Source organism: Ruditapes philippinarum, unplaced genomic scaffold (assembly GCF_026571515.1).
Source record: "Ruditapes philippinarum isolate M1 unplaced genomic scaffold, ASM2657151v2 ctg1933_1_1_1_1, whole genome shotgun sequence".
Lineage (NCBI taxonomy): Eukaryota > Metazoa > Mollusca > Bivalvia > Venerida > Veneridae > Ruditapes > Ruditapes philippinarum.
In genome coordinates this window covers 283-63,296 of record NW_026856096.1, presented here as the reverse complement: position 1 = coordinate 63,296, position 63,014 = coordinate 283, and the positions used below count along the sequence as shown (strand labels likewise).

Genomic DNA, 63,014 nt, shown 5'->3' with positions numbered 1-63,014 from the left:
CATTGCTATGTTAATAGTTTGGTGGTAGTATTGGTTCTTTCCACTCCGGTTCACGGCAGTAAGCCACATTGAGTTTGTTCAGTCCGACAGATTCAAAGTAAAACCATGCATGCACCAATACTTAGGGTCCTGGCTACCTGGCATATTTGTTTCTTGTTCAATTATTATGTAATGTTTATAACAAACCTATTAAAAGGTCAAAGTACACTTTTCGTACTTGGGACTTGTTTGGGTTTGTTACAGACCTAAATATTTAACAAAATTAGTTAATCTGTCTATAAAATGCGCAGCGTTCCAAATTAAACTGTTAATCCTCTACCCCCACTGGAGGGAGATTATCCCGTGTATTAGACAGATTATCTTATTATAAATACACAAGTAATGTTTTGATTTTATTTATTGTTATAGTTTAAGGTATTCATTTGAGAGAGAAAAAATCTTGTAAAAAAATCCGTATACAAATGTACTTAGTTTAAAAATGAACTTTAGTCATTTAAGTCGTGACGTCAGAAAAAAGTTTCCCAAATGGAGTAAAATGAATAAAATAAAAAGTAAAGATTTTATGTAGATTAAATAAGATTTGTGGGTTAATTTGTACAGAATATATGTTACAAAAGCGGTTTGATGAATTATATATGTTGAACGAAAAAGGTGTCACAGGAATCTGGTATGATATGCCATAGAAATGCCTTAATTGTTATTTCCAAAAAAAGCTTTTCGTTTTTGATTCATTTTTTAGTTTCTAAAATATTTCTTATATGCCTTTTACTCGGAACCATATTTTGCTCCTGTTGCTTTTTGGCTGTAATTAAGTACAGTTACGTGTATTTAAAGTGATTTTGAATAGCAATCAAAGTGCTATTTCGATTGCATTTTGCTTCTTTTAACATTCAGTGTTACTCTCTTCAGGTGATCTATAGCTAACCATTATTTGAACGTCATAAAAGTCATTAAGAAGAAGAAAACATATATTGGTTTCTGTGGCATAATGTGCCTTTAAAAAGTTTCAAGTTTCAATGAAAAATTATTATATTCCAGTACATTTTTTTCAAAATCAGTCTTATTTTAATAAGAAAACATTTTCCATCAGGTTAAACAATACTTGAGGCAGATCCCAAGTCGTTGTGCATAAATCACATTTGGTTTGTTTTCAGTCTGTTATTTGAAGTATTTGCTTGCCTTTCAATGGTCAAATATGGCAAAAAATGAAATTATGTTTTAATATTAATTAATGGAACATATTATGTAGGGATAAAAGTAATGGACCGGAAATTTTGGACACAGTGTCTTTGGTACAATTTCTTGAAAATTTTGTATTTATCAATTTTAAAATAGTTGTTATAGAACGAAAGAGGAATAATAGTTAATGTAAATTAGTGAAGGTGACTAGTTTGACGTGAATCTCCGGACAACTGGGCCATGTTAATTCTGTCGAAGACATTTTGACCAGCCTGTTATTTTATAATTTCGTCAGCTAATATAGTGGGAAATAAAATTCAAAATGAAAAGAATGTTATAATGTATTTAAATGGCTAAATCTGAAACAAACTGATTATCAAATTAGTAAACTCTTATAAATAGCCGTTACAATCTGCTAGAATGAGAAATTATTTTCATTTATAACTATCTACAAATACAGACTAACGCATAAAAATTGATAATATTCAAGCATTTCATGCAGCAAAAGAAAAAAGAAAAGAACGTATATGCATATGTCAGGTCCTGATTTTTTTAATGAAAGAAAACAATTTTTCACATATGACAAATTTTTTGTTTAGATTAGTTATTAAAAACGCTTGCTGTCAATCCTAGGATTGTGTTGAGGTCACGCCTGAAAGAAAATGTTGTCTGATAAGGTCCCGCCGAAAATGTCGTCTGCTGGTGTCCCATCTCAGTGGTGCTTAGACGAAATACACAGTCAGACTATAAAATCTGTGCACAACGCCTACGCATCACCGTAGATAAGGAATTCTTGTAGAAATAGCCATCCATCCGAGAAATGCATCTGTGTTCCGTTGTATCTTCAGACGTCCTTTGTACCTTCTATTTACAGTAATAATAACTTAATATTACAATTTTCATTTTTCAGTTCATGATTTTTTTGTTAAGTGAAATTCAAAACATAGTGCGAAACCTCGAATTTATTTTTTTTTTGACAAATTTATTCCATTTGCAGCTAAAAATAAATACATAAGTAAATAAATTAATTAAAATGATAACAAAATAGCAGCAAGTTTGTTGTTTGAAAAAGTATGAAAAATAAAACTTTAAGCATCGAATATTTTTCTTTCAGACAAGTAAAAAAAAATTAAATGTTAGAAGTTAATAAATATTTGTTATAAATAGTTTTACTTCCACACGTGAATGTATCCGGAATTTAATGACCACTGTTAAAATCTTGAGCTGTATTTATACTGTTGACCAAAACACAAGTTCTTTCTCGCACGGAATTCTTTTGTATGGTTATTAGTATACATTAAGCTTTTTGACTAAAAAATTTCATTGAAAAAGTGAAGACTGTTTCGTAATGGGATACATTGCGTTATTAGAACGGTAAGTTTCAACTGATCCGATTATCACGGATTTGGACGGAGTTTAGACGGATATTAGTGGCCAACGCGGAGGGCTAACTATTAATCCAGCCCTTTACGGGTAGATTAGTGAAAGACCACAAAAGAGAAGTTAGAAAATAATCCGTAACAAGATGGTCTAACAAATGACTGCTGAGTGACTTTGTACGATTTTAATGAAATATTTAGGTAAAAATACAGACACGTTGATTTTCGCTGTCTACAAGTATAAACATTTCACATTCAATTATAAACACCATGATGTCGAATAGCAGTACTTCGTGTTTTATTTTTTTACAGACTCTGTTAGAACAAGATACTAAAACTTATAACAGAGTTTATTTTAAATAGATTTACTAAATAGTTCTTTCTTTTAAAGTACTATAATAAAAAGTAAATTGATGTAAATGATTCATACAATAATAATAATAAAAATAATAAATGAATGGTAAATACTTATTTCAAAGTTGAAGCATTCTAACCTTCTATATGCAATGATAAATTTAAGATGAAAAACCTCAATTTAATATATCAAAAATGGTAGAGAGTATATTTAATCAAAATGTGTGTAAAGCATGTTTAATTATGTATTTATTGAACGATTGTTTACATACACACACATTTATATCATAATTGTGGATTTTTGTTCTTTCTTCTTAATTTTTCACAGAAAGGATATTTTGATTAACGAAATAGACGAAAATAGAAATGATAAATTTTCTGTAGTTTCTTATTGCCAGATACATGTAGTAATTTAAGACTCTTGCATTGTCGCTGGCCTTTATCCTGTCGGACATTTTGCCAACTTACAAATATATAAACAACACCAAAGGAACCAACTATTTTAAGTCAGTAGCACTCTCGTAATTTTTAGTATTTATTATCATATCAGTGTAATTTGAACTTGAATGTTGCTATCTTTATCAGAATTTTAAAGTTCTCTAGGTATCGAATATTGCTCGTGTTAGTTGCACGAAGTTGCATCCACAAGGGCACATAGGGATCGGGAGATTTCATTTTCATGCAATCAACATGAGTGTAATTTTCGTTTCGTTATCAACGTCATGCAAAATGATAAAAGAAAATTGTAATAAAACTTAAGGGAAATGTTTTTTCAAGTATATGCGTAATGTCAATGATCATTCGTGACATCAGGAGTCGAGCAATATAACAGATAGATAAACCGTATTCTCACCAAAAAAAGAACATCAACAACAAAAACAAACTTATAGGTATATAGTGATATGCTTAATTATTACTAATAAAGCCATATACTAGCACAGGTCTACATACGAGCGAATTACTTGATTTATATATACCGGACATGACAATGTACATAAAATACATATACAATTTATATATCAATAGCCCAAATATGTTTGTCCAGTCAGCTTTTTTCTACAACATAATTCAAATATTATACCTTGTTATTTCAAATAAGATTTGAAAGACCCTGATTATATTTATCATGATATTACATGTTTCATTTATATTGAGGCATTACATAATAATTTCGCGATCCTGTAATTCGCGACAGACTGCTATACATGTACTTAATTACGACACTGCCTTGGGAGTCGATTATATAGTGAAGTTATACATATATATGATAGGCGTAATTCAATGTTGATATTATAAAGATTAAGAGGGAAGACTCATGTGAATTATATCTGGACTAAAGACAAGCGTCTGTTTTCTTTTTCTTCAATCTGTCCTAGAGTGAACACTTTATTGTATATGTAGTTTATTTATAAATAATAATTGAGCCGTGTCACGACAAAACCAACATAGTGGGTTTGCGACCAGCATGGATCCAGACCAGCCTGCGCATCTGATCAGGATCCATGCTGTTCGCTTACCAACCCTATTACAAGTAGAGAAACTGATAGCGAACAGCATGGATCCTGATCAGACTGCGCGGATGCGCAGGCTGGTCAGGATCCATGCTGGTCGCAAACCCATTATGTTGGTTTTGTCGTGACACGGCTCATATTAATTCGTTATGATATTTCCGCGAACGTGTGAATTTTGTTTGCCTTCTCTGTCTATACATGAAACGTTAATGCGTTAATGCCAAGAGCAATGTCAACCAGTGCAACGTCTTTTTTTACAGATAGAAAGAAAATGAACCAACTAATTGTAGAAGAGATTTTTGTTTGTTTGGGCGGAGGGGGCAACATTTTTCGCCTTAATCTACTTTTATCAAACAAAACTTTACTATTAAAAATTAAACGTAATCTAGAATTAAAACGACCATTTACATACGATGTGCCATTCAAACAGTCGGACAGACGAACGGGCTGACGGTATTTTATTACGTAAAAATAACGCATGTGACACAATAATCATACAGAGTTCATTTTTATGCTCCCCGAAAAAATTTCGGGGGAGCATATAGTCGCCGCCTTGTCCGTCCGTCCGTCCGTCCGTCCATCCCCTTTTCTTGTCCGGGACATAACTTTGAAACAACAAGAGGTATCAACACGAAACTTTGTAGGTAGATAGATCTGATTGAGTAGGTGTGCAGTGCACAAGAACCGTAACTCTGCCTTGCCTAACTTTTGAATTATTCCCCTTTGTTTATTTTTACACTTTGAACTTTGTCCGGGACATAACTCTAAAAGTATAAGAGGTATCAACATGAAACTTTGTAGGTAGATAGATCTCATTGAGTAGGTGTGCAGTGCACAAGAACCGTTACTCTGCCTTGCCTAATTTCTGAATTACCCCCTTTGTTTATTTTACACTTTGAAATTTGTCCGGGACATAACTCTAAAAGTATAAGAGGTATCAACATGAAACTTTGTAGGTAGATAGATCTCATTGAGTAGGTGTGCAGTGCACAAGAACCGTAACTCTGCCTTGCCTACTTTGTGAATTTTCCCCCTTTGTTTATTTTACACTTTGAACTTTGTCCGGGATATTACTCTAAAAGTATAAGAGGTATCAACATGAAACTTTGTAGGTAGATAGATCTCATTGAGTAGGTGTGCAGTGCTCAAGAACCGTAACTCTGCCTTGCCTAATTTTTGAATTATTCTCCTTTGTTTATTTTACATTTTGAACTTTGTCCTGGACAATACTCTAAAAGTATAAGAGGTATCAACATGAAACTTTGTAGGTAGATAGATCTCATTGAGTTGGTGTGCAGTGCACAAGAACCGTAACTCTGCCTTGCCTGATTTTTGAATTATTCCCCTTTGTTTATTTTACACTTTGAACTTTGTCCGGGACATAACTCTAAAAGTATAAGAGGTATCAACATGAAACTTTGTAGGTAGATAGATCTCATTGAGTAGGTGTGCAGTGCACAAGAACCGTAACTCTGCCTTGTCTAATTTTTGAATTATCCCCCTTTGTTTATTTTACACTTTGAACTTTGTCCGGGACATAACTCTAAAAGTATAAGAGGTATCAACATGAAACTTTGTAGGTAGATAGATCTCATTAAGTAGGTGTGCAGTGCACAAGAACCGTTATTCTGCCTTTCCTGATTTTTGAATTATTGCCCTTTGTTTATTTTACACTTTTAACTTTGTCCGGGACATAACTCTTAAACTATAAGAGGTATCAACATGAAACTTTGTAGTTAAATAGATCTCATTGAGTAGGTGTGCAGTGCACAAGAACAGTAACTCTATCTTGCCTAATTTTAGAGTTATTGCCCTTTGTTCATTTTAACACTTTGAACTTTGTCAGGGACATTACTCTAAAATTATAAGAGATATCAACATGAATCTTTGTAGGTAGATATGTCTCATAGCATAGAAGTGCAGTGCTAAAGAATCATAACTCTGCCTTGCCTTATTTTGAAGTTATTGCCCTTTGTTTTTTTTTACTTTTTGACTTTTTGTCCTGGACATTACTTTAAAAACTATTAGAGATATCAACATGAAACTTTGTAGGTAGCTAGATATAATTGGATAGAACTGCAATGCTTAAAGAACCTAAACAAAGCTTGGTCTAATTTTGGAGTTATTGCCCTTTGTTCATTTTTACACTTTGACACCCGGGACATAACTCTGATATCATCAGGAAACTTTATAGATAGATAGATCTCATTGAATAGAAGTGCAGTGCAAAAAAACATAACTCCGCTTTGCCTAATTTTGGAGTTTTTGCCCTTTGTTCATTTTTTTTATACTTTCCTGTGTCCAGAACCTTCTCGGGGAGCATCACCCGGTTAAACCGGTTCTTGTTTCATGGGATACTCAAACAGGCAGGAATAGGTCTCTTGTATGCTAGACCTCGAAAAAAAGTTTTTATGTCTTGTTACTCGTATATTTCTTAAATAAAAGTTTTATCACCGACTCTGGAATTTTACGGATGTAGAAATGGCTAAACTTGTTTGGATGTTAAAATGCCTGAATTCATTTGGGTGAAAAAAAATTTCCTAAATTTCTTTGGGTGAAAAAAAATTTCCTAAATTTCTTTGGATGTAACAATGTCTATTGAAAACACACACGCGCGCTCACGCACACACACACACACGCACGCACGCACGCACACACACATATATGAGCCGTGTCACGACAAAACCAACATAATGCGTTTGCGACCAGGATCCATGCTGTTCATATGCTGTTCGCTTACAAACTCTATTACAAATACAGAAACTGATAGCGAACAGCATGGATCCTGATCAGACTGCGCGGACGCGCAGGCTGGTCTGGATCCATGCTGGTTGCAAACGCATTACGTTGGTTTTGTCATGACGCGGCTCATATATATACACATGTATAGTAACAAGAGAAACAAAAAACCAACAAACCAACAAACCGTCCAACAGGAAACATACATGGTGGTTTGTTTTTGGTATATAATAGTACACATATTTGAAAAGTCTTAATTAGGGAATTTTATAGAAAACCTTTGATATAATTAATGTCTAATGCTTTCTTTGCCTATGTTTTAATTACATTCATGTTTCGCTATTTCTGAGCTGTTTTTAATCTTATTTTGAACAGGATACACGAACATACCAGCTTTAGAATGGAAACTTCTTAAATACGCATACACACAGCTAGATATAATCTGAATTGGACTCCATTTACTTTTCAGATCTTTTAAATTAAATGACAATATCTAGACATTAGCGCGATCATCCGAACAATATTACACTTAATTTTGAACATCCTGTAAAGTGTCTGTTCTGTTACTATTTATTGTGTCTATATGTGCATGTGTAAAGCCCATTTTCTTTTAATTAAATTTGTAATCTCAAAATCAAGCAAAAAATTTATGTTCTGTTTATGAAGCGTTTTACTTAGAATGTCATTTCATAAACTATATCAAAAGTAACTACTGCGCGAGGTTATATAAAACATACATGGGAGCGGTGGCCCAGTTATTAAGGTGTCTGCCTCTCTACCCAGAGGCTCAGTCACGACCATGTTTCTTTATATGACACAAGTACTGCATGGTTGGTTCCAGGAAACGGACTCAAAAGTGATTAATATAAGTTGTTTCGCAATCGAGCTTAAATAAATATACATGAAATAATGTTGTAATAGATAGCAGTGAAATTTTAGAAAAAAGAAGAATCTAGACTTTGAAAGAACCTGGATATACGCAAATTTAAGTTAGTTTTTACCCAACGTCAAACAGCTTACATCTCATCAAAGTGAAAAAAATGTATATAACAGATGTTTCTGCGACAGCATGGGTTTAATTTGTAATGTCGATATTATCAACTCATCTCAAAATAAAATGAATAATATTGATATAAAATATTTTCATATTACACACTAGTTAAATGCATTTACATGTATTGTTTTCTTTTCTAAATTATTAATCGTAAAGAAACTCGTCTGTGCGCAAAAAGAGCATGCGACATAACTGAGGAATAATAAAAATGTGTAGTTTTATTTTATGTCTTGTCTTTATAATAAATATTTTGCCAACTTTTACAAGCCTGGAGGAGGATATATTTTGTTCAAGTGAGCATCTACATCAAGCTATGCTGGAAGGGAGCTATGTACTTCGTCGGGTTAATGTCACAAAAATTCCGCTGAAAAAGACAAGGGATAAAATAAACAGGTATATATAGTGTCGAAGTCAATCTAAGCTTTAGAACCATAGCTTTATTTAAAGGGGGTGGGGGCGACATCGGAGGTGAAGAATAAAATTATTCTGTTATGCTGTGCCTAACGTAAAATGTGCCACTGAACGATGAATCTAATATGATTCTTTATTCCTCTTGCAGTTATTTGATCTCCATAAAGAACTTTAACACGATACTAGTACGTCTTGTTATAATGGCAATTATGCGAACTATACAGAATCTACAAACGTTTAAGGTTACTTAAAATTACATATTTTAAATATATTCTTTATATACTTCACTTATAATAACAATGCCAAATACAAAATTTTAGGTTCAGGTTTGACATTGGATTTTACAAATCGTTAAGTGAGAAATGGACGGACGGGATGGCTAGACATCCAATCTATATATATTCAATGGTCAGAGATCTGTATTCTCTACGCATACTAGAGAAAAATCTGCCTCACATGAGTAAGTCTTGCTTTACTGTTGTCTACAATTGTGGCATGTTGAGAATCAAAGCACAGAAGGCGCTGAATTTGTTTGCGTCTCAGAATGTCAGAAAGGTGAAGGTTGTGAGATTATAAACACATTTGTTTTTGTATAGTGTCACCAATGTTGTTTCCAGTGTTATAACTGTAGTAAATTGGCTATTTTAAGGCTAATTGCAACACTGATATTCAATTCAATGTTTATTTGGCTTAAACAATTAAAAAAAAGTTGCCTTAACCCATGACGTTATATACACGCCTTTATACGCCTTTTTCACCCTCCCCCTTTTTGTTGTCTCAAATGGTGAAAAAAATGCCTTATTTAGGCCCCCAACACTTGTTTTTGTTTGAGAAATGTTGTTAAAAAAGTGACCTCTTTTTCGGCGCGGCCCCCAACCAAAAGATACATCAGGGGGTTGCCAGAAGGGGGGATGTGCCCCCTTCTGTTTGGGGGTTTGAAGGGGGCGGAGTCCCCCTCATCGCCAAGAATATTTTGGACTTGTGAGAGGCTATAAATGACCCCAGATTGATCATAAGGTAACGTGTAACCAACGCTGAACAGCATTTGACTCTATCTCAATCCATTGAGAAGTTGCAGCACTTTGAAATCAATTTTGATGGAAAAAATCAACGCAAAATAGTGATTTTTGGCAATTTTGAGATGTCCCCTCGTTGCCATGGTAACAGAAAATTTAAGCCTGAGCATGTTGTTGCAAGGGCAATGGTCCAGTCAACATTTGTGCCAAGTTTGATTAGTGGTGAAGCAGTTTTATAGTATTATAGCAATTTGAACTTGTAACGGGAGACTTTTCTATGAAAACAGCCATTTTTCACAAAATGCTCATGAAGTAATGGGTTAACTGGGATTCGATCTCCAGACCTCTCGCTTTTTAACCGAGCGTGTAACCGGAAGATTTAAGATAAACCACATTATTCTAAATTAAGGTTTGTAACCCTTATTAATGTCACGTAAACCTGTTGTTTAGCACTGATGTAAATAATCATGGAGCTTAATATAAGCATGTTTATCTGTAAAAAAGAACACAATATAAGAAATCTTTTACCAATCTGGAACTTTTTTTTTAAATGCGCCTGTCATTTGACAATCATTACGCAGTGATCTCCCCTTCGTTTTTCGGCGTTAGTGGACTTATAAAGGGAAGTAACCGCTCTACTTCCGGTATTTTCAAATAAGCACATAAGGGTCTGAAATTTCGCTACCATTATTTGTTTGGTCTGACGACCCAAACAAATAAAAATGAACATCCTTTTGGAATATCTCGGCTATTATTCATAAAAGTCGTTATCCAATGTTTAATGGAAAGAGCCGAAAAGATGCGATTGATAAAATCAGATCTCTTGGTTGCATCAATTGTGACAAATCTCCTATTCAGATATCAAATTCAAACTTTTATCTAAAGTAGCACTTTTTAAGTCAAAAACATACCAGAATTTCAGGAACTAGACAAAAAAAATGCACAGGATTATTACTTTAACGTTACATGTATATTATTGAAGAGAAAATCTAATAAGCCCGTCTTAACTCGGGCCAAGTCAACGTATTACTTGTTGAGGAAGAGCAATAAATTGAGTTCATGTTCGATGGATTTAAGCCTGTACACTTTATTTTCAGTTAATGTAGACAATTTACCAACTAAAGAAGACCTCGAGGGAACCATGAGCGCTCTAATAAGGTTACAGTATACTTATGGACTCAAAGTAGCAGAAATGGCTGCAGGGATAATTGCCGGTGAAACGTCCATGTCACTGTCCGGTAAATATAACATAATGATTACTCTGTGAAAGCTGTGACGGAAGATCTTTCTGTCCCAGGTGAAGGCAATTTCAGTAGAATCCCTACTAAAGACCACCCCGGAATTAAGACCACCCCGCTATTGAGACCATTTTTTAAAAGTACGGAATTTTCTGTTCTTTATGTCAATGGTTACATGATCCAGAATTAAGACCACATGGCTTATCCACTTTTAAGACAACCAGATTCAGTCCCAATTCTTTGTTTTGTGCTATTTTTGATCCCACTATTGAGACCACTGATTAAAAGTCAACACCAACCTAGATCTTAAATTTGTTGTTATTATAAGTTTGATGCTCTAAGGCATGACACCTAATTTCACAAGGTGTCAAAATTATCTTATATCACAGAGATATTGTATGAAATAAGCAGAGAAAGTAAATTTTAGAGTGGTCTTATCTTGCTTTAAGCACATTGATTATGCGAAGAACTAATTTTTTTATTTGATGGGTGAATTTTGTACATCATATAATAAATAATATTGAAATTGATATTGAAATCAGACAAAATAGAATTTGATATTAAATTTCTTTCTCCCCATCAGATGTAATTTATAACATAGTTTTATGTTGTATTTGCAGGTATATATTGTATGTTCATACAAAATGACTAAAATAGACCATGGTCAAAAATGTGTAAGCATTGATAAGAATATTCACAATTAAGACCACCCCGCAATTAAGACCACTTTGATCCAGTTCCGATGATGGTCTTAATTGAGCGTTTTTACTGTATATGAAAAAACATATATTGGATACAGTTCTGATATCATAAAAAGCATGACGTTCGGCAGATTGGTATTCTTAATAAAATATCAATATCTTTATAAGCATTTTATAAAGCAAAAAAAAATTATCAATAAAGTAAAGGACATAGAAAATCCGAATATATCCCTTAGACACTTAAAAATTTCATCTTGATGCATGCATTTATTTCCGGTCTGGTCTGCAAAGTCTATGACAAAAATAAAACTTATAAACTTAAATCATATGTTGAAGCTGAAGATTGCCTTTTGATTGGTGCGCAGGCGCATAAAGAAAAGAAACATGAATGTGCAATCGAATGGTTGAACCAAGCTCTGATAGTGAACTCTACAAGAACAAAGACCTTAAAGGCCAAAATATATTCAATCAAATGTAAATGTGAATCTAGGGTAAGTTGATTATTTTAAATGTTTTAAGGTTTGTTGTTTTTGTTGTTGTTTTCTGTTGGTTTTGTGTGTGAGTTTTTTTTTGTTTTGTATATTTACTTGTTGTTGTTTTTGATGTTGTTTTGTTGATGATGTTGTTGTTGTTGTTGTTGTTGTTGTTGTTTAGATCGGATGTAGACTACGAATATTAACAAGATTGGAGATCTGCACATTTTATGTTTTGTTTTAATCAAATATAATGATAAATATTTTTTTTAATAATAAGTTATATAAGCCATAAATAACTGACCTGCGTCGTATTAAGAAAACGCAATTTTTAATAACAGTAAAGTCCCTTATTACAAAAATAATCTGATACTTCATAAAATTTAATATGGTAATCGTGCAAGAGAAATACAGTATACATGTACAGTAACTGACATATCCTAAATTCTCGTTTACAGATGGGGATGAGAACTGATGCTTTAATGTCTGTAACACTTTGGCTGAAAAATGGTAAGGTTTTAGCTGTTTTTGTTTGTTTGTTGTTGTTGTTGTTGTTGTTGTTATTTCAAACATGGGATTGGCATGATAAAATCAGAATTAAAGATATTAATATAATAATTAAAGATATTTATATAAATATATGTTTAAATATGCCCGAACTGAGAATTGCGAAACTGCATTACATGTATGGAAGATGAATGAGGAATACAAGTTGTATTTGTATGTAAATATTGTAAAGTGTATAAAGCAATAATATCTGCTACAAAATGATATTGTGTGAATCTTGAATGATAATGCTTCCAAAATGCTTGTATGAAATAAATATGGTAGAAGAAGTACCTTAAATGCGAATTGCGTGAAATACACGAAATCATTGCTAAATCAGGATAAAATCCAATTGAGCCGTGTCATGACAAAACCAACATTATGGGTTTGCGACCAGCATGGATCCAGACCAGCCTGCGCATCCGCTCAGTCTGATCAGGATCCATGTTGTTCGCTTACAGACCCTATAACAAGTAGAGAAACTGATAGCGAACAGCATGGATCCTGATAAGACTGCGCGGATGCGCAGGCTGGTCTGGATCCATGCTGGTCGCAAACCCATTATGTTGGTTTTGTCATGGCGCGGCTCAATTTATGATAGGATAATTATAATTTGTACATCAGTCGTGTGTATTTATTTACAGAGGTACAGAGGCATTCTATGTTATCACTATTTTTAGAATGACATGTGATTATGGAACCATCTACTGGTGATAAATTTTATAAAAAAAAATATTCCAAAAGATGCATCTTTTACCCTTTATAACTGCTTTATTTACAACGGAATGAATCACCTGCAGCTATAAATAAAATCACAGAAACAAGCCTGAATGTGCCATTAAATTGTCAGTGTTTTGATATTGTCTTAACTTGATCATTGTGGCAGCAATGGTAAAGCATGGGAAAGAATATTAAACATTTTTTATTTATTTTTCGCCTAATTCTTGATAAGAAATGCATAAGACATACAACAACAATCTTCGTAAACTAGCCTTTGTAGAATATACACACTCTGTTGAGAAAAACAACGTCGCGGTTAGACTGTAATGCTTTCGCCAAAAATTCTAACATCGCCAATATCGTAGCAAATCCTTTATTTCCGGAATGTTTTTTTTTCTTCAAAATCTTGGACATCAGATTATTTACAATCACTCATCATTTATCGCTATGTACTAATAAACCGTTAAAAATTATTGAATACCTATAAGATCGTGAAAAATATCCCGGAAATGACCGATTTATTACGGTATTGGACGATGTTAGATTTTTTTTGGCGGGGGAAAATATTGCCGTAAGACTTCCTTAAACATATAGATAAAGACAGTATTGAGGCCATAGAATGGCGCGACAAGATTTTAAACATGCCAGATCGGAGAAATTATAACGTCTTGGGTGATGATATGCAAAATTACATCACGCTTTGTCGTGGAGAAATGACAAAGGTAAGTTGATGATAATGTGTTTTTATTTTTATTTTAAAAACTAAAATAAAGTTAAACATGGTATCATTTAAATAAACAACAACAAATACATGTATTGAGATTTTAAACCTCTTCTAAAAAGATAAACCGTAAAGTTGCAATAACAGTAGGTAGGAAACTATATATGTGTTGAGGTATTGTAGTTTATCAGTAAGCAATCTAAATAAAGTTCATATCAACTTATAGTTTCCATTTAGATCTGATGACCACCTCATACAATGTACAAATGTATATGTAAATAATAGAGTCAATTTTTAATGGGCAAGATTGTTTTGCCAGTTTACCTGTTGGCACTATGGACAATGTTTGTTCTTGAAATCGTAAAAATTGGTTTTCCAAGGGCTAAATTTGGAAAACTCATCGCTTTCAAAATAATGAAAGCTCGACAATGATTGGTAGTTTGAAAGATCAAGAGAAGGTGACTACCTATGGGTGGATATGTCCTAATGCGTAGCGTTATTAGGAGCTAATTGTAATCAGATTGATTAGTAAGTAACTACCAAACGATCAATAAAAAATGATTCAAGTAATTTCCACAGGAGTCGTACAATTCTACGATCATGTCTAAACTTCATTGTCGTTTCTATGACAACAACCGACATCCTTTACTGGTCCTGCAACCAGCACGACAAGAAGATGTTAGAGATGATCCGCATATGAAAATTTATCATGACGTCATATTGGATGGAGACATAAAGGTCCTAAAGGCCATTGCTAAACCTAAGGTATATAGATATTCTAATTCTAACATCATGTAAGCAATATGCATTGGAAATTTTACATATTTTATATAAAAATATATATTACATATAATTTAATACACATAACATAATTGTGTGTGACATTGTGATTTTAGAACAAAGAGCACTCGCAACGCGCCTTAAATTAGCATAAATGAGCCATTTGTTCATCATTTACAAATAATATTTTTTTACTATAACTAATTTCTTTCTTTAATTATCTACTTCAAACTTCAAATATATGTTACTTATTATCACCCACATCATACATGTGTGACAAGATTCATAATTCTTACATGAATATTTCCAGAATTATCCCCCCTTGAACTTGGAATTTCTTTTATGAAATTGTTATTTTTTGCTGCAACTTCTTTATTTTTGAAAGGATTTAATTTAAACTTTGAATTTAAGTTTCATATCAACCCCCATTAAATGATAATATGACAAGCTTCATAACTCTTGCGTCAATATTTTCAAATTATCTTCTCGTTAAACTAAGAATTTCCTAATTTGCTGTTACTCCTTCATTTCTTCAGGGATTTAATTCAGACTTCAAAAATATGCTTGTCATCAACACCTTTGTCATATTTTAATAACTGTAGCTCTTGGTTTTCCAGAATTATCTTGAAACTTGAAAATTATTTGAAAATTGTTCTATTTATATTATAATTGGCATCCTCACTATACTTAAGATGAGTGGCCTGTGTCGTTACTCACATCGTGCATGGCAAGGCTCATAACTCTAGCATCTTTATTTAAAGAGTTATTTCCTGTTTGATCTTTCACTTTAAAAACTTTATATACTTTTTGCTTTTATCATTTTTATTACTTACGAGATTGACTTCAAATTTCAAATTGTTGTCTTTTCCTTGGAGCAGAGAAATGTCTGTTTAACTTTTATTGACATGGTCACATGCATATCATATATATATACATGTATATATATATATATATATATATATATATATATATATATATATATATATTATATATATATATATATATATATATATATATATATATATATATATATATATATATACAAGTAAAATCTCTAACTTGCCGTATATAAGCAAAAACGCTAATTTAAATTTGCCGTAGCTTTCGGCCTTGCGGCCTTCTTCAGCAGCATTTATTTCACATACAAATATATCAAACAAAACAATGGAAGTGACGTAACGTCAATGAACGACGCCCGCCGTGGCGTTGGTTGCCGTCTGCCGCGTTTCATTTGATGGAAGAAAATTCACGCAGACAGGAGGAACAGCGATTGGCTCACGATTAGGGATGAATTACGCATCTACATATCTTGGATCATGGGAATCACAGCTGATGACGATAACAGATAAACTTCCGCTTGAGTATTTCCGGTATGTTGATGACGTTTGGGGCCTTTGGACTCACGGTATCGAGTCGTTAAAAGCATTCCATGAGCTTGGGAATAACCTTCATCCAAGAATAAAATTAGAATTAAGATATTCAGCTGAAAAACTTGAGTTTCTCGACGTAATGACGAAGATTCAGAATGGCATTTTAATAACAGACCTATACACTAAACCCACAGATAAACAAACACCTGTACTTGCATAAAAATTCGTCTCATCCGGAATCAACAAAAAAATCAATACCATATGGACTTGCCCTCCGTGCTAAGCGAATATGTACTAATGAATCGACTTACAAACAACATAGAGAAAATATTAAAACTCAGTTACAGAAACGAGGCTATGAAGATCGACATATTGAAACAGAATTAAATAAAGTAGATAGTAAAAAAAGAAATGACCTATTACATTATAATGAAGATAAAGAAAACACTGAAAGAATCCCCTTGGTACTGACATTTTCCAGAGCGCTCCCGAATGTAGGACAAATAGTACGAAAACACCTACCTGAATTACACACCTCAGATAGAATGAAGGAAATATTCCCGAATCCACCAATTGCGGCATTTAGAAGAGATAATAACCTACAAGACATTCTCGTTCATAAGAAACACAATAAATTATTTTTTCAACAGCCGAATTCCTGTGCTCCTTGCAGATCCAAAAAGCGTGCGATTTGTCCGTACGTTATTGAAGCAGACACATTCATTGGTGTGAACGGGGCCTCGTATAAGGTTTGAAATCAGATCACGTGCAAATCTACGAATGTTGTGTATGCAGTTTATTGTAAGCGTTGCGAACGTTATATTTATGTTGGAGAAACAGGGGATACGTTGTACCAAAGACACCTTCTTAATTTATCCAGAATACGAACCAAATACAACGATCCGTTAGCGGCGCATTTTTACACGAATGACCACACAGTTAAAGATTTTTCGATAAAGGGGCTGGAAAAGCTATACGGGAATGACCAATACAGAAAAACAATAGAAAATTTGTGGAAAAATAAATTAAGAACCTATAGACCGTATGGAGTTAATACAAAAGAATAACGCGGCAGACGGCAACCAACGCCACGGCGGGCGTCGTTCATTGACGTTACGTCACTTCCATTGTTTTGTTTGATATATTTGTATGTGAAATAAATGCTGCTGAAGAAGGCCGCAAGGCCGAAAGCTACGGCAAATTTAAATTAGCGTTTTTGTATATATATGCATATATACTTCATAATTGATTTAATTAGTCAAGAGTTGCTGTCACCTCTGACAACTCTTGTTTTATTTATATTGTCTGGTTCATTGAAGTATATTCCAGACCAGATCCAGTGCAATGTAAAGTAAAGTTTCCGATTTTTATTAGGAGACTATTTCAAATGTTAGAAATTTACAGCACAGTTACATGTATATTATTACAGGAAATAGACGAGGTTCGTCGTCTGTTCATGAACTTTATTTTGAAAATGGCTTGTAAAAACTATAGTTTTATCTCTCAGATAAAGGTGTCCAAAGTTTTGAAAAAAGTGTCTAGTTCCAAGATGAAATCATCAACAGCAGTCGACTTAAGGGTGAGCAAAGGGTAAGCATATTGTCCTTGAATTCTATATATTATGCATGATCTACTACAACATTGTTTTGTTTTTATTTCATACAATTAGTTTTCAGAAATATCTATTTCAATACATGAATATGCAAAATATTAAAACTGTATACTGGTATACTGTAGAGAATTCAGCAGCCGTGTATACAAAACTGCACGTTTGTAACGTTACTTTTCATTGGATAATCGTGACGTATTTAATATAGTTTCATATGCATGACTGCTGTCAACTTTCTAAGAAATCTCACGTTTTTCTCTGTAAAAAGGAAATTTGCTTTATTACAAATTCCTTATAGATTCTAAATATTCCTGAAAGGCTATATGATCGTTGCAAAATAATCCTCGTCTAGCGGTTCCAAAAAGCCGTTTATATAGGGCCATATAACATTTCAAAAATGTATGTATGTATGTGTGTATGTGCGTGCGTGCGTGCGAGCGTGTGTGTGTGTACCCCGGACATGATTGTCGCCATTCATGTCCATAAATGTTATTATCAACCAAAGGGTGACCTATAGGTTTTGAGTTCAATAATTCACTGAATGATACTAAATATGTATGCAAGTCGATTTTTACTTATGATATAAACGTCACGATTATCTAATGAAAAGCGACGTTTGCAGTACATGTATTAAAAACGGCCATATAACCTGTCAGGAAAATTTATAACTAGTTTATAATACAGCAAACTTCCTTTTAGTTTTCGTCAGACAGAGACGTTTATATAACTCATATACACGACTGCTCTCAATTTATGAAAATAATTTCTTTCTTTTTTTCTCAAATAAAGGTAGCTTGCTGTACATATTACAAAATTCGTTAAAAAGATTCTGGACAGTTTATATGATTATATGCTCGTATTAACCTGTCAAAATATTTACTACTTTATAGCTAATACTGTTAGTATGCTCAAATTTGATATCAAACATATTGATGATTACTACATAGTCTTTTTGTAAATATAAAATAAACATGTTTTGACTTAAACAAAGTAGATATGTTATGTTTAAAATCCTCCACACTTTCGGTATAGTGTCATTAAAAAACTGGCGATTTTTAAAGGAAAACAAATGGCTTTACTTGGCTGTAATAGGGAACGCAGTTTCCCGTACATACATGTAGTTTATTCATTCTTTTAATGAAATTAGACATGTTCTGTAAGAATTTCATAGATTTCAATAAATGTATGTGATTAAAATGAGCCGCATCACGACAAAACCAACATAGTGCGTTTGCGACTAGCATGGATCCAGACCAGTCTGCGCATCCGCATAGTCTGATCAGGATCCATGCTGTTCGCTTACAAACCCTATTACAAGTAGAGAAACTGATACCGAACAGCATGGATCCTGATCAGACTGCGCGGATGATCCATGCTGGTCGCAAACGCACTACGTTGGTTTTGTCGAGACGCGGCTCAAATATTTTACTCAAGGATGAGCATTGTATAAAACTGATGATTGTTTCATATTTTACTATTTCAGATATGGTATAACGGATACCGACCCTACTTACATCAAAGTAAGAAATAAACTATTTAATCGTGTCCAGGCCATTACGGGATTCTATTCCAAGTCTAACGAAGCTTTACAGGTATTCCAGACTTACAAGTAAACGAAATGAAACCAAACTTAAAATCGCCATTCAACAAACATTCACAGACACGACTTTTAATGAAAAATTCGGAACGCTGAACTGTGATATTACTTTCATTTATAATACATAATTTTGCTTGGGCCCGCCTTTTCTTCATACAAATAATAATGAAAAAATACCACTCCCCCCCTCCCCTCCACCCACCGTGCACAATTAACGGTATTCTCCGTTATTTTTGTTTCTCCTTATTTGAAATCAAAAGTGGATCATTTCAATATGTTTTAAAATTGAGAAAAATATGGCATATTTGTTTCATAATGACTTACATGGGGGTATTTTACTATTATGAGAACTTCGGCCTTGATCAATTCTAACCATATAATTACAGGTTGCCAATTATGGTATAGGAGGTTACTACAGCCCACACTACGACTGGTCTTTGGTAAGTTGTCCATTCTTATAATTTAGAAAAGTCTATATCTCTCTTCTGTGTGGAATATCTTTTCCGGAAATGAGCCGCGTCACGACAAAACCAACATAGTGGGTTTGCGACCAGCCTGCGCATCCGCGCAGTCTGATCAGGATCCATACGGTTCGCTTACCAACTCTATAACAAGTAGAAAAACTATAAGCGAACAGTTTGGATCCTGATCAGACTGCGCGCAGGCTGGTCTTGATCCAAGCTGGTCGGAAACATATTATGTTGGTTTTGTCGTGACGCGGCTCAAATATCTTTTTATCTCATTACCGAATATGTCAGAATTACAGGGAAGGTAAAGTGCACCGCAATTCTGAACACGATTGGATACATTGCTGCCATGCCATGTTCTGAAATAGAATTAAAACATGTATATCTACTACCAATTACTTTATTTCATGTATATAAACCACCCATTACTTTATAATATGTATACATGTATGTACTACCAATTTCTTCTAAACATGTATATGTACTACCAATATTAATGTCTTCAAAACATTTATATGTACTACCAATTACTTCATAACATGTATATGCACTACCAATTACTTTATAACCAATCTCCACACAGTGATCTCCCCTTAATTCTTCGGCGTAGATCTCTGCCACCAAGGTCCCAATATATCAGAATTTCTGATATACTATATTTTTTCAAAAATCGTTTTATCTACTGCTTTTATCTATCAGATAAGTTTTCTCTCATTTATTTAACAATGTTTATGAATAAATAAATAAAAAATATGAATATTTAGAAATAATTTTAAAAATTATGAGATTATCTTCTACCGAGACGATATTTTGATATTTTATATTTTTTAGCTTTTGAATTTATTTTTCGTTATTTTGTATACTTTCGATAATTTTTTGATAAACTATATCGAACGTAGGCACTAAAAGTTAAAAATAAAACAGAAAGAGAAAAATAATGTTAGATTCTTTGTAACGGTCGATATTTACATTTGAATTTCGACGTTACGTCATGTGACTTTCATCATCATGTGACGTCTTTGAAGGCAGTGATTACAATTCTGCCAAGGGAGGTAATCAGTGTGAGGAGTTTGCTTTATAACATGTATATGTACTTCCAATTACTTTATAACATGTAGATGTACTACCAGTTACTTCATAACATATATGTATATTTATACTTACTTCATAACATGTAATGTACTTCCAATTACTTTATAACATTAATTTGTCCCACCAATAACTTTATAACATGTATATGTACTACCAATTACTTCATAGCATGTATATGTACTATCAATTTCTTTATAAAATGTGTATATGCATTACCAATTACTTTATAACATTTATATGTACTATCAAAAACTTTATAACATGTATATGTACTACCAATTACTTCATAACATGTATATGTACTATCAATTACTTTATAAAATGTGTATATGCATTACCAATTACTTTATAACATGCATGTATAGATATAACCACTTACCCCGTAACATGCATATGTACTATCAATTACTCCATAACATGTATATGTACTTCTAATTACTTTCGAACATGTATATATACATCCAATTACTTTAAAACATGTGTATATGAACTACCAATTACTTTAAAACATTTGTATATGCACTACCAATTACTTTATAACATGTATTTTTATTACCAATTACTTTATAACATGTGTATAAATGCACTAGCAATTACTTTACTTATTGCAGATTTAGCACGTATGATAAGATGAAGACTGGATTTGGTTATTATGAATACTTGATACATGGATTTTAATACTCAAAGAAAATAAATATTTTAACCCTGTTTTCAGTTACATGCTGACCCTATGCATAATGACAGAATTGGCACGTTCTTATTTTATGTGAGTATACAGTTGAGTTCACATTAAACTTCCCACCCTTGTGCACTTCTAGTGCACTAGAGCTGAACTAGAAGTGCACACCGTGTGCACTTCTAGTGCACTAGACCATATGACCAGGCTGGCCAGGGAAGGTGACTGACACCTAAATGGTTTATTGGATAATTGTATATCAAGTGACAGGGGGCATCTATTGTTAAGCTGTTGTAAGAAAAAAAAACTTTGGAAATATATAGCCTATTTATGAATATAAATAAGTAAATTTCAACATTTTAGGTGATGTTAAAGCTTAAAATTAAAAAAAAAAATAATTATTGTAATCATATTTTTATTAACCAGTATTTAACTGTAAGTGTAAAATAATACCCCTTAAAATCAAATTTATAGAATTAATAAGGTTAAATTCAAATATTCTCCGTAATGGATAATTGTGTAAAAGTGTTTTTTAGTTAGACTTGAACGCACCCGCCCCCACTCTCTCACTCAAAATGAATAATTCTATTTATTTATTTTCACAAATGTGGCTAATGAAATATTAAGATTTTGTGTTTACATCGATACAATTAAAGTTAATGTGCGGTAAAGGAGAGTAGCAGTGAAGAAATCTCAACTTAAAATGTATTGCAATTTTATTGCTACGTACGAGTTTTATGGATGGGACACTCGTTCCAACCATTTTCAACAAAGTTGATATCAAAATCATGGAGATATTTATTCTTTCAAAGGCTTTAAGGCTATCAGAAATGATATTAAAGGTTACATTTGTAAGCACTATAAGTACTTTATTTTAGTTTGTTGATCACACAAACACACACAAAAAGTATCAAATTTTTAAGCTATTTTATGCGGTGTTTTATGCAAAGCTTTTATCACAAAAAAATGTATCAAGACACGCGATATCGTGTTTTTAGCGATATCGTGTTAATAGTGTAAAATGCAGAAAGTAAAAAAACTATTTTTTAATCAATCATTTGATTTCCGCGTCCGTTAACTTTCTATACACATGAATTTCTTCTTTTAGCTTAACGAAGTCGTGGCAGGGGGCGCAACAGTTTTCCCGCGCATAGGTGTCCGAGTTGCTCCTAAAAAGGTATCGAAAATTAGCTTAGCTTTTGTTATGTAAAAGTTAATGTTTTTAGTACATTTGTAATACATGATAATATTAAATTTGCAATTTAAATACAAAAATAAAACAGTTTTTTTATGACAAGGAATACAATGTAACAGCAAGGTCACGAAAAGATGGAAATATACTTAAATTATCCAGTTTCATGTTTTATAAGTATCCTTGGCATAAAATGTCGTAAATTTATCATAAACACGCTATATTATATATTCTAGGGTGATGCTGTCTTTTGGCATAACCTTCAAAGAAATGGAACAGGCAATGAGAAAACTTTTCACGCTGGTTGCCCCGTGTTGCTGGGAACCAAATGGATATCGAATCTCTGGATAAGAAGACATCATCAAGAATTTGTCCAACCTTGTACTCTTAATGAATATGAATGAACCAGTGACGTTAAGTTTCATTTTTGCAGAAATAACAAAATTTAAAGGGACTCCGCTGAGGCTTATTGACATAATGGAACTAGAAATAATTTTTCGAGATAAATGTTCCATTTGATGTAGGTCTAGACTACCTACTTGTGTGTGAAATTTCATCAGATCAGTTGCTTATTCCTTTTTTCCAGAACATGTATTCTAATTGTGAAAAATGATACAAAATTGAAAAGCGTTGCAATGCTTTACTAAGATAAGCACAATAATACGATTTTTCATTTTTTTTATTTTGACTTTCTGTTGCTTATCTTTCTGTTTTAATATTTGTCCCAGCTCATCTATACGGAATCTAAGTAAGAATTTCGAAATTTATTTTTTTATGCTTTTGGACCTCAGTGAAGTTCCTTTAATTGCTGTGTGGCATGTGTTATTTATGTAACTCTACCGTGCTACAGTCATGACAGTGGCACGTTTCGTTGTTTTATAACTCTAACTGTGCGGTTGGTTCCGCATTGTAATTCAGTTGTTATTTTGTATTTCTGCTTCTTCATGGAAATTTTCAGAATTATCATATTTATTAAACCAATTTAAGGAGTAAAATTTCTTGTGTAACTTTTAAATAACTCTAGATCGAGTGCTTGTAGTCAGGGGTTTGACAATTTGGGGAGACATTTTTTAGCAGTTTTCTTTTCTTTATAGCGCAGGAGTGTTTCTCCACTTTGTTTCTATATAAACCATTTAAATTATTTTTCTTAAATAGCTCAGCTTAACTATTTTTCGTCATCTTATCATTTTCATCTTCAAAACGGACATCATTTGTCAATTTAAGTACGTGTCTTTAATCTTCAGTTATGTGTTGTTTAAAGAAAATAATTAATTGTACGAGAAGGACCCGGAATAAACATGACTTAAAACTGTGTGTTGTTGCTTATGTTGTTTTAACTTGTAGCCCGATTATTTTGCACCAATTCTTGTGAATATTTATTTTTGTTGTACTAATATTATTGTTTTATGTATTGAATAGGTGCAATACAATTTTATGAAACTTCACCTTCTAGTCAAGACCACATTTCAATCTTATTCAATCATTGGCGATATTCTAAAACTTGTAATGCACCGCGGGGACCTTTGCATTATAAACCCCTAAAGGAACAGTCACATTGAATAATTCCCTCTGCAGACATGTCTCGCAAAAATTTAAGCACCCCGTCCTGCAGCCCCGTAACACTCCCATCCCCATTGTTCTGCAATGGAACACGGCTCATCCTCCGAACTGCCCCAGGAGTAGAGATCGGGGTTCGATTGATTTACCTTCTGCAAAAGATAAAGAGGTGAATATGAAGGGTCAGTATTTAAGAATACATTTGTGTTTTGTGAATTTGCTAGAAATTACCATAATCAACGTTTCCTGGTCTCTTGCATTTGTTGCGATAACAAAAAAAAAAGAATGTATATATGTCACGAAGAGTTGTCTTTCTTTGACGAAGAAAAAACAGAACCTTTGAGTCAATCTCAGCTGGGATGTGTTCCAGATCTCAGTCATACAGGAAATATCAGAAAAAATTCTTCTTTATAACTGCAAGACCTACAGATAAGATATTTGCGGTTATAATTTGGTGAGTACGTATAGCATTGTCCAGTGGATAAAAAAGTAAGAAAATCCTAATGCTTTTCGTTTATGAAATTTTGGATCCCCTCCATTGTATAGGTGACTTTAAAAGTTGCTGTGTATGTATTCTCAATTCTGGGTGGAAGGATTAAATACAAACAACGCGCTAGCAGACAAGCACTTTTGATAATTTTAGAGGTAAAAACAACAAATTGAAATTTTATGAAGCAACGAGATAATATTTTCTGGCAACATTAAATACTTTTTGTTTGTGTTGTTTAGTTGAAGACAGTATATTTATCAACTAGAACTTGGCACTTTGAATTCAGGATTTAGCCTAAAATGTGACTAATTTACTACAGAAGAAAGGCGAGAGTTAGTTTGGCCCACACCTCCATTGGAAGCTGGAGACAAATACCGGATACCGGATATAGCATATTAGCATCTATTTGACATATGGCGGGAAATGCAATTTTAATGGTAATGAACGGCGAAAATAAAATGTTGTAGTTGGAAGTTTTGTTTCATGTATGTTATATATTTGTGAAATATTTTAATATTATGAAGTATTAAGTATGTTTCTACATTTTTAATTCTTTTCAATACAGTACAGCTGCCATGTTACTCTTTTGAACAATTTGTAGTTGGTTTTCGCGAGTTAGAATTTTGGTGCTGTCGTTTTATCATTTTATTATTTGAAAGACCTTGTCGTTTTATGTTGACACATTACAGTTTTAATTGTACTTTCAGCATTTTGCACCTTTTTGCACCAAACTCCAATTTGTACTAAGATTGGCAGACAATCTTAAGTTAAAAAGTGCCTTATGGCTTACCTGATTTTAAAATCCATACCTCTTTTAGAATCATGTCTTCAAATGGAGAGAGAGAAATAGGTGACTTTGATACGGAAATAAATAAGTTAGAGAAAGAAATAGAAGATCTAGAGAAGAAAGTTGATGAACAAGAAAAGGAAAACAATCTTCTGAAAGCATGGCAGTATGTTCATTTATTTATTTATTTACCAGTGATTTTCCTGTTTTTATAACAGACTCTGATAAAAGGCCTCTTCCCATTTGAAATTTTTTCTTTAAAATCATGCAGTTTTCCCAAAAATCTTAACTTAAACCCGCTTTTTTACTTCCCAAATTTGCAATTTTAGTGATATTTTATCCCAAAATCAAGTGGCTAAGGCCTCTTCCATAAACACTGTTTACATATGTAGCTTCACAATTAATTTCTATTATATGTTTAAGAATATTTAATTCAAGGATTTAATATATTGTCACATAAGTGCATTAATCTCCCCAAGATATCTAATGTTCTAACCATTCATGTGACCAGATTTGGTTTGCATTGAACATCTTTAGAAGTTGAGAATATAATTATTTGTTATTCATTTCAGACAATGGTACCAAAGTAGTTTTGAAGCTTTACAACATGTTAGTTTATCATAAATATAATAAAATATATTGTTTGGTTTTATTAACCTGTCAATTACATACTGATTACACGGTCGATGCACACAGTATATTAATCTTCGGTAGATGTTCGGTAAGTTCCGTGAGATGTACGCTGTACGATAGAATTTAATTTAATTTGTATCACTAATCTAAGTGTACTCAGCGTTATAGCGCAATAGGGTAAATCACGAGTTTATAGTCTAAGTGCCACACGTGTTTTAAGTTCGAGGCCGCGTTGGTCCATGTTTTTTTTCTAATTAATACTTTCAACATTATTGAATCTATATATGATTATTTTATGATGTTCGTTTTTTTATTATGTTTACTAAATTTTGTTATGTATATACTCTTTTTAAATAACATGTTTTCTTAAGAATTCATGTTTAAAATTAAAATGGATTAAAAACAATAAATGTCTTTTCAATGCCGTAAAACACACTACAAATCTGTTCCATTAAAATATACTGCAAAAATAAAGAGTACTAAAACAATGGCAACAGTAAGGATCGAACCACAGACCTCTCAATTACCAGGCATTCTCTTTATCGACTGTGCTATTGTGAATTAACGAAAAACTTCACCTTAAGCTGGCGTGACTTTCAATCCATGACTAATATACTCCTCATTAATTCTCGTAAACTACACGGACCAAACCGAAGTGGGATCGAATATTTAAATGAGTCCTATAATGCATTCATAATTGACAGGTCAATAAAATCAGACTATACAATAAAATATTTTGCCCACTACAAACTCTGTAACTTAAACTGAAGAGTGCAGTTTTCGAATCCCTGTTTATATAGCACTGACATAATGTGTTCATTCATAAAGATAATTGAGTTGTTGATGCTGTTTTCAGGGAGTATCAGAACCAAGAAAAAGTTGAGGAAGATAATGATGATATTCTTAGAGCACGGGTACAGGGTCTTAGACACCAGGTATTTTGTCTTTTTTTTCTGAAACAGGTCTATGACTCCAATGTTATTTTTTATTACCCCCACTGATGACATTGAAAAGGCGATATAAAAATGGTGTCCATCTGTCCAAAGCCATATCTAAAGTATTGTTTAATTTTCCTTATTATTGGCAGAAATAATTATATGGATAAGGTGAGGAGGATCATCAAGTTTCATCAAAATCCACTAAGGGATTATTGAGTTATGTCCCTTTGTTATTTTTAAAGAAAATTGCCATATTGAGTCAAATTTTACAAATGGTTGATTACGTTGTAATAGAACTAGAACAAGAATGTATCCAAAAGTAAGGAAATGATGTTTATCAAATATTATCAAACATGCTTTTTAAAGTGTGGCTCTTTATTAATTAAGAGAAAGCATTGTTTATAGGAAAATTACCAATTTGAACCATATTTTAGAAGTGGCTAGTTGGATTGTAATGAAATTCAGCATGATTATATATTATAATACAGAGATGATATTGATTAAACACTAGCAAAATCTCTTATTATTGCATTTTGAGTGATTGTCCTTGGTAAATTTAAAATCTTTTGTTTTTAGCCAACCTTTACATGTGGTAGATTGGATTTTAATGAAATTCAGTTGCATGTATTTTAGTTTGCTATAAGTTAGTTGTTAACATGAATACATGTATATACCAGCACAATGTAGTAAAGTCTTGTTTCATTTAACTCTTCAGATTGATACATTGAAAGAGTTTAGGGGTGTGGCTATAACTGGTGTCTCAACTGAAATTATTGGTCAAGGTAAGACCAGGTATTCTCTTTGACATAGATAATCTTTCCTTACTGAAGAAAAAGCACTAATATCTTAATAGTGAATAGAAAACATCAAAATTTATGACCAATAAAACCTAATTGAAATTAAAGACTGTTTATTTTTGAAATGAAGTTTACTAAAACAAACTTGTACATTTATATTTTATTTGAAAGAAATTACTTTTTAATGATAGATATATTTTGATAAAGACCTAAAGTAACTAGAAATGTGTCATCATGCCACGGATGCCCCCGCATGCAGCCAAAATTTCAGGTGTTATAATATTTAGTTCCAAATTTATTTGCACAAATTATTGTTTTCATTTTAAGTTCAAAGCCCTTAAAACTTTTCAATGTTAACACAAACCATTTCCATACAATGTTCAAGGCACTGAAATTATTCAGTCTTAACCTTTTGAAAATAGCATATTTCATATTTGTAGCCAAAATAATGGCTACATATATTTCCACAAAAGTATGAGTGCTGAAACTGAAAGTTCAAAATTTTTCCAATATTCAAGAAAGATAAGTTTGTCGAAAATCATTGAACCACGACCAAATTCAAACTTAAACTGCTTATTCCTAAGATGTATCTATATTATTTTCAGTGAAAGGGACATAACTCTGCCAAAAAATCATCGAACCATGACCAAATTCCAACTTGACCTGCCCATTCCTTTTACATATTCATATGTCAAATTTGAGTTGAATATGTAACACTGTTGGGTAGATAATGAACAGAAACTGTAAATTTCATATTAATTTCAAAGTGAAAGGGGCATTACTCTGCCAAAAAATCATTGAACAATGAACAAATTAGAACTGGGCCTGGGCATTCTAAAAACATATCCATATGTCAAATTTGAGTTGAATGTGTTGTACTGTTGAGGATATAATAAACAGAAACTGAAAATTTCATATTATTTTCAAAGTAAAAGGAGCATAACTCTGCCAAAAATCATCAAACCATGACCAAATTCAAACTTAAACTGTATTTTCTCATGACATATCCATATGTCAAATTTGAGTTGAAAATGTTGTACCGTTGGGGAGATAATGAACGGAAACTGAAAATTTCATATTATTTTTAAGTAAAAGGGGCATTACTCTGCCAAAAATCATCGAACCATGACAAAATTCGAACTTGATTTGTATTTTCTCATGACATATCCATATGTCAAATTTGAGTTGAATGTGTTGTACTGTTGTGGAGATAATGAAAGGAAACTCAAAATTTCATATTATTTTCAAAGTAAAAGGGGCATAACTCTGCCAAAAATCATCGAACCATGACCAAATTCGAACTTGACCTGTATTTTCTCATGATATATCAATATGTCAAATTTGAGTTGAATATTTTGTACCGTTGGGGAGATAATGAACGGAAACTGAAAATTTCATATTATTTTCAAAGTAAAAGGGGCATAACTCTACCAAAAATCATCAAACCATGACCAAATTCGAACTTGACCTGTATTGTTTCATGACATATCCATGTGTCAAATTTGAGTTGAATGTGTTGTACGGTTGGGGAGATAATGAACGGAAACTGAAAATTTCATATTAATTTCAAAGTGAAAGGGGCATTACTCTGCCAAAAAATCATTGAACAATGAACAAATTAGAACTGGGCCTGGGCATTCTAAAAACATATCCATATGTCAAATTTGAGTTGAATGTGTTGTACTGTTGAGGATATAATAAACAGAAACTGAAAATTTCATATTATTTTCAAAGTAAAAGGAGCATAACTCTGCCAAAAATCATCAAACCATGACCAAATTCAAACTTAAACTGTATTTTCTCATGACATATCCATATGTCAAATTTGAGTTGAAAATGTTGTACCGTTGGGGAGATAATGAACGGAAACTGAAAATTTCATATTATTTTTAAGTAAAAGGGGCATTACTCTGCCAAAAATCATCGAACCATGACAAAATTCGAACTTGATTTGTATTTTCTCATGACATATCCATATGTCAAATTTGAGTTGAGTGTGTTGTACTGTTGTGGAGATAATGAAAGGAAACTCAAAATTTCATATTATTTTCAAAGTAAAAGGGGCATAACTCTGCCAAAAATCATCGAACCATGACCAAATTCGAACTTGACCTGTATTTTCTCATGATATATCAATATGTCAAATTTGAGTTGAATATTTTGTACCGTTGGGGAGATAATGAACGGAAACTGAAAATTTCATATTATTTTCAAAGTAAAAGGGGCATAACTCTACCAAAAATCATCAAACCATGACCAAATTCGAACTTGACCTGTATTGTTTCATGACATATCCATGTGTCAAATTTGAGTTGAATGTGTTGTACGGTTGGGGAGATAATGAACGGAAACTGAAAATTTCATATTATTTTCAAAGTAAAAGGGGCATAACTCTGCCAAAAATCATCGAACCATGACCAAATTCGAACTTGACCTGTATTTTCTCATGACATATCCATATGTCAAATTTGAGTTGAATATGTGCAACCGTTACTAAGATAATGAACGGAAACTGATGATGACGGAATGACAGAATGACGGAATGACGGAAGGACGGAATGACGGAAGGACGGAATGACGGAAGGACGGAACAGGGTAACACTATATGCCCCGGCCATTACATGGCGGGGGCATAAAAACTCAAATTATTGCAGTTTTTATATTGAATCAATGCAAGCGAGGTAACAGTAACAAACTTTCATGAGTTACTACTCTTGATTGGATACTTAATTCAAAGGGTGAACATATGATGATGAACAATCAGTTTGTTGTAAATTACTTTGTGATGCAGTAATAACTTGATATCATCACCTTAGTATATATCTGACATCACCTAAAGTGCAGTAACTTGTTAACTGCTATTGAATTTTAATAAGAGTTAACCTGTTTACTGGACTATGGTGACAATATTCTTAAGCAAATTATTGATACAGTCGGCATCGTACTTGCGTCCACCTTTATTAGGCGACTTTTTTATTAAGCGGCCGCATAAAATCCCTCCCGATGATTTTAACTATTTAATTTAATTCCATTAAACGACTATTTTATATCGCGGCCAGCGGCCACTAAATGTCGGCCCAAATGTACAAAATTAAGTGTTAAAGTATCTATTAAACGGCCGTGACAAACAATCGTCCCGGCGGGCATTCTCACCTGAATCCCGGACAATCCCCCTCCCGGACGATTCCCCTTCCATATTATTTTCACAACCCGGACATTTCCCCTCTCGTTATTTTAATAGGGCGGACTTTTCCCCTCCCGTTAATTTTACAGGGCGGACAATTCGCCTCCCGTTATTTTAGCAGAGTGGACAATTCCCCTCCCGTTTTTTTTCACAGAGCGGAACGTGACATTATACATCCCTTAATCATAGCCGCCTATGCGAATAAAAAAATCTATAAACATTCTTATTAAAGATGACAGTTTTTACTCTTAACAACAAACTGTTAAAGATCGGAACTTTTAAGAATCATTATTTCACAAAGGTGACATTATACCGCCTTTAATCATTGCCGCCGCTGCTTAAGATAAACAAACTGTCAATAAAAAATCTTTAATCAATGCTGCCCTTAATTAAATGTGTCCTTGATTGCAAAACCAATTATTTACAATTATTTTACCGCTGCAGAAATGTATTGACGAAATAAAGATTATTTTAACAAAAAAATGCGTTTTGTTTTGTTTATATTCATGTCAATATAGACAAGCAAAATGTATTTAAAGTCGATTAAAAATACCTTTCAAATAAACAATATTATAACATATATATGTTCAACAGCCACGGGAGGGAAATTGTCCGCTCTGACAACAGCGGGAGGGGAATTGTCCGCTCTGCTAAAATAACGGGAGGGGAATTGTCCGCCCTGTAAAATGAACGGGAGGGGAATTGTCCGCCGTAGAAAAATAACGGGAGGGGAAATGTCCGGGTTGTGAAAAAACATTCAAATTTACTGGGAGGGGAATCATCCGGGAGGGGAATTGTCCGGATACCTTCTCACCTGTGTAATTAGCGAGTAGGTTAGATGTGTACACGCAAACAAACAAATATTTTTCATGGTCATTGGTCACAAATAATTGCCGTTTAAAAACGAAATGAATAACAATTGCAATCGTTTCAAAATCGAATTTTCCGATCGTAATATTTATTGTGACATATTTTGTCAGAGCAATAACGTATCACAACACCGCATTTGCATAGTTTTGTCATGTGCTCAGAGTGACTTCCCTTATCTAAAATGACGTCGGATCGAGCAAAAAAAGACAGACAACTAAGACCGGATAAATTGTATGAGGAAATCGTGCATGGAATTGAGTCTGAGTAAATAGCAAATGTCATCGATTGTAGTCGAAATAAAATCGTGAAACGTAGTGGACTAAACATTACAGAACCGAGCCTTTCATTGCTGATGGTGTAGGTGCTCATCAGATGCTTTATAAAATACATGTAGTATCCCATTAAATATGACCCTTCGACAAAAAAACCTAGATATTGAATTTGAAATCGGGGTAGTGTGAAAACTAATTGTTGAAAAAATCAAGAAGTTTAAAACTCATCGCATAAAAAATTATCTGGAGCTCTGGGCTGATGATTCTAAAGTGTGTTCAGCAGGAGATGTGTTTGAACATATTAAAATATAAGACAATATGCTTTGTTTCATGGTCAAAATGACCTGTTGACAGTATTATGAGCGTAGATCACATTTGTACACAAATTTCTACTAAAAAACAAACAATATTGATGACTTTTTTTTTAAAAACAAAGGCATAAATGTAATTATAAAACTGTAATACATATATAATATTGTACATTATTTGTTTTTTATAAAAATGCTGTTATTATATCTATGACTTGTAATAAAAAGTCTCGAAGTTTCCAGAATTCTATTGAGAGACCACTTTATTAAGAGACCACTTTTTGGCAGTCCCTTGAGTGGTCTCTTAATACAATGTCGACTGTATCAGGAACATATTTTGAATGTCCCAGTAAATTTGCTATAAGAAGGGTTGACTCTATATTGTATTTTTTTTAGACATGTTATATTTGGAGAAAGAGAAACAGGTAGATGGTATGTGTGGAGAAGTGGAGTTTCAGCTCAAGATGGTAATACAGGAATCTATGGTAAGTTCTTTTTTTTGTGAGCAATGAATTAAACATTGAAGGACAAGGAAAACTAAGTGCTTTCAGGTAATATGAGATTTTATCTGCAGTAAATTTTCATGCAAAAGAAGTAAATTTCAATTTTTGAAATTACTCATCATTCCTTTGAAGGACAAGGAAAACTGTATGCTTAATACGAGATATGAAATGTACTTTACTTCAATCTACTTTTCATTGAAAAATAGCAAATTTTGAATTTCTTGAAAATCAGTAAGATTGACTTGCCATTCCTGCTAACAAATTTGACTGCTTGTAATTTTGAGAGTTTGTTGTGTCTGTGTTTTCCATTGAATGAATATTAAGTGGTAAAAAAAGTTGTATGATAAACATGGTGAATGTAGGAAACCTTTCCAAGTTTGATTTGAATCCTCCAAGAGGTGTTACCTTACCAAGTTAATCCTAAAATGTGCAAATATGACCATAACTTGTTTGAATAATTAAGAAATAGAAGTGCTAGCAAGTAAAAAGACTGTTAATATCTCAGATTAAAAGTTATGCTTTACAAATAAATGATAAATGAGCCACGTCATGACAAAACCAACATAATGGGTTTGCGACCAGCATGGATCCAGACCAGCCTGTGCATCTGCGCAGTCTGATCAGGATCCATGATGTTCGCTGTCAGTTTCTCTACTTGTTATAGGGTTTGTAAGCGAACAGCATGGATCCTGATCAGACTGCGTGGATGCGCAGGCTGGTCTGGATCCATGCTGGTCGCAAACCCATTATGTTGGTTTTGTCGTGACGCGACTCAAATGATTGTGAAATTACTATTTCTGTGTTTACAGGATCAAGATTCGACTGTCCATGCAAAGATAACACACCTCTCTATATCTGCATCTGAATGTGTATACAGGGACCTGAAACTCACTGTAGAACAGTTTGTATTCCTTATGTTTGATTTTCTTGTTTTATATAGTAGTGAGATCATGGTTAAGATTATTAAGTTTTTTTAAAATGTTTGTTCATGGATGGTGAAGGCAGCCATACAGGTGGGGGCATATTAAAGTCTATACTCGCTAAACTCAATAGGGAGAGCATCAGATTAGTAATGCAGGGGTAGCTGGTTCAATCCCGAGCAAGACATAATTTGAGCCGCGTCATGACAAAACCAACATAATGGGTTTGCGACCAGCATGGATCCAGACCAGCCTGCGCATCCGCGCAGTCAGATCAGGATCCATGCTGTTCGCTTACCAACTCTATTACAAGTGTAAAAACTGAATCCTGATCAGACTGCGCGGATGCGCAGGCTGGTCTGGATCCATGCTGGTCGCAAACGCATTACGTTGGTTTTGTCTTGACGCGGCTCATTTCTCAGATATAATTGATCTCATACACAAAGTCTAGTTGTCATCTGCCTCTGAAACAGTCAGTTGTGAAGAAATGGTAATTACTGGTTAGTTATCCAGGAGAGCCAGTTCGGTTAATTGACTGCCAAGGTATGACCTAAAACACATGTTAAGATTGACATAAAAAAAACAAGAAAAACAACAAACAGCAGGTACCTGGTCATGCCTCAAATAATGCATTGTGGAGCACTGGATGACATTCTCTAAGTGATGCTTGAAAGTTGCTGTGTAACCTTTAAGAACTTGATGTTACTTCAACCACAATTGAACATAAATATCCCGATTATATGCCCTAAAATTTCCAACATTGCAAGTATTGAAATATTTGTGCATAAAGACATTGAATAGAGTTTTACAATTCAGATATACTACTGTATAAATATGTCTGGTCTACCATGCACATACTTTCTTTTATTCTACAGGTTGGCAGAGGAAGGCAATGCACAAGGTTTTCTTACTCTGTTAAGACCTTACAACACATGGCTGAAGGCAAGGAAGAAAACTTTTGAACATTTTGTAAAAACTTATCCAAAAATTGCAAAATGCCCAAATATACAACAGTTGATTTTGAAACATCCTGTGAAGAAATTGTAAGTGATTTTGTTTGTGTATGAGATATATATTGTTTAATCTTTTGTCCTCACACTCAAGCTCTAGGTTTGAAGTACAAGGTAGATTATGAACAGCTTATATATTGTGTTTATAAATTATGTACCAAATTCAAGCCAGTAGTATAAAGCTATAGGTTTAAATAATTACAATGTAAATCTGTTTTAAATTAAATTATGTGAAATAGCCGAATTGTTCTTTCAGAATACAATAACTGCTAAGAGCATAGGGTGTGATACATTTAAAAACACTTTACTATCTTACATCAGTAACTTGTGAATTTTAAATGGCAATTATATATATATATATGATTGCATATAATAAGCATTTGCTAATGCAAATATGAGTTTTGTTTGAATTAATAAGTGTTACACAATATAATAGTTGTACATACATGTACAATCATTACTGTTTGCATTTTATACATAATGTGTTTTCTATGGTATGTGATATGTTTCAGTTCATTTGAGATAGTATGGGGATGTAGAGTTACAGACACGTACAATGTGTTACCGGAGATAGAGTTAAATGTTAATATTCCTAAAAAAGGTAGGTCACTGTCATCATTATACCCCCAAAAACGAAGTTTGGGGGGGTATATAGGAGTCACCCGGTGGTCGGTTGGTCGTCGGTCGGGCGGTCGGTCGGTCGGTCGGTCCAGACGTCCGTTGCATTTTCCTTGTCCGGAGCATAACTTGAAGACTAATGATTGGAATTCAATATAACTACACACAATGATCAAGCACAATGAGAGAAAGTGCAGTGCACAAGAACCATAACTCTATCTTGACTAATTACAGAGTTATTGCCCTTTGTTACTTTTCCTTGTCCGGGGCATAACTTAAAAACTACTGGTTGGAATTCAAAACAACTTCATACAATTGTCAAACACATTAAGGGGAAGTGCAGTGCACAAGAACCATAACTCTATCTGAATTAATTACAGAGTTATTGCCCTTGTTACTTTTCCATTGCTTTTCTTTTGTGCGGCCCATAACTTGAAGACTAATTGTTGGAATTCAATATAACTACATACAATGGTCAAGCACAATGAGAGGAAGTGCAGTGCACAAGAACCATAACTCTATCTTGACTAATTACAGAGTTATTGCCCTTGGTTTCTTTTCCTTGTCTGGGGCATAACTTGAAAACTACTAGATGGAATTCAAAAGAACTTCATACAATTGTCAAACACAATAAGGGGAAGTGCAGTGCACAAGAACCATAACTCTATCTAAAGTAATTACAGAGTTATTGCCCTTTGTTACTTTTCCATTGCTTTCTTTTGTGCGGACCATAACTTGAAGACTAATTGTTGGAATTCATTATAACTTAATATAATGGTCAAGCACATTTAGAGGAAGTGCAGTGCACAAGAACCATAACTCCATCTTGACTTATTACAGAGTTACTGCCCTTTGTTACTTTTCCTTTTTCAGAGTATGACTTGAAAACTACTGGTTGGAATTCAAAACAACTTCATACAATGATCAAACACAATAAGGGGAAGTGCAGTGCATAAGAACTATAACTCCATCTTGACTTATTACAGAGTTATTGCCCTTTCTTACTTTTCCATTGCCTTTTTTGTCCGGAGCATAACTTGAAGATTAATAGTTGGAATTCAATATAACTTCATACAATGGTCAAGCACATTGAGAGGAAGTGCAGTGCACAAGAACCATAACTCCATCTTGACTAATCACAGAGTTATTGCCCTTTGTTACTTTTCCTTGTCCAGAGCATAATTTGAAAACTACTGTTTGAAATTTAATACAACTTCATACAGTTGTCAATGACATTAAAAGGAAGTGCAGTGCACAAGGGCCATAACTCCATTTTGACAAAATACAGAGTTACTGCCCTTTGATACTTTTCCTTGTCCGGAGCATAACTTAAAACATACTGGTTGGAATTCAAAACAACTTCATACAATGGTCAAGCACAATAAGAGGAAGTGCAGTGCACAAGAACTATAACTCCATCTTCAGTATTTATAGAGTTATTGCCCTTTGTTTCTTTTCCTTGTCTTTCTGGACTTATTACAGAGTAATTCAATAAAACTTCATCAATGGCCAACCACATTGAAAGGAAATGCAACATACAAGAACCACAACTATCTTTAATTGCGCACAACCATAACTCTATATTTCAATTCTTTTACAAGGTATTCTGTTACTAGTAACAGCCTCATTTCTGAAGCAGTCTTGTGGGGGTATTAATCACATTTAGTGATAGTTCTAGTTTAAAATTTATAGACATTTCCTCAATAAGTACAGGCCTGCAGAACTAGCTCTTTAGGTTGAATATTGAAAGCATATCAGATTATTGAGTTAAGTCTTAGATGGTTTGCTGAGTGGTTAAGGTCATTGACTTCAAAGCACTTGCCCCTCACCACTGTGGGTTCGAATCTCGACAAGGACTTTGGATTCTTTCATGTGAGGAGGCTATCCAGCTAGCTTATGGAACGTCAATGGTTCTACTCAGGTGCCTGTTCATGCCTGAAATAATGCATGGAAGGGCATTTGAGGTCTTCTTTCACCAGTAAAGCTGGAAAGTCGCCATATGACCTATGAAAGAGGGACATAAATCTCAACCCAAATATATAAGTCTTAGGTGTAGCACAGGTTACTCTTTGACGATTTGGTTTATAGAAGATAATTATGTTTAATGCTATTTGTCTTCTGCCACAGTTTACCTATCAATTTATGACAGAAAATATTTTATCATATTCAGTGTAAAAAAATCATCAAAGTATGCTTGGTTGGCTTTTAAAGTTTAAAAATTGCACACAGGCACTGCAACGGTATTTTTCTTATCCTGCCACGCTATGTGAAAGTTAACATTTTTTTTGCTCAGCAGCTGGGTTTTAATATTTTTAACTACACAAAACATATCCAATAGATGCTACTGTACATGCATGTACCGACAAATAACGTAGTGGCTTGAATTATGATTTCAGACTAATGTTTTGTTTTATTTTGCAGTGGAGAACCCAAACAGTGAATTTCTTGGAACAGTTTCTGACAAATTTCAATTGATGCTACAAGAACTTGGAATAGAAAAGACATTGAACACCCTTGTCGCTTTACTACAAAAATAAAAATGTTGTTTTCCATTACTTTACATGTATATGTCAAATAGCAGAGTACTTCACAATATGGGAATGTATTTTTGTTTATTGGTTATATCGTAATTTGTTACATATTTAAAACAACAATTTTCTTTTGTACGCACCATAGATTTTGACAAATGATTGTTTTATTTCAAGTTAGATAACTCTCTAGTTGTACCTAATTACTGTGAAATCTGAAACAATTGTAGTAAAAATTCATGGTATGATTTCTTTGAAACATAATAAAGGCAAAAAGGGAATTGCAAACTGTATTTTTTGTTGGTCAAAATTTATTACTTTTTGTTTGTTATACATGTATAACTTTACTGATTCTTAGTTTTTGATGAAAATGTTTACTTAAGATTTTTTGTAAAATGCAGAATATTTTAAAAATAAAAGATTTTAAAATGAAACAATGTTGTGCCTCTTTTTAAACCTATACATGCCTGCCTTTATTTTGAAACTGTCAATTGTTAAAGGCATTTTAATTCTAAAATAGAAAATGAAGAAAAAAAATGAGAATGCAACAGTATTGAATATGGTTACACAGCAAAGTTAATTCTTCTGAAGGCAACTTTTCTCAAACACTTAATGTGTCATTTCATGTATTGTGTAATAGACATTGGAATATATCAAAATGTCAGAAAATTTTACATGTCCAACCTTCAACATTTTATTTATCAAAAAACACTGAATACATATTTGTGGGCATTATTTTCTTGAAGTCAAACTTTGTAATTAATAACTAGAACTCTGCGAGTCGGATGTGTCACCTTGTGAACAATAAAGTTTAGGAGAAATGGCCAGAACAAAAATGAAATATGAAAATTAACAAAGGGCAATAACTCAAAAATAAGAAGTGAAGAGCAGCAGTTTCTGTGAACTGCACTTCTTATCAATAAGATCTATCATCTTATGAAGTTTCATTCCATAGCTTTTATAATTTATGAGAAATGGCCTGGACAAAAATAAAGTATGAACATTAAAAAAGTGTAATAACTCAAAAATAAGAAGTGCAGAGTACCAGTTCTTGTACACTGCACTTTTTCTTAGTGAGATCTATCATCCTATGAAGTTTAAAGACCATAGTTTTTATACTTTAGAAGAAATGGCCTGGACAAAAATAAAGTATGAAAATTAACAAAGGGCAATAACTCAAAATATATGAAATGCAGAGTACCGGTTCTTTGCACTGCAATTCTTAATGAGATCTTTCATCCTATGAAGTTTCATGTCCATAGCTTTAATACTTCAGAAGAAATGGCCCGGACAAAAATAAATATAACAAAGGGCAATAACTCAAAAATTAAGAAGTGCAGAGTATTGGTTCTTGTGCACTGCACTTCAGGTCATTATAAGAAGCATGCATACCAAGTTTGAAGTCAATCAGACTTATAATGACTGACTTATGCTCCGGACAAGCTTAAGGGGACGCCGACAACGCCGCCACCGACAAAAAGTAACCCCTATATGTCGCCTTTTTCAAGGCGACACAAAAATGATAAAATTCTATCATAAGAAATTTTGTATAGTTTAAATAGTAGTATCAGCTGTCTATAAAACATGACTTCTGCATAGCAAATTTTTTATCAATGAGAACATGGCAGTTTACAAAATAAACAAATTTAGTAGTGTATTTCTGTTATGAATCTCCATCTGTCCACATTATGTCTGGTCCATGATAATTATTTATAAATGGATTTTGAAAAAAAAATGCATGTGTGACAAATTGAGTTGTTTGTTTGACTTAGTTTTACACTGACACAGTATAGGTCATATGGTGCATTCCAGCTTTACTGGTGGAGGAAGACCTTGGGTGCCCTTCCGTGCATTATTTCAGGCATATAAGTAGAACAACTCGGCCCAGATGCTCAAACGCATTTATATTACTGTATTGCAAGACCCAGGCTTGTACAAAGGTACAGTCTCTACATATTGATGGAAAAGTATTGAAGTGACAGTTGTGGCACTGATGGAATTAACTGAAAATCTTTTAAGGGCACTGTAGTGACAAACTGTTGAGATGGAAAATCTACAGACTTATCCTTGAAACATGATGGTTGTTCATCTATTACAGGTTACAACATGAAGCACTGACAGAAATAGAAAATGAATATTCAAAGATTTGTTGTGTTGTGAAAGAATTGGATAAATCAACTATAAAATGTCCTCATTTAAAATTTCTTATTGTTTACTTGATTTTTTAAAGCTACTATCCCACACATTTTGGTTGGGATTTTTTTTTAAAAGTTCACCAAAGGCTCATACATTTATATTAACTAGATGATTAATACATGTCTTGTCCAATGAAAAATCATCTTAGTTAGGTATTTGCAATGCTTACCCTGCTGTACTTTTAAACTGTTGCAATGTTTTATTTTGTAGATATTGACTTAATTATAAACACACCCCCTAACTGGTTGCAAATAGATCAGTTGGTTACAGGTAGAACAATTGTGTGCTAGGTAAGTTTTTTTTATCATGCAATCGATTGCTGCACAATATATCAGGGAAAAATATGTCTATAAAAAGAAACCAAAACAAGAGCTGTCACTGAAAAGTGCCTAATCCCCACAAAAGGAAGCTTTGACATAAAATTTGCAATATATGCCAAAATACCTTTAATATATGCCCGACCGCCTTTGATAAAAATCATTCCTAAAATTTCATTGAAATTCCATTAGAAATGTAGGGGAAATAGTCTAAACAAATTTTATTTAAAAAATTCATCGAGGGCCCATAACTGCAGAAAAAATTCATGCATAAAATCATGGCACAATGCACAACTATGCTTGGAAAATCATGACACCATGCAAACAATTTATGAATATTTACTGAAATTTTGTTTAGGAGATGAAGGATGGACAAAGTTAATTTACTGAAAAATCAAGATACATTTACTATGCACAACCACGCTTGAGGACAAATAATCATGTTAAAGTTTCACTGAAGTCCCCCCTTCCCCTTTGGTTTTGGTGAAGAAGCACAGTCGAGCTAATATTACTCAAAAATTGACCACTATGGGGCCATAATTGTGCCAAATAAATTTTCAAATCAAGATACAGAAAACGTCACTGATAGCGAACATGGTTATAGCGAACTTCTAAGGAACAATATATTTTGGCCCGAATTTTGCCCTTCTTTATTTAATATAGAAATATTCTGTTATAGCGAACACGGTTATAAGGAAATTATTATCGCTTATAAGGAACTAATTTTTTAGTCCCAATTTAGTTAAAAGTACAGAAAATTACACTTTTATAACAAACTTCAAACAATAACTTATAACAAACAATCCTGTGAAGTTTCACTGACATCCCCTTAGTGGTTTTGGAGATGAAGGGCAAACAGGCTTATTTTACTCAAAAATTGACCCTAAATGGGCCATATTAAAATAAACTGTGCCAAAAAAATTCAAGCTGTAAAATATACTGTGCAAAACTAGGCATGGTGACAATCCTGTAAAGTTTAACCGAATTAGCCCCAGCGGTTTTGTAGATGAAGTGCAGACAAGATTATCGGACAGACAGTGCGATCACTATATGCTGCCCTTCAGTAATCCAGTTAAAAACTAATATTAATACAGTTACATGTAGTTCTACCTGCATCAAGCTGTCCAAATCTATACATGTTAATAGGGGTGCTTATATCTGTGTCTAGTGAAACATAACTCTTCGTTCACAGTTATCTTGTAGAAAATGCAAATTTTTACCTCTCAAGAATTGTAAACAAATACAGTCATGTATGTTTTAAGTTAAAGGTCATGATTTTTATGCTTCTCCAACTTGATTTGTGGGAAGAAGACTTCTATTGCCTCATATTAAGCATGAATATGTTAATCACCTAAGTTGCATTCCTGTCAATTTTTAGTCAAAATCTACCAATAAGTATGGGAGCTTTTTACAGAAATCGTTACTTGATAAAATTCAATACGTCGAGGTAATTAAAAACTAGAAATGTGTCATCATGCCACGGATGCCCCCGCATGCAGCCAAAATTTCAGATGTTATAATATTTAGTTCCTAATTTGTTTGCACAAATTATTTTTTTCATTTTAATTTCAAAGCCCTTAAAACTTTTCAATGTTAACACAAACCATTTTCATACAATGTTGAAGGCACTGAAATTATTCAGTCTAAACCTTTTGAAAATAGCATATTTCATATTTGTAGTCAAAATAATGGCTACATACATTTCAGTGCTGAAACTGAAAGTTCAAAATTTTTCCAACATTCAAGAAAGATAAGTTTGTCCAAAATCATTGAACCACGACCAAATTCAAACTTAAACTGCTTATTCCTAAGATGTATCTATATTATTTTCAAAGTGAAAGGGACATAACTCTGCCAAAAAATCATCGAACCATGACCAAATTCAAACTTGACCTGCCCATTCCTTTGACATATCCATATGTCAAATTTGAGTTGTTGGGTAGATAATGAACAGAAACTGTAAATTTCATATTATTTTCAAAGTGAAAGGGGCATTACTCTGCCAAAAATCATTATACCATGACCAAATTCCAACTTTGCCTGGGCATTCCAAAAACATATCCATATGTCAAATTTGAGTTGAATGTGTTGTACCGTTGGGGAGATAATAAACAGAAACTGAAAATTTCATATTATTTTCAAAGTGAAAGGGGCATAACCCTGCCAAAAATCATTGAACCATGACCAACTTTGAACATGACCTGCGCATTCCTGTGACGTATCCATATGTCAAGTTTGAGTTTAATGTGTTGTACCATTGGGGAGATAATGATCGGAAACTGAAAATTTCATATTATTTTCAAAGTGAAAGGGGCATAACTCTGCCAAAAATCATTGAACCATGACCAAATTCGAACTTGACCTGTATTTTCTCACGACATATCCATATGTCAAATTTGAGTTGAATGTGTTGTACCGTTGGGAGATAATGAACGGAAACTGAAAATTTCATATTATTTTCAAAGTAAAAGGGGCAAAACTCTGCCAAAATCATCAAACCATGACCAAATTGGAACTTGACCTGTATTTTCTCATGACATATCCATATGTCAAGTTTGAGTTGAGTGTGTTGTACCATTGGGGAGATAATGAACGGAAACTGAAAATTTCATATTATTTTCAAAGTAAAAGGGGCATAACTCTGCCAAAAATCATCGAACCATGACCAAATTCGAACTTGACCTGTATTTTCTCATGACATATCCATATGTCAAGTTTGAGTTGAGTGTGTTGTACCATTGGGGAGATAATGAATGGAAACTGAAAATTTCATATTATTTTAAAGTAAAAGGGGCATAACTCTGCCAAAAATCATCGAACCATGACCAAATTCGAACTTGACCTGTATTTTCTCATGACATATCCATATGTCAAATTTGAGTTGAATGTGTGCAACCGTTACTAAGATAATGAACGGAAACTGATGATGACGGAATGACAGAATGACGGAAGGACGGAACAGGGTAACACTATATGCCCCGGCCATTACATGGCGGGGCATAAAAAGGTGAAAATAATTTTTGAATTCCATTGATAAAACAATTAGGTAGTACTGTACAGAGCAATTGCAAGAGGAAAATATTAAAACATAATTAATGTACTTTTATCAATTTTAATCAACAAATGTATCGTACAGATTTAAATCATATCTGTAATAAAATATCCACATAAAAAGCACATAAAAACTTCCATAGAAATCATATTTACTTGTATAATTTAGTTAATAAAGAACTTGCATTTCACAAATGATGTCAAGAAATTTTGTCTTTATGCATTATGTATCAAAGTATAATCTGTCAACATCTCCTAAGTCAAACTATTGACATTATAATCGAAACATATATAACAAAATTTAATTATATGAATTTATTTAGGCGGCTGCCATGCTTGTATTTTGGGTTTAGCTGTGCTGTATGGAACATATTCGCCAGACGTCCCTGATAGATTCTCCTCGTGTTTTCCTAGCCATTTATGCTGGATTGCGGGCTTTTCTACAGGACTTTCCTCCCTTGAATACTGCAACCAAGAACGCCTGAAAAAGAGAACAATACAGTGCAAAGCTAACTCAATCAATTAACCTTGATTAAGTGAATAGCATGGTGTGTTCCTTATTTAAATGGTTAAACACTAGAAGACTAAGAAGAGATGCAGAGATTTTTCTGTGATGAAAATACCTTTCATTCTGATCTATGTTAATCATGTGGAGAAGCATTATCTGAGTTACTGCCCCTGAACTGATCAACTATCACACTAAGTAGGCACATTGTCTGTTGAAAGAAATATATTAGGTGTAATCTAATATATAAAAGCAAGTAAACAGAAAACTTAAAGACTGAGATAAAGAAATTAAAACAATTTATTATGTAGATTTAGACAAGGTGTGATTTCAGTCCAGTTACATTTGGTGTTAGTTGACTCAATTTTCCAATAAAGGAATATAGATACTGTGAAAATGACTTCTAAATATGTGAAAAATTAATTTTGTGACGGAAGGTTGATGTCCATGCTGCAATCCCCAAAGCATAAGCAATCTTCTAACAATTATGTTTATCATTTTTCAAATTTAAAATTCATATAAAGTTATAAACATCAGATAAATGCACAATGTGACTTAGCAAACCTTTTCTCCATAGATACCTGTTTAAATGCTTATGCCACCAGTGCAGATCCAGAATATGAATATAAAAGCAAAAAGTGGAGATCCTGATCAGACAGCACAAATGGGTTGAGAAATAATGTTAAAACCTTTAGTGACTTTGGGAGTAAAATGAATATACTAGTGTATAGAACCAGCAGAAATGATAAGTAAATAGTTATCTGAGGAATTCTAGCATGAAAACTATGCAAATAATTCTTAGAAACTGTTGTCACATAACCACTGCCTGTATAAAATCCTACGAAAATTGCATCAAATAAAAAGTTTGTTCGCATGTCTCCTGTTTGTTGATTAACTCAAAATGGTGCACTTCAAGACTTCAAAATTGAAAAAGAAGCCCTACATACCATTCTGGAGGGATCTGACTGGCATCATAATCAAAGCCTACTGCATCTGTGAACTCTATCCACCTACTACGACCTGGACAAAATTACAAAAGGTATTCTTGATTTAATAATAATCATAATTATTTTTATATATCACATGTAAACAAAATATGAATATCAAGTACAGCAAGACAAAGCAATATTATAATAATTTTCAAAGTAATTTTAAAATTTACCGTAAATGTGAGAAAGTAAAGCTTCTAAAATAGGAAATTAATAAAACTACTGCAAAATACCAAAGCAATTTTCAGCATTTGATGATACCTTTAGTCTTTGAAAATTTTAAATAGTAAACAAAAACCTTTTGATTTATTTTAAAGCTTGCTACAGCAACAAAGCTCAATTCTACATGTAGATAAATGAACAAAAAAATCAAGATCATAACTATCATACATTTCAGTACATCTGTAAGTTATATCTTACCTATAAAGTATGCTTTGTTTTCATAATATCTATTACCAAATTCATCTGTGCCCTTTAATGTTCCAATCTTAAATGCATCTGTTCTGAAAATACAAAACAAACAAACTAGTAACATGAAATTGTCACAAATATCTGGAAAAGTGATCCCTCGGAAGCATTAAAAACAGCATAATTACATGAAAATTGCAGCCATGTTTTCAAAGAAATCAGTACATGTATGCATAATTCACAATATATCAAGACGATGGCTTTGTTAGTATTGAATTAAATAAACTTATAAACAAAAACTAAACCAGTCTGCAACATTATTTTTTTAGAGCAAAGGCCATTTGGGCCTTCAACCTAGGCAAATGTATAGGCCCGGACAGATTATGATAATCTCACAGGCCCACAACATTATTGTTCAAAATAAAGACAATGGTTTATATTATCACTGTTTTATTCACATCAACAAGATTAAATTAAGGCACAAAGGCACGGAAAATCAGTCAGCCACTTTTGAGCAATCTCCTGGATTAAAACCCTATGTCACTGAGTATATCCAGTAACGCAGGAGAGTGAAAATAACGTAGGCTTTGTGCAATAAGTAACGTAGAATTGTGCCATATTTGGCGGATACCTGACAGGATTTCCAACACGGTAAGTAAACTGGCCATTATATTTTTTATTTAACCAAACTGAAAAAAACGGAATAGATGCATATATACCGCTGCAAAGACCTGATTCTTTATCCCTCATCAAGATTATTTCCACGAAATTGCTTACTTTTCAAGATCATTCCTGAAAATGATGGCTTGACCACTGTTTTGAGCGTGCTTTTGACTTTTTGTCTACTCTTTAAAAATTTAAATACCGAATACCATTTGTTTTTCATCTGACTTCTGCGTACATAGGCTTTGCCTAATTTAATATTATTACTCTTCTATATACACCTTCATGAAGGTTACCATTTTTGCACTAACAAAGTTTGCACTCTTACCCTATGCTACGACCGGATGTAAACAAAACGTTCGCACAGGGCATGCGCGGTGGTTAAATCCCACCCATTTTATTCGATTAAATTCTAGAACAACCACTACTTTCGGTTTCAATTTTGCTGACAACTTCACAAGGAACAGTTTGAATCAACGTAAGCGTTAATTTTAATTGCAATGTCCAAAACTTTGCACTACACGGCGTAATTTTCATTACATATCCGGTATTATCACCGTCATAGTAGTTTTTGTTCCAGTCGGTCAAAATGACGGTATACATTTACATGTAAACAAACAGATTTAACTTCTTAGACAATTTAAATAAGGAATGGACACACGGTAAACTCTGTTGCAACGTAAAGAATATTCATAAACCTGTTTGAGAAAAATTGTCTCCATGTTCAAATAAATTTCAAAAACGGGAAAAAAAGCAGTCTTTTACCGATACCCTGCAACAGAATCTTATTATTCTGACGAATTAAATTGACTTTATAACGCTCGTATACAATTATTGATTGATCGATTTTCATTATATTTATTTTGTAATACCTATCATTCAGTATGCAATCAAACAAAACCAAGTTTTCCTACATTCAAGGAAACTGTAAGTTAGGACGAGCTTTCAAAACGAACAGGTAGCAATTTCCAACACGCTTACCGAAACTCCAACATGGCGGCTCAACGTGGCTCATTTGCATAATTTATTCATAAACGCAGGAGCATAGAACTTTGTTAGTGTTTTGGTGAATAGTTGATTTGTACTTTTCATTATTTTACAAATATATGTTTTAAGTTTATTTACATCATTATAGCTCTCCATAATTTTACATCTACATGATACTGCTTAGCGAGCAATTGTGTGGCAGGCAAATAGATCTAGACCTATTACATTTATTTTACTTTAACATACTCCTCCTTCTGAGCATTTAAGCCAAGATGGCTTGTAAGCTCCTCCTATACAGTATTATCAAAGATAACTTCAGTAAATGTCACTTGTATTAAATCTTTTTCTTTGCCAGCTTCGGTCGAGTAAAGTTTTAAATGTCAAAACACTTTCACTGAGATTGAGAACAATGTTTTCATCTAAATTATTCCACTGGTCAATGCATCTAATTGGCTGTCTTATTAAATTCATTATTCAATAGAAAAATGAGTAGTTGATTTATAGATAGAGAATCATAAGGGGAAAGGCTGGCTTAAAGTAGGTTCAAATGAATTTATTTTTGTCATAAATTTTTATTTCACCTCGCGAAATAGCATGACAAAGTACTAAAGGCCTCATTTCTATGAAAGTGCATTACGGAATAATATAATAAAAGTTGATAACTATAAAACCATGAACTCACTTAAGGATTGTGAAGAAAGACCCCCTTAACCCTCCATGGAATTGATAAACTTTGTAAAGTTCTTTCAATTTTTGTAAATAAATATTCGACATTTTGACAGGGAAGTCCCGCACTTCAAGGACAAGAATTAGATATTCATCCTAAAAAAATAATAATGATGGTCAATAAATTAAGTAATAAAACCAAAGGTTGAGTAAAAATTATTAACCATTGTTGCTCTTTAAAATATTTCTTATTCCTTTTTTATTACAGCTCCGCACATTTAAACATGGCGCTCTCCTTTCGACCTGGTGGGTACGAAGATGATGATGATGATTTTGATGGCGACGGCTTCTATCTAGGTGGGAGTACAGATGGAGAAAATTTTAAGCCAAAACCATTTGATCCGGTTGCAGTAAGTTGAAAGCATGTCATTGTCATGTTAGATATTTTCAAGCATTTTCTTGAAATAAGTATGTTGTTTCGTACCACATAATGTTCGAACTCATGCGTTTTGAAATAATATGAAAAAGGCAAAGCCTCAAAGCGAGCTCGTTGTACTTTTAACGTGAAATAGTATGAAATAATCTCAAATGCAGTGATGAGTGCGTGTGACGTCACACGTAATGTGTTAAATATACCGCCCCTGTCGTTAAATGAATTATACTCTAACTCTATATTATCGGCGCAACTCTATTACCGACGTAATCTCAGTATTTTGTTATGTGCAGTTATGCATACATTGAAGTTAAAAATCTTTGACCTCATACAATTAAAAATGTAATGATTAGTTGAATTTGTACTGCTTTACACAGAATATTGATTAATATGAAATTAGGCAAAGCCTTAGCCTAATTAATTTGGCGTGAACGGTTTGACCCATTTTACAGACTTTTTTTTTCTTACTGTCAAACCGTTACGCCTAATTTTAACTGTCATTTTTACGCACGGAAAATCTACCGGCAACACTATCGATAGTTTGGACTGATTTTTACTGCTTAAACCTGAAAGTAACTTCAATTACCTCTAAAGATCAATAGAATATAAATTTTATTACTAACTTCTCCTAGAAAAAATATAAGATTGTACCTGTCTTAACGCATACATGCGATTCATTTCAAATTTGTACTGTCTACTCTATCTTCGGCGGACATGTTATGACGTCATCGTAAAAAATCGATTCCGTGAAAGCTGGTAGTAGCTACCAGTGTGTCTAGCAGGTAAGTGTGGGTTACGCATGAAGATTAAATTAAACAAAATATCGGGGGAAATAAATCTATTCATTATTTTTTAATAAATGTGTGCATTATTAAATACTATTGAAAAGTATCATTGTATTTAACCTAAAATGCAATGGTCGCAAATAGGCTCCATACAAGTACTGTTGTTTAATATGTTTTAAATATTTTAATACATGTACTCAACATTTATCAATTGGTGGTTTGCCTTCTTGTGTACTGCTAATGACTGCCAAATGTCACTCTCGGATAAAATACTGACTTCATTTATACATGCATATTTATATGACAATTAAGAACGTAAAAGAGATATTGAAGGAAACTATTTGAAATACACTTCAAATTATTCAGTATTTGTACAAATAATATTTCAAGAGCTCTTTTTCACCGATTGCCGATATATAATACCATTTTAAACCTACTGATAAAGTTAAATGTCTTCTTGACAAACTTTATTGATTTACTGAAAAGGAACTTTATTGTGATCCAGCCATATGCTGTGTAACTATACGGGAAGGGTCACATATTTTAATTGAAATAAATTTTTTAAGTAGAGGATATTAAAATAAGCCATTGAGAAGATCAGAATTTTCAAATGAACAGATTAAGAGACTTATACATGTATAAGGTGTATGTCTTGTTGTTTCATACTGTTTTGGTGACACTTTTGTTTGTGTCCCTTGTTGTTTTCTCGTCTATGGTAAGTATCTTTCCTTTGCCCCTAGTTTTATTTCTTTATTTCGCCCCCTCCCCCGAATTTCCTATCCCCTTCCCCTGTGCCCGTTAACTTAGCGGTCCTGTTTCATACTGTTTTGGTGACACTTTTGTTTGTGTCCCTTGTTGTTTTTTCGTCTTTGGTAAGTATCTTCCCTTTGCCCCTAGTTTTATTTCTTTATTTCGCCCCCTCCCCGAATTTCCTATCCCTTTCCCCTGTGCTCGTTAACTTAGTGGTCCTATTAATCATTCATTTATTTATTTTCTTTGATTTCCTTCTCAGTTACATTTTAGTGATAAGCCTGACCGTGCTCTCCCTTGCGCCCTGTCCCGTTTTAATTTAGGATCCTCCTGGGCTCCTTGCCAATGGTTCATGTTCCTGGGTCGTGTGGGGGTTGCGTTCATTGAACGCCGCCTTTCCTTGTTCATCTTGTTTATCATATTGTATACATGTATACCGAACCGTAACAAACAGATAATGATTACAATACAAGGTTCGGCAAGCAAGCAAAGAAATGTAAAGAAACAGAAAAAACTTATCCACATTCATGTATCCACCCTCCAAAAACGCCTGAAACTGCAAAATCGAAACATAAATACACAGGAGTGCCAAAGACGGCTCTGGTAGGTGCAAGTGCTCCCTTTCGCCGGTTTAAACAGAATTGATCATTTAAACATAATAATGTTGAAATTTTTAATCAACATCCACAGATGTGTACATAATACGGCGGTAATCATGGAACTTTCAATGTGACACATTCGAGGTGCCGTTCAACGGGAACTAGATAACATGGAATTTTTAATGGGTATCAGAGGTTTTGGTGCCTTTTGCGACAGTCGTTCCAACATTTCTCCCATCTGTCTTACATTGTTATGCTATTCAACATCTAAATAACGGTCACTAAATTTCCGCTTGCTGCGTTTTTATCATAAACCCCGTCAAATCTGTGCGACAATTGTATTTTACTGAGGACTGTCTGAAATTCCATTTTATAGTTTGAAATTTTAAGATTTTTTTTTCAGAGTTTTAAAGTTATTTTTGGTTGTTTTGAACTTCTTCCCATACACAACCGTCCTCAATTTCTTTTAAAGATAATAAACTAGAAATTGATATGGAGTGTAATATAAATTGAAATTCTTCTTTGCTTCATCATGTATATTATAATTATAATTCATTAAGATGTACCTACAATGAATTACATTGTATTTTCGTATGTGGGAAATCATGGCAGGGTTATAAAATGAAAAGGTAGTTCAGAAATTTCACCTAATGATCACAGATGTTAAAAAATCCAACTTAATAATATCTAATTTGACAATTTAAACGGACTTAAATGCAGTATGATCTGACATCGGACATCATAGACTATTTAATTTCTAAGTAAGGTTATCATAATTTCCATTACACATTCTCTTTTTAATGCTGAAATATTTGTGTGTGAATAAAAGAGTTATTCCTGCAATAATTCATATAAATAACATAAACAAATTGTATAATAAAGCTTGGCAAATACAATCGATTGCCGCCGATACCTGTGTTACACCATGGATTTTACCAGTGTTTACAATTTTACCATGACACCGCTTTCCAATATGGCCGCTTTCAATAATTTTCAACGATTAAAAAAATTAAAGTGGAATATTTAGACTTCTGTTCGACTTTGAAGTATGATAATTTGGAACCTTGCATAAAAAACGATTCTCTTTCAGGTAATGTAGACCGTTTCTTTGAAACTTTTCTAGTTTTCGCTCCCAACAACTTCTAATTGGGAAGCGTCCGTGCATAAAAATGCAGTTCGTGGTTGGACTTGGAAAAGGACAGCGCCCGTCCAAAATTATCTCGGTGTCTCTTTGACAAGTCTAATTAGTTGGACTAGCAAAGCCTATGAACGGGGAAGTCTTTAAAAAAATCCTTTCATTCTTTCCGTTTTAAAGGTGTCATTCGATATTACATACACCGCTTCGTTTTCACTCGGAACACTCGACGATTATTACTAATCCGAAAAGTTGAGATTTGTTCCGTTATCGGAATACCCCGCCTATTATCATTGACATACATTGTAAATGGCGGCGCCCGACTAGAACTGACACTGAAAATTTCATTGATAGGTATAGAATTCTATATATTTTTTATTTGTTTTTTATTTGATTTTCTTTTAAATATTCACGTGTAGTCTATAGCCGGGCAAGCCAAAGCCCGGACCCGCTTCGCGGGCCCGGTCTTTGACTTCCCCGTATTAAATTCATCATTGAAATTCAATGCAGACATATAGGAAAAGTTAAGTACGCCGATAATACGGAGTTCCATGCTACGAGTTTTGAAAACGTTGATAAAACTTTGTTTGTTTATTTTATTTCACTCTATATTTTTTCAAGCGAAATAAAGATTATTAAAAGTGAAATAAATGTAAAACTTAACATGTTTGCGACATTACAATAGCGTACTTGATTTTGAATGTTTTGCACGTGCTGTTTGGCGCTACATTGTGATGTCACGTAAACAATACTTTAAACGTCTGTACAGCGTTAATGACTGAATAAAAGATATTGGTGTTCGGATTCATTTTCTTAGTTAGACCATTTTCTTTCATTCTAGATAGATTTTACATTAAAATTCGACAAAAAATTGTTTTTATTTATCAGATTTTTCAAACAAAATGGTGCCTTCAATGTGAAAATACACGGGGAGATAATAAGAACGGAGAGTGCATTGTCGTAGAATAATGCACGCTTCGGGCCTTCTTTGTTTTTATAGAGAAATTTATGATAGTGTTAGAATGTTTTGTCTCTTCAAAAAGAGAAGGTAAATGTACATTTAATGAAATCAGGCAAAACCTATGTACGGGAAAAGTCGGTTAAAATAATCGTTCAATTTTCATTTTACATTTTCCGTTTTAAAACTGTCATTCGATATTTTATACACAGCTTCCGTTATTCTGGCTCCCTGTCCAATTATGGTTCCCATAGACGTGCGCGGGTGACCAATCTACACATCCGTTTTCAATCAGAATTCCTCAGTTTTTATTGTTATCTTTAAATTCGAAAAGTTGCGATGTGTCCAATTCGGTACTTCGGACGAAAGTTTTCAAAACCATCACTTAGCAGGTACTCGCGTTACCGTAAAGCTCGCTTTGCGAGCAGGCCCTTTGGGCCAGCTCGTCGAGCTCGCTATTAATGCAAGGCCCATTGTTACAAAGTATCAGAATGAAATAATATGAGAAAGGCAAAGCCTCAAAGCGAGCTCGATTTTCTTTTACCGTAAGATAGTTTAAAATAATCGTTCATTTTTATTTTACATTTTCCGTTTTAAAATTGTCATTCGGTATTTTATACACTGCTTCCGTTTATTCTGGTTCCCCCTTTCTATTATGGTTCCTATAATATGAAATTAGGCAAAGCCTATGAACGGGGAAATCGTTAAAAAATCCTATCATTCTTTCCGTTTTAAAGGTGTCATTCGATAATATGAAATTAGGCAAAGCCTATGAACGGGGAAGTCGTTAAAAAAATCTGTTCATTCTTTCCGTTTTAAAGGTGTCATTCGGTATTACATGCACCTCTTCCGTTTTCACTCGGAACACTCGACGTTAATTATTTATCCGAAAAGTTGAGATTTGTTCCTTTATCGGAATACCCCGCCTATTATCATTTAGTTACATTTGATAGGTATAGAATTCTATATATTTTTTAAATGTTTTTTATTTGATTTTCTTTTAAATATTCACGTGTAGTCTATAGCCAGGCAAGCCAAAGCCCGGACCTGCTTCGCGGGCCCGTCTCTGACTTCCCCGTACAAGTGCGCAGGACACCAGTCTACGCTTCCGTTTTCAATCAGAGTACATCTGTTTTTATCGTTATCTTGTAATTCGAAAAGGTGCGATGTGTCCAATTCGGTACTTCTGACGAAAGTTTTTAAAACCATCACTTAGAAGGTACTCGCGGTACCGTAAAGCTCGCTTTGCGATCAGGCCCTTTGGGCCAGCTCGTCGAGCTCGCTAATATAAAAATGTATGCAAAGCCTACGAATGGGGTTGTCGGTTTTAAAAATAGTTCATTTTCCCATTTTAATCAAATTAATGATGTCATTCGACCATGATTTGGTATTTAATGCACCGCTTCCGTTTTTATTCGGAATAGCCCGGGGTTCTATGATATCACGGTACTTAAGGTTTATAGGAAAATATACAAATAATATGAAATTAGGCAAGGCCTATGAACGGGGAAGTCGTTTCAATTTTCAATTTTAAAGGTGTCATTTGGTATTTCATGCACCGCTTTCGTTTTCACTCGGATGTTTTATAGCATGTTTTATCAGTTTAAATAATCATTTGATTAATGTCATGTCCAATGTTTACAGAGGCATTGAAGGCCCATCTGGATGAGAATCATCACCGACAATGTTAAATACATGTACCAAGCAATTTTTGCTTAACTATTTCAATTTGTGATTGATACCCGCCCATTATCGGCATTAAACCAATCACAGAGTCACTTTTGCATGAGGGCAAATCAATCAATCACCTATACTGGTGAAATATTTTTTGTTTGTTCAGACAAAATGTTTCCCATTTGTCACCAGCTTAAGTGCTTTGGACATATTTTGTTAATACTTCATATGCAAGAAAAAGCTTTTTTAAATCCAACAATGTGTTGCAACAACTTCTGACAACTTGTTATTCATTTGAATTCTAAAGATAATTAATTTCTACATGTATATGTATATTACAGAGCAGTGGTGATGCATCAGACAGACCAAGAGGTGGTTTTGGGAAACCATCCATGCCAAAGAAAAAGGAACCTGTCAAAACTTACAAGAGAGCGTCAGATGTTAGAGATGAAGCAGAAACAAGACCTCTTAATATGGGAGACTTCCAAATGGCCATTGTCAGGGGCCATACAGACAGAGTTCAACAATACATGAACTTAGGTGACATATTTGAACAATTATTTGAATGTCTTATTTATTTTGAACAGTTATTTAAATGTTAGGTCCATTTTGAACAATTTTTTGAATGTTAAGTTTATTTTGAACAATTTTTTGAATGTTGGGTCCATTTTGAACAATTATTTGAATGTTGGGTCGTTTTTAAACAATTATTTGAATGTAAGTCTATTTTGAACAATTATTTGAATGTTAAATCTGTTTTGAACAATTCTTAAAATGTTATGTCCATTTTGATCTTGTATTCACAGATACCATACCAAATATTTTAACTGAACTTGTCCATCTTTCAATCTGGACTAAACCATTAATCATTTATGAAAAAAGGGAAAATTAGAAAATACATATTGACTGAATTATGAACAGTGCAGACCATGATCAGATGGAACAAATGTGGCTGTTGATCTTGTTGTGTACCAATGGCATAGAATCTGTTACAGTCAGCAGGTTAAAGGTTAAACCAAATCATAATATAACATGTATGCACTGTTTTAATGTAGCATTTAGGCGTTTAGAAATAAAATAGGAAAATGAATCAATTTCTTGCTACCCTATGAAATTGGCAGTTCAGTCAGTGTAAATTTTGTGTATATCTTATAAACTTATCTTGTCAACTAAGGAAGAGGATTACATAATATACATACATTTGGTTGAATGAGGAAATAGTATTTCTTATGTTATGTAAAAAAATCTCCTATGCAACATGTTGAGGAAAAATGTTTTTAATCTTTCAATGAATTCATAATCCATATTTGCTCTACACAAACAAAGTCCTGTACATTGATGTATATTTTAAGGGTTATTTTAACAATTCGTTTATCTTATGAGACAGGTTTCCGTGTGGATACAGAATTAAAAAGTGGCTGGTCTGGTCTGATGTACGCAGCAAACAATGCCAACTCTGATATAATAAAAGTTTTATTAGACAATGGAGCAAATTCCAACTTTAATAAAGGTATAAATATCGTAGTGTATCTATGTTTAATTCTCTGAATGTTTACAGCAATAAAATCATTTTTGTTACCATTAAAGGGCATGTCTTTGTAGTCTAAAAAGACTGTACATATGTAATTTGCTGCTCTTTAAAAACCATTAAATTTTACGCTGTTTGGTTTATACAGAATTTTTTTGATTTGATTGTGTAGGAAGCTATAAACTTAAAGAAACACTTTTTAATTTGTTCCTGGAACCAACCAGTACTGAGCAATGAGTTTAAAGTTTCTTGCTGAAGGAAACAACAACTTGTCCCTGACATGGTTTGAACCCATGTGGCTAGCGATCATTGAAGCTAAGCCTCCATGGCTGAATAGTTAAGGTCATTGATTTCTAATAACTTGCAGCTCACTGCTTTGAAATCCTGCCTTTTCATTGTAGGAGTTTATATAAGGTTGCCTGAAATAATGTATGAGGACATGTGAGAAATTCCTCTACATGTTAAGCTGGAAAATTATCATTTGACCTTGCTTAGCAAGTCTGCTGCTGTGTTTGTACATTGATAAATTTTGGCCCCTTCTACTGAATACTAGTATAAGAACCTCAGTATTTTCATCCTGAAATTTGATAGAGTTGCAAATACTTTAAGCATAAATATCTAGGGCTACTGTCTACTTAATGATAGTTGTTATTTGTGAGATGTTTAATTAAAGTTTTGTGTTTTATGTTAGACATGTATACAGTATTAATGGCAGCTTGTGGAGCAGGAGGGTATCAGGAAGATGATGTGTTGGCTGTTGTTGAGTTGTTGCTAGGTAACGGTGCTAATGTGAATGCCTACGACAGGTAAATACAAGGTTAAATATTAGTGGTTGGCTTTATAAAAGATGTTATGAAAATTTATTGTCAAATTTTTTAGACTGCTTTTACTGAAATTTTTGTTTAAACACTATGGTGTTTTTCAAGCCTGTGACTGAATACTTTTCAAATACAGATAAAGGAGCTTAGCCCAGATGTCAGATGCAAATAGCGGGCAGTAGTTGTTTTAACTAATAGGAACTTGGTCTTCTCCTAAGTAGGTTCTACCAGAGTCTTTGGACACAGCTAGCTTATAGAAGTTTAATGATTCTTCTCAGGTGCTGAATAAAGTAATATAATAATATTATGCTTGCCACCTTCCTGAATAATAAAATTTTATTCAATTTGTTCAATATTCTGTTGGTACTATAGTTAAGTATTGAATTTTCATGTTGTAAGAATAAAGGCAAGTGTTGTTCTTTCAGGTATCATACATCACCATTGATGTATGCTTCCAGGGAAGGCCGTGTTAAAGTTATAAAAAGATTATGTGAAGCTGGGGCAAATGTGAACAAACAGGACAACAGGGGCTGGACGGTAAAAATTTTTATGTTTGAATACCAGCTAAGACTCATGTTGTCACTATGTACCTTAGTGCTTAATTTAACCAGGTGCCTTAGTAATTGTCAGGTTTTGTGGCACATATCTGTATGTAATATATAGAGTTTTTCTTTTTTCTTTTGGAAACTCCTACATGGGATTTTGAACATGAGTTTTGGAAACTCCTACTTGGGATTTTGAACATGAGACGTCACCTCAATGCAATAACTTATTTACTCCTGTTAAATTTAAAATTACTTATTTTTTTACTGCACTAAGGTAACAATCTGTTCTGAGGTCTATTGTCACCAAGTGCCCTTCCTGATGTTGCATTTTGTAATTTAATCAATGATGTAGTGTTTCTATACATGATCATACATGCCAGTTTAAGGTAAAAAAATTAAGGTAACAGTGTTTGGTCAAATGATTGAACCAGCAATTTGTGTCTGCTCTATCTATCTTGAACTGCCTTAGGAATGTTCTTTATACTTTAGTCCAATGATTGTTTACCCCATATTGCATTACCCTCTTTTTATGCATGATAAACATTGAAGTTATGGATGATACATGTTTTGGACAGTTTTTATGTACAACCTTTAGAAGTTAATGGAAAAAGTATTTTTAAGTTAATCAAACAAATTCCCTCTTTGACATACATAGTGGTGTGAATGTGAAACTTTTTCCATTTAATTAATGAATTCTTAACCTTTTAATAAATGTCTACATCACTATATGAATATTTTGCCATGTGAAAATATCTCTCTATTTTGTTTTAAAGGGACTCACTCCACTGAAGTTTTTTGAAATGACTGGACTGGAAATAATTTTTCGACATTCATGTTCCATTTGATTTTGGTCAAGACCAATAACTTTTGTGTAAAATTTCAGATCATTTGCTCACCCTGACTTTCCAGAATAATTATTCTTAATGTGAAAAAATGACCCAAAATTGAAAAGCGTTGCAACACTTTTCACTCCTAACGGGCTAAGAATAGCACAATAATACGATTTTCAATTTATTTCTGAGTGTAATTCTTAATTATGCTTTGCAAATCATTCTGTGTTGAATACCCCGGTTGATTTGTGTAAGGCATTCAAATTTTATTTTTTAGACTTTTGACCTCAGTGGAGTTCCATGAAGACATTAGTCACTTCTCTCCCTTTTTTCTTGGCTAAGCTTGAAAGCTGAAGTTAATTTTCATAGGTCAGTGAGAAATAACAAGAAAAAATACTTTCTTTTAGTATGTTATTGTAGTATTTGCCATAACTTAAACAAGCATGCATAACACCATGATGACACTTTATAACACATATCAAAATATTTTCAACTGCACAAGCTATTTTATTTGATATATCGATATATTGTTGATTTTTGAATTTCTATATATTGATACATCAATATCAATCTCATCAATTACAGCCCTTTTTATAGATATTTGTTGATTAAAAATGTTTAATGCTTGATATTTTCATGTTTTGTTAAAGGCATTGACTTGGGCAGTGAGTAAAAATCATCGTGATACAGCAAGGTGTCTGTTAACATGTAAAGCCGATCCACGTATCAAACATTGTAATGGACAGACTGTGATAGACATGGCTGAAACTAATTCTAATTTTCAGGTAACATCTTTTGTTTTCAATAAGATAAGTAATGATCTAGGAATATAATCAATTTCAATAAGAAGAATTTGATTTAATTTATAGCGAAACATTGTTACTTTTTCATAGGCATAAAACATGAAATTGTCGCAAATACCCACTCTGCTGTCCTTTACAGGTATGTTTTTCTTGTAAGAGATTAGGTTCCTAAGGCAGTACTAAAATTTCAATATTATTAGCCAGTTTTTCAAAATATAATGAGAAATCAAGTCTTGTTCCTGACCAGTTTGCCAAATAAATTGATTATCATGTGTTGTACTAAGCCAGGTTTACCAAATCAAAAATAAATATCATTATTGGTTTTTATCAGATTTATTAAATAATCACTTTATGAAGTCAGTTTAGCAAATTGAAAAAATTTACATGTCTGTTTGCAAAATATTATAAAGTATGATTCCTGAACAGAGATACCCAATCAAAAATTCATCAAATTCTGATTTTAAGACAGTTTTGCCAAATTAAGTCTCAAAACTGGCTCTTCTGGTGTTTTTTCAAATTGAAAAAAGAAAATGCGATCAAATATGACAAAACCAACATAATGTGTTTGCGACCAGCATGGATCCAGACCAGCCTGTATATCCATGCAGTCTGATCAGGATCAATGCTGTTTGCTATCAGTTTCTCTACTTGTAATAGGGTTGGTAAGCGAACTGCATGGACCCTGATCATAGTGCGCGGATGTGCAGGCTGGTCTGGATCCATGCTGGTCGCAAACGCATTATGTTGGTTTTGTCATGACGCGGCTCGTGTTAAGAAATGTCTTACATCAATATAAGTTGTGATAATTGTTCTTGTCTTGACAGATGTTAGAAATATTAGAGGGTAAAAAACGTGAAAACAGTCAACCTGAAGCATCAGTACAGGTTCAAGATTCTAGCTCAACACAAAACTCAAGGTTAGACTCATCCTTTATCCTGCTTTATATCTGAAATGGGCTTGTCCATCTTTAAATTTGGACATAGCCATTCATTAAATTTAGGGACAATTTTAAAATACATACTGACTGAAAGGCGAAAAGTGTAGATTATGATTAGACGGCACATAGTTTTCTCTCTAACAAGTTTTCTGTAAGTAGTTTTAATGAGGGATCATTAGTAAGTCATTTTTATTTGTAAAGTGTCATTTTCAAAAGTAATTTACAGAACCCATTTAAAAATTAATGGTTCACATTATGGCATAAAGTAAAGAAAAAATGCTCAAATTTTTACTAAAGTTTCTGTCACTTAAAAATTGAATGTCATTCTGAATAATATTGATATCCTAAAACACCTTTACATAAATTTTTGTTAATACTAAATTTTCTTGCTAAATTCTCAAGAATTTGAATCTTGCTATTTAAAGAAATAATGGATTTTTTTTTTGCATCTGAACAACAGCTCAAAGGAGGCCTATGGTACAACATATGGAGATTTGGAGTTATTTCTGTGTGGCCTTGACCTTAGTAATCTTGTAGATGTATTTCGACGTCAACAGATAGATTTCAGCACTTTCCTGCGTCTCACTGATGAAGATTTGATCAAGGTAAAATCTAGCCTCACTACGAGTTTATTTGATTTGGGAATGAGAGTAAATAAAAACTGTGGTCCTTTTTAACACAAAGTCATTTTTATCTAGCTCCATGTTTCTGAGAAAAAAATGGAACTTTTGCCCGATTGCAGGGCTCCAGATAATTTTTTAGGGCAATGAGTATTTAATCATTGATTTTTTTGTGAATGAGTAAAACTTGAAATCTGAAATTTGGCAGGAGTATTTTTACTCCTTAAAATGTATGTGAAAGAGTAAAACATTTATTATGCTTCCATGTTTATTGCATTATCATACTTGTAATACAAGATATGTCATTTCTTTTGCTTTTTGGACTCCCTTGGTTAATAATCTTGCATTTCCAAACGGCATACGTTTTATCTGAACCCGAGGCATGTTTCTGTTGATCATACATGGCAGCGCTAATTACTTCATTAATTATAACCTTCACAATTACTTTTTGGTTGATTTTTTTCAGCTGAAAATACGCGTCAATTGTTTTAACTTTTGACAGAGACATTGTACCGGATGTTTATGAAATTGCGTTAATTCCACCACCTTACTATACATACGATAACAACCGATAATAGTCGGAACTACAGGAAGTTATCGTTATACATAAAAGCATTCATACGAAGTTAATTCCACCACCATAGTATACAGTAAAAACTCTGAAAACCGGACCCTGTCTGGACTTGACCAAAAGTCCGGTTTTCAGAGGATTCCGGTTTTCAGAGGTTTTATACATTTATTGATAATTATGTTGTGTTTAACAATGACTTTGTTCAATCATTTTGTATTTACTTTTCAACCCTTTTGTCCAAGTCATATTTTAATTTCTTTTTGCAATAAATGACTTAAGTAATTTTATTATGCATATTCTGAAAATCAGAAATTAAAACAACACATTGTCTGAAATATATCTTTTCAATTGACTTTTGAAATATGTAATTAATGGAATTTATTACAATTTTTTCATAAAATTATTATCCAAACAAAGATAACTTCAAGGTCAAAATTTTAAGCAAAACAGGAATCATTTAACAAAAGTTACCCAATTATTTTTGACATTTTATATAAATTAAAACAAATTTAAAACATTTTGAAAAATCATACCTATACAGGGAAAGAGAATGTAGGACAAAACCCCACCAGTTAAAACCCCACCACTCAAAATTTTATAGAGTGGACAAAACCCCACCACTAAATTTTATAGAATTTATAAATTTTATTCCCTATATGCATATAGTAAAAACTTCAAAAATCTTCTTTTAAAGAACTCAAAGAGCTAGAGCTAAGATATTTAACATGAAACATGTTCTTATGGGTGTCTACCAAGTTTGTTCAAATAAAAGCCCTGGGGTCAAAATTGGCCCGCCCCGGGGGTCATTGATTTTTCCTTATATGTGTAAAGCAAAAACTTAAAAAATCTTCTTTGAAAAAACCCAAATAGCTAGAGTTTAGATATTTAGCATGAAACATCTTCTAGTGAGTGTCTACAAAGTTTGTTCAAATAAAAGCCCTGGGGTCAAAATTGGCCCGCCACGGGGGTCATTGATTTTATGTGTATAGCAAAAACTTAAAAATCTTCTTTTAAAAAACCCAAATAGCTAGAGTTTAGATATTAAGCATGAAACATCTTCTAGTAAGTGTCTACAAAGTTTGTTCAAATAAAAGCCCTGGGTCAAAATTGGCCCGCCACGGGGGTCATTGATTTTATGTGTATAGCAAAAACTTAAAAATCTTCTTTGAAAAAACCCAAATAGCTAGAGTTTAGATATTAAGCATGAAACATCTTCTAGTGAGTGTCTACAAAGTTTGTTCAAATAAAAGCCCTGGGGTCTAAATTGGCCCGCCACGGGGGTCATTGATTTTATGTGTATAGCAAAAACTTAAAAATCTTCTTTTAAAAAACCCAAATAGCTAGAGTTTAGATATTAAGCATGAAACATCTTCTAGTAAGTGTCTACAAAGTTTGTTCAAATAAAAGCCCTGGGTCAAAATTGGCCCGCCACGGGGGTCATTGATTTTATGTGTATAGCAAAAACTTAAAAATCTTCTTTTAAAAAACCCAAATAGCTAGAGTTTAGATATTAAGCATGAAACATCTTCTAGTAAGTGTCTACAAATATTGTTCAAATAAAAGCCCTGGGGTCAAAACTGGCCCCGCCCCAGGGGTGTCAATGTTTTTAACTATATGTGTATAGTAAAAACTTTAAAAAAACCAATGAGTTAGAGCTTAGATGTTTAGCATGAAACATGTTCTTATGGGTGTCTACCAAGTTTGTTCAAATAAAAGCCCTTGGGTTAAAATTGGCCCTGCCGGGGGGTAGGGTGCTATATACAGGTGAGCGACCTCAGGGCCCTCTTGTTCTTTTAACCTGTGCATTTTTTCTTACAAAATGGCCTATATTTTAAGAATTTAAAGTACCTATATTTTCATTGAAAAAGATAAACAGAAACGATGTAAGGAATTGCATGTTATTATGTATTGTACTCAACAATAAAAAGAAAAACATAATCCAGAAGTAAAAACAAGAATTCATTTAAGTATGTATAAGTTATGCCCTTGAAATGACCTCAAATAAG

General features: G+C 33.2%; 4 protein-coding genes across 4 annotated transcripts; 3 read left to right on the top strand and 1 right to left on the bottom strand.

Annotated features, from left to right (window-relative positions):
* The first annotated feature begins 8,313 nt into the window (after window positions 1-8,313).
* Window positions 8,314-23,562, top strand: LOC132745381 (prolyl 4-hydroxylase subunit alpha-1-like). Its single transcript, XM_060734289.1, has 13 exons — window positions 8,314-8,609; window positions 8,948-9,087; window positions 10,741-10,881; window positions 11,919-12,073; window positions 12,514-12,565; window positions 13,916-14,043; window positions 14,622-14,807; window positions 17,700-17,782; window positions 19,285-19,393; window positions 19,785-19,838; window positions 21,673-21,723; window positions 22,742-22,810; window positions 23,062-23,562. Exons 1-13 carry the CDS (start codon window positions 8,425-8,427, stop codon window positions 23,227-23,229), a joined length of 1,521 nt encoding a protein of 506 aa, XP_060590272.1. The 5' UTR covers window positions 8,314-8,424; the 3' UTR covers window positions 23,230-23,562.
* Window positions 23,563-25,145: 1,583 nt separating this feature from the next.
* LOC132745380 (uncharacterized) lies at window positions 25,146-38,660 on the top strand. The gene is made up of 9 exons (XM_060734288.1): window positions 25,146-25,357; window positions 25,691-25,825; window positions 27,149-27,227; window positions 27,946-28,012; window positions 33,058-33,146; window positions 33,974-34,065; window positions 34,960-35,127; window positions 35,607-35,695; window positions 38,134-38,660. Exons 2-9 carry the CDS (start codon window positions 25,695-25,697, stop codon window positions 38,247-38,249), a joined length of 831 nt encoding a protein of 276 aa, XP_060590271.1. The 5' UTR covers window positions 25,146-25,357; window positions 25,691-25,694; the 3' UTR covers window positions 38,250-38,660.
* A 5,191-nt stretch (window positions 38,661-43,851) lies between these two features.
* Window positions 43,852-48,195, bottom strand: LOC132745379 (probable NADH dehydrogenase [ubiquinone] 1 alpha subcomplex subunit 12). The gene is made up of 4 exons (XM_060734287.1): window positions 48,039-48,195; window positions 45,719-45,801; window positions 45,257-45,329; window positions 43,852-44,285 (listed from the first exon to the last, which is right to left on the bottom strand). Exons 1-4 carry the CDS (start codon window positions 48,128-48,130, stop codon window positions 44,120-44,122), a joined length of 414 nt encoding a protein of 137 aa, XP_060590270.1. The 5' UTR covers window positions 48,131-48,195; the 3' UTR covers window positions 43,852-44,119.
* Window positions 48,196-48,272: 77 nt separating this feature from the next.
* On the top strand, window positions 48,273-60,422 carry LOC132745378 (ankyrin repeat, SAM and basic leucine zipper domain-containing protein 1-like; the record flags this gene model as incomplete). Its single annotated transcript, XM_060734286.1, is given in 8 exon segments — window positions 48,273-48,432; window positions 54,698-54,896; window positions 55,744-55,866; window positions 56,576-56,690; window positions 57,128-57,239; window positions 58,728-58,862; window positions 59,705-59,796; window positions 60,278-60,422. Coding segments are annotated over 8 exon segments (1,047 nt in total), but the record flags the coding sequence as incomplete, so codon positions are not given.
* Window positions 60,423-63,014: the final 2,592 nt, after the last annotated feature.

Coding starts and splice junctions, on each gene's coding strand:
- LOC132745381 (XM_060734289.1), top strand. CDS start 8,425: ATGTGTAGTTTTATTTTATGTCTTGTCTTTATAATAAATATTTTGCCA. Junction 12,074..12,513: donor AATGTAAATGTGAATCTAGG/GTAAGTTGATTA, acceptor TCTCGTTTACAG/ATGGGGATGAGAACTGATGC. Junction 19,394..19,784: donor AGTCTAACGAAGCTTTACAG/GTATTCCAGACT, acceptor ATATAATTACAG/GTTGCCAATTATGGTATAGG.
- LOC132745380 (XM_060734288.1), top strand. CDS start 25,695: ATGTCTTCAAATGGAGAGAGAGAAATAGGTGACTTTGATACGGAAATA. Junction 27,228..27,945: donor TACAGGGTCTTAGACACCAG/GTATTTTGTCTT, acceptor TTAACTCTTCAG/ATTGATACATTGAAAGAGTT. Junction 35,696..38,133: donor TGTTAATATTCCTAAAAAAG/GTAGGTCACTGT, acceptor TTTATTTTGCAG/TGGAGAACCCAAACAGTGAA.
- LOC132745379 (XM_060734287.1), bottom strand. CDS start 48,130: ATGTCGAATATTTATTTACAAAAATTGAAAGAACTTTACAAAGTTTAT. Junction 45,802..48,038: donor TCTTTCTTCACAATCCTTAA/GTGAGTTCATGG, acceptor TTGTATTTTCAG/AACAGATGCATTTAAGATTG. Junction 45,330..45,718: donor AAACAAAGCATACTTTATAG/GTAAGATATAAC, acceptor AATTTTGTCCAG/GTCGTAGTAGGTGGATAGAG.